The sequence below is a fragment of the Nyctibius grandis genome, chromosome 6 (genome assembly GCF_013368605.1).
Source record: "Nyctibius grandis isolate bNycGra1 chromosome 6, bNycGra1.pri, whole genome shotgun sequence".
Classification (NCBI taxonomy): domain Eukaryota; kingdom Metazoa; phylum Chordata; class Aves; order Nyctibiiformes; family Nyctibiidae; genus Nyctibius; species Nyctibius grandis.
The window spans coordinates 67,329,444-67,396,540 of NC_090663.1; the positions used below are offsets into that span (position 1 = coordinate 67,329,444).

Genomic DNA, 67,097 nt, shown 5'->3' on the forward strand with positions numbered 1-67,097 from the left:
TTAGAAAATTCCACTGCAAGATGTGTATTACATTGATCCATCTCCCTGCCTAGCCTCAGTACTGCCATTTGTATCATTTGGCTAGAATAATAAAATTAAAAGGATTTATTTTTTCCAATAGATGCTAATATTCAGATAAAACTTTTCCTTTGCTGTCAGAATTTGTCCAAAATACCAGCTTTCAAAAACCAAATATTCTTTTGGAGAAGAAATTTCTTCTGTTTAAATTGTGTTTTGGGAATTTCAATTGAGAGGGAAAATGGGCAAAGTGATTGCCTTTGTAATAAGGTTTTGTTTTCTCCTGGTTACTGCCAATGTCATCCTTCAACATGTGGCTGCATAGTCTCTTTATTATTGCATTTTATCTGTGACACAATACTTCCCAGCTTTAGAGAGGCCTGGTCAATAATTGGTGCTGATGGAAGAGCACCCCTGGATCAATGAAAATTGTCTATGAATATATGTATATCAACTTCCCTGCCACAGTAATTCTCGGAGTTACTACAGCACGAGCAAGCTTGTGCTGTCTGCACTGGTACAGAAATGCCTGGGCACATTCTCAGTTTGCAGTGTGGGATGATGAATTCAGCTCTATCCAACCCTGCAGCTCACAGAGAAATGGGTTGAACTTCAGTTCATTGCTCTCATAGTCATCAGGTAACTTGACAAAAAGGGGCAGGAAGTTGACCTCTGAAAAACTCGGCTTCCCCGCCCCCCAGATACTCTGCACCCACATTATGATCTTATGTGGATTTCAGGTCAGTGATGGGTTGCATCCCACCTAACTGAGGTTGCAATATTTCAAGGATGTGTTCAGATAACTTAGAAGATACCCAGTGTATCAAGTCTTTGTTCCCTCTCACAAGCCTGTACTGGAAGTCTTTGGTACATACATTACTGCAGCTCTTCAGCACTCCATGTAGCTGTGCTTTCTTTGTAAAAAGGTCTCATTGTCCCTGAGAAACTCTGTTTTATTTGCCAGATGCCTCATGGCAAAGCATGTATTATTCTCCTTGTATGAAATGTATCTGTTTTCCAGGCTCTGAAGATATATTCAGAGCATATCTACGCAAATGGATTCCCTTCAGAAACTTGATCCTGAGCTCTCTGAAACAATTGTAAATAAAAAAGGTTATTATCAGATTTGGGATCTGAGCAGCCAGACCTGCTCATGGTTAGTATTTCTGTGCTCAGTTTGGCTTTTGGTACTCCAAGGCGTTTCCAAACCTGTTTTTCTGCAAATGCTGCATACAGCTAGGCTTGACTGTTATTTATAAGTTCTGGACTGATGTAAAGCTTTTTGCCTTTTGTCCACAAGCATTATTGTGGAATAACAAGTGGAGAACTCTTCAGGCTCTCTTGGTGGTACCGTTCCCTCACACATGCATGGGTGCGTATATTGCAACAATGTTGCTCTGAGCAATCTGAACATTGCTTGATAGCGTTTCTTTATTTGTTGCAATACAGTTCTAGATGTTATCAAATTCAAAGCATATTTGACCTTTCTGGTAAACATTTAGCTTCTCTTTGAAAGCAAAAGGACGTGTCATGGCCCCGTTCCATAAAAGCTAGCAACGGTGTCTTTAGAGGCTAAGAGGCAAATTCGTGTGGAAACGCTGATGCGTTTAGAATACTCTCCTTCATTTCAGCCACTACAGAAAGGCTGAATTCTATGCTTGGAGAGAAAAATTAATAAAATTTTATTAAATAAAATTAATAATGAGTATTCCGATAGTCACGTGAAGAGTTGTAAATAAGGTGGTGCTCTGAAAGATGAAGGCTATCACATTAAACGAGCTGTGTGACTTCTGTTTGCATTTAAAAGTGTCAGAAATGTGAACAACTGACAAAACATTTCCTTGATTGATTCTAAAATGTTCAGCTCTGAGATTTCCCCACCATCAGCATCAGGTCCAGTAGTTATGAAGAAGGGTGATTTACAAGACATAGAAGACCTCAAACAAAATCTGAACACCAGACTTGATTGGAAGCAAAGGAGAACATCACCCTTTTTCATGTGGCAGTCTTTCTCAGGGACTTCCTTGAAATAGGATTCTTGAGTCTCTCAGCTACCCCCAGACTACTTGACTGATTGATCAACTCCATGTTTATGCAAAAGGAACAGAACGGAAAAAATCTTCTTTCAATTAATACCATCCTAAATTTGTTTTATCTTTACTAGTTTTCAGTGGCAGAACTGAAAGCAGACTTTGAGTGATAGTAGTTCATTATTTTGTCTCTACATCTATTTACAGTGAAAGTAAGTAACCTTTTTTCCCCTTCTGTGTTCAAGTTGTTGTGACTCACAGTTCAACAACTAAGTGGGGCAAACATTGGAAGAAGGGATGGATGCTATGAAATTACTTGAAAGTCTGACATTTCCAAGGCAATATCACTGAATGATTTTGTGGAACTTAATTATTAGCAGATGTAGGATTTGTCCTTATTGCAATGCTGCCTTGAGTGTGGCCTCTGGCTCTGCTCTTGCCATGCAGAAAAAAAAAATCCTTTCCTTCATCCGGAGGGTGCTAGCAGGCCTACTGTTAAAAAAAGTTTGAAGGCTGGTCACTGCTTCAGTGATATCTGTGCAGTGGGAATACAGCCACTGTGTGCAGCTCAGTGTTGCACAAAATGAGTACGCTGCCACCTGGGTTAATTCTTGAGATGTTACTATGTGTGGGTAACTTGGGCTAATGCTGTGTTGATAAAATGCTTTTTAGGATGAATAGATGCTTTTGGGCAGCACGTTTATATTCGTGTTTGTGAATAGCACCTTACGTGCAAGCTTTTGGAGCATATCATTAATTGACACCTTTGTTTTTTTGCCTTTGAGATATATCTGGTGAATCCTGAAAACCTCTCATGTCACACACAACCTTTTCACCGCAGCTTCTTAGTGATGTGCTCAAATGTGCTCAACTCATTACAATCCAGGTGAGCTTTACAACACTTTGTGTTGTATTTGAATTGGTATGGTTAGGAAGGTATGTGTTGTGTATAGGACTTTCAGGGGCAGGTAGTTAGCCTTACTGTAGTGATGCTTTCATTGACTCTGTTAGCATGAAGATGGGCAGGTGGCGAGTGCTCTTGAAGATTCTGTTTCAGAAGTTGCATCGATCCCCTGTCACCTACTGGATTTTTTAACAGTTGTTCCAGCCACTTGAGCTAAATCTCAGCAGAGGAGACTGTATGACATAGAATTGTAGAATCATAGAATAGTTTGAGTTGGAAGCGACCTTTTAAAGGTCATTTAGTCCAAAACTTCTTCAAATAGATCAGGTTGCTCAGAGCCCCATCCAACCTGACCTTGAACACTTCCAGGGATGGGACATCTACCACCTCTCTGGGCAACCTGTTCCAGTGTTTCACCACCCTCATTGTAAAAAATTTCTTCCTTATATCTAGTCTAAATCTACCCTCTTTTAGTTTAAAAACATTACCCTTGTCCTATCGCTACAGGCCCTACTAAAAACTCTGTCCCCATCTTTCTTGTAAGCTCCCTTTAAGTATTGAAAGGCTGCAATAAGTTCTCCCCAGAGCCTTCTCTTCTCCAGGCTGAACAACCCCAACTGTCTCAGCCTGCCCTCATAGGAGAGGTGTTCCATCCCTCTGATCATTTTGTGGCCCTCTGGACCCACTCCAACAGGTATATGTCTTTCCTGTACTGAGGACTCCAGAGCTGGACATAGTATTGCAGGTGGGGTCTCACCAGAGCAGAGTAGATGGCAGAATCACCTCCCTCGAGCTGCTGGCCGTGTTTCTTTTGATGCAGCCCAGAATATGGTTGGCTTTCTGGGCTGCGAGCGCACATTGTCTGCTAAAGTCCAGCTTTTCATCCACCAGTACCCCCAAGTCCTTCTCCTCAGGGCTGCTCTCAATCCCTTCATCCCCCAGCTTGTATTGATTCCAGATGTTGCCCCAACCCACGTGCAGGACCTTGCACTTGGCCTTGTTGAACCTCATGATGTTCACATGGGCCCACTTCTTGAGCTTGTCTGGGTCCCTCTGGATGGCATCCCATCCCGCAGGCGTGTCAACTGCACCACTCAGCTTGGTGTCATCAGCAAACTTGCTGAGGGTGCACTCGATGCCACTGTTTGTCATTGATGAAGATATCAAACAGTACTGATCCCAATACGAACCCCTGAGGCACACTGCTTATCACTGATCTCCATCTGGACATTGAGCTGTTGACCACTACCCTCTGGATGCAACCATCCAGCCAATTCCTCATCCACCAAACAGTCCATCCATCAAATCTATATCTCTCCAATTTAGAGAGAAGTTATTGTGGGGGTCCATGTCTAAGGCCTTACAGAAGTCCAGATAGATGACATCCATAGCTCTTTCATTGTCCACTGATGTAGTCACTCCATGATAGAAGGTCATTAGGTTGGTCAGGCAGGACTTGCCCTTGGTGAAGCCATGCTGTCTGTCTTGAATCACCTCCCTGTCCTCCATGTGCCTTAGCATAGCTTCTAGAAGGATCTGTTCCATGATCTTCCCAGGCACAGAAGTGAGGCTGACAGGCTGGTAGTTCCCAGGGTCCTCCTTTCTACACGATTTTAAAATGGGCAATGTTTCCCTTTTTCCAGTCACTGGTGACTTCACCTGACTGCCATGACTTTTCAAATATCATGGAGAGTGGCTTGGCAACTACATCAGCCAATTCCCTCAGGACTCTGGGATGCATCTCATCAGGTCTGATAGACTTCTGTATGTTCAGGTTTCTCAGATGGTCACGAACCTGATCTTCTCTTACAGTGGGAGGGACTTTGCTCCCCCAGTCCCTGTCTTGCAGTCCATCCATTCGAGAGGTGTGGGAAGAGAGGTTGCCAGTGAAGGCTGAGGCAAAAAAGTTGTTGAGTACCTCAGCGTTCTCCTCGTCCGTTGTTACCAGTTTGCTAGTCTTGCTCTTCGGGGCGGTATGCTTTCTTTGACCTTCCTTTTCTGGCTGACATACCTGTAGAAGCCTTTCTTTGCTTCCTTTGCATAGTTCAGCTCCAGCCTTGCCTTGGCCTTCCTGACCCCATCCCTACACAACCGGGCAGCGTCCCTATACTCTTCCCAGGATACCTGTCCCTGTACATTTCCTTCTTGCACTTTAGTTTGACCAGCAGGTCTTGACATATACATGCCAGTCTCTTGCCTTCCTTTCCTGATTTCTTACACCTGGGGATCTAGAGCTCTTGTGCTCTATGGAAAGTGTCCTTAAAGATTTGCCAGCTCTGTTCTTCTTCCTTGTTCCTGAGGGCAGTTTCCCAGGGGGTCCCATTGACTAACTCTTTGAACAACTGCAAGTTTGCTTTCCTAAAATTCAGGGTCCTGACTTTACTCTTCACCTGACCCATATCCCTCAGGACTGTGAACTCCACCAGTGCATGATCACTGCAGCCCAGGCTGCCTCCAGTCTTGTTGTCAACAATTATCTCGCTTGCATTGGTGACCATCAGGTCCAGTATTGCATCCCCTCTGGTAGAGCTGTCTGTTATGTGCCTTAAGAAGTTATCCTCAATATACTCCCGGAGTCTCCTGGATCGCCTACAGCTCACTATGCTACTTTTCCATCAGATGTCAGGGTGGTTGAAGTCCCCCAACAGGATGAGAGCCTGCAAGCACGATGCCTCCTGTAGCTGGAGTAAGAAGGTTTTGTCAGTAGGCTCCCCTTGATCAAGCAGCCTGTAGTAAACACCAACCACAAGGTTCCCTTTGTTGCCTTGGTCTCTAATTCTTATCCATAAGCTTTCAACCTGCTTGTGGCTATTCTTCAGAGACAGTGCTTCACAATCTATCCATTTCTTGATGTAGAGGGCAACCCATCTGCCCCTCCTTCCCCGCCTGTCCCTTCTGAACAGCCTGTAGCCATTGATAGCTGCACTCCAGTCATGGGATTAGTCCCACCAAGTTTCAGTAATAGCAACTAGGTCATAGCTTTCTAGCAGCATGGTAGCTTCCAACTCCTGTTGTTTGTTTCCCATGCTGCATGCATTGGTGTAGAGGCACTTCAGCTGGGCTGTTGGCCGTGTCACCTTCCTAGAGGAATACACCTTAATTCCTTTGAGGTATTTCACCGGTGTTTCCCTGTTGGCTCCTATTACCTCAGGAGCCCCTGGCTTGTCTATGTAAGATTTCAAGTGTGCTCCAGTATACCCAGCGTGTCTCAGAGTAACAGGCTGAGGGCCTTGCTAACACCCTCTCCCTCTAACTTTGTCATGTCGTCCCACAGCTTGTCGTGGACAAGCCTGATATTATCCCCTTCCCACTTCAAGTCTAGTTTAAAGCTCTGTCAATGAGCCCTGCTAGCTCATGAGCAAAGAGTCTTTTCCACCTTTGAGAAAGCTGAATCCCATCTAATATCAGCAGGCCTGGTGCCATGTAGACCATTATCAAAAAATCCAAAATTGTGATGGTGACACCAGCCATGGAACTATCTATTAATAGTCTGGCTCTGTCTGTTTCTTCCAATGTCACTGCCTGCAACTGGAAGAATAGAGGAAAAAAATCACCTGTGCTCCAGATTCCCTTACCAACCATCCTAAGGCCCTGAAGTCTCTTTTGATTGCCATTGGACTATGCTTTATGGCTTCATCACCACCCACATGGAAGAGCAATAACGGGTCCAAAGGCCGTACCAGGCTAGGAAGTTTCCTAGTGATGTCCTTAACCTGGGCCTGAGGGAGGCAGCAGACATCCCTAAGAGGAGGATCTGTTTGGCATATTGGACCATCTGTTCCCCTCAGAAGGGAGTCACCTACAACTATAACCCATCTTTTCTTCCTTGTGGACGTGGTCTTGATATGGGAGGGTAGGCCTTTCTGACCTTGGCAACACCTCTGGTGTAGATGGAGCATCCACATCATCCATTGACTGGCCTTCCACATCCAGAGCCTCGTACCTGTTGTACAGAGGCATCTGGGAAGTCGAGGTAGGCAAGGAGGGGGCTCGCCTGCCACCTGTAACATGTGAGCACAGGCCGACAGTGGCTCTGTTTGCCATCAGTTCTTTTCTTGGGAATTTCTTCTTGTAACTTACAGTTCATTTACCCTCATGAGTAAGCTGTTTTCATCCCAATTTGTATTTGGCTATATGAGCTGCAGAGATAAAGGTCTTTCAGTACTGTCTTTTATGTGGTTGCTCAATATACAGCAGACAACATAAAATGATGAATGATTTTCTGGTGATGAGACTCACCCAGGACTTTTGCCCCCGAAATTATTGGAGTGAACTCGCTCCAATGAACTTGCTGATCGCTGGACTGATCTAGGTCTACTCGAGAAGAAAAATATGGACAGCAAGGGACTGTCTAGATAAAGAAGCTCTCTGATGATAGTGGTAATGCAATGAATGTCAGCATGAAGTGATGGGAAAAAGACAAAAATATCCCTGGGGTAAGGATGCAGAATGTAATTTTTTGAGTTATATAACTTAGTTTATTTCAGAGTTTAGACCACTCAATTTTGATTAAATTTAATTTTCTCATAAACTTTGCATTGTTTACAATCTGTTTAGTGGTCTCTGCTTTGAGGAAAGAAAAACAAACCTCTCATCTCTTTTCCTTTCAAAGGCAGGAAAAGAGGTACCTGCGTTTGTAATAAGACAGATGAAAAAGAATACCTGCCCATCAGATGTGCTAGGAAGGAGAGCCTGGGAAACACTAAGTATAGCAGGAATAAGAACTAAAGAATACTCTTTCTAAGCTGGATATTTTTTATTTGATCACTGGATTTACATGCCTGTAAGCCAGATGGATCTGACAGGATCGGATAGTCTGTAGGTCTGAGTTTCGTTCATCAGGTTGCACTTCCCAGTTTGAAACCCCTCCTTGAGAGGTGAGGATCCATAATTCAATTGCCATCAGTTCACACATCATGCCAAGACTTATGAAGCCTCCTCAGATACTTATGTGCACTTTTACTAAATCTAGTTAGCTGTCACAGGTGAACTCTGAAAAATAAGTTGGGGAGTAAAGAGTATGAGAAGTTGTTGCTGTACTTCAGTCCTAAACAGCATTGGAGAGTTTTGGATGTATGCAAAGCAGTTAACTCCTGAATTTACTCTTTAAATTTCTGGAAGCCTGATTACACCTCAAGAGTTCTAAGGATAGATGGAGCCTACATCGACTTCAAAATAGGAGCTCTATTCGGCACTGTGGTAGTTACTGTCACGATGGTAGTTGCAGCACAAAACAAAGGGAACCTGAGAGTCAGCACAGATGGGTTTCCCTATAGTGTCTCACTAGACATAGCTACAAGAGTGAGGTCTGCAAACTCCACTGAATTTTCTTTGAAACCCATGTGTTACTTGAAGGGGCATAAGAAAGAAGCACCCGTTCCTAGCTGGAGAACTCGCTAAAGCACCTTAAAGCCTACATGTGACAATCTGTATCTAGCCCATATGTTGGCAAATGTAGCTTTAAGCTCACAGGGGTAAATGAGGTTGTTGGGTGGTGGGGGGGTTTTTTTGCCCAGTAAAATTTTGAAAGTCGCCTTTGTGCTGTCCAGCAAATTTTTTACATCACTTTCTACAGAGTATTTTGTAACCAGTATTTTGTAACCAGTGTGCTATTTCATCAATTCCTCTTTCTGCTATGAATAGCAGCAGCAGTTACTTGTGGTGAAGGCAGCTAACATGGAACTTACCGGGGTTATTGGGAGGCAATCACTGACTGAAGACTGGAAAGAAACTGAGCCAGTACCTCGGGGGAAAGCACAGTTCACCCTGGTGCTGACATATGTGGACTGTCACTAACAAAGCAGTTTGCCATGCCCACCCCAAGCAGGGCTGGGAGGTGTTGAGACTGGGCAAAACAAAACCCATCAGAGCTCATGGCTCTGGGTGTGACTGCTAGAAAAGCAAGTTCATGTCCCAGGTATTGTTCCATTTCCTGCATGTCCAGATTGACCCTTTGGCATTACTGAAGAAACCAGCCTTAGCTAAAGGACAATATTCATGCCTGAGGTTGAGTGCGAAGTCTATAAAGCATTAATGACAGGACTTAGAGCCATTAAGCCCCACCATACATTACATTCTGGGAGACAACCAATGTTGCAGTATCACAGTGGCAAAGAGAGTGTGCTGTTCAGTCTGATCTGGGTTGCAGGAATAAAACTTCCCCTTTGTGCCCAGAACACAGACAGAGTTTGGGAACTATTAAACTGAAGGAAGTGAACGATGGAGAGGGAGGCAGGCTTTCAAAGGAAGTGTGTGGTGGGATGGTAAAACTCAAGCAAAGCAAGTATGTGATATCCAGAAGGGATCAGGACACAGATTGGATCCACATGTCATAACAAAGAGTAAGAGAAAGAAATCTGCTTAAATGTGGGCAGATTGAGCTGCGCATTAGAGAGACCCAGCATGTCTTTCACACAGATCCTTGTCCCTCAGAAGCAGGGATTTGGCTCCATCTCTCTAGGAGGTCCATCTAACCGCACTGAAGCCTTCATATAATCCCTTAGCCAGAAACCTTCCCCAGTGTGTTCTGCAGACTACAGGCCATTTTGGTTGAGGAAAGATAATTGATTGCCACAGAATGTAAACACCTCACTTCTAGTCAAGATGCAGCTCCTTCCTATTGTTGCTTTTCCTTGCTTTTTCTCTCTCACTACGTCTGCAGGGCTACATATGGTCTCAGGAAACAGCTGGAGAGCATTATCCCACTAGAAGCAGAGAAATCACCTTTTCTATTCCGTGGTACAATTGTAGCCAGGAATTCCAGAGTTCCCTTCTTGCACATGGGAGATAGTTGTATGTGAAGGACTCAGCATTCTGTTGTGGCATACCCTATAGCTTTATAAGGTGATGTAACTTTTTGTGGTAGCTTCAGAACTCTCATCCTCAATTTTTTGTGCTTAAGAAGTGGTTTATCTGTCTGCTTTGCAAAGGCAGTAATGACTTTGCAAGGCATGAGACAGGGGAGGGTTGAGACTTTGGTTTCACTTTGGAGCTTTCTCAGAAAAATGTTACCTAACTCTGCTGATACTTGGTGGAGTAGTAGCCAAATTTTATGTTGTAGTGCATATTAATAAAAAATATTTCCCAAAGAATACTGCATTTTACAAGCCCCTGCACCTCTCTTTGCCTAGTTGCATATGCCACAGAAAACCAGTTAACTCCATTTAGAGCTACTGAAAAAAGATAACATACAAGAAGACTGCAGTTTTTGAAGTTACTTCTATTATTCTAGAACAATCTGAATAGTATCATTTTTTCATGTGCTGCATGATTTATAAACTCAGAAAAATCTATGTAACTTGAAATTTCATTGTCCTTATTACCATTTTCACAAAAAAAAATTACTGCAAATAAAAATGTTTTTAAGTATGATCAATTAAAGAAAGCTTTGACAAAAACCCAGCCAGCAGATTATCTTTTAAAAATTGCTTTTGAATAAGCTATCGTGTTTCAATGAAAATAACTCCATGGAAGTCCACCATACGTAGTGCTGTATATTTTCTGTAGTATAACAAGACTCGAAGATTCGAAGGGGGATGGGGTAGTAGCTGGGCTTGCACCACTGGGGCAACGCTCTAGTGTTGAGGTAGACCAGGAGGCCTCCCATCCCCCTGGGGTGAAATCGGTGTGCTCAGCTCGCTCCCTGAAATGCCTGTACACCAATGCACGCAGCATGGGGAATAAACAGGAGGAGTTAGAAATCCGTGTTCAGTCGGGGGGCTATGATCTAGTGGCAATTACAGAGACTTGGTGGGATGCCTCGCATGACTGGAATGTGGTCATGGATGGCTATGTCTTGTTCAGGAAAGACAGGCCGCTAAGGAGAGGTGGTGGAGTTGCTCTTTATGTGAGTGAGCAGCTAGAATGTATTGAGTTCTGTCCAGGGGCGGATCAGGAGCGAGCTGAGAGTTTGTGGGTGCGAATTAAGGGGCAGGCTGGAAGGGGTGATACTGTTGTGGGTGTCTATTACAGGCCACCGGATCAGGATGAGGAGGGTGATGAGGCCTTCTACAGGCAGCTGAGAGCAGTCTCGCAATTACAGGGCCTGGTTGTTGTGGGGGATTTCAACTACCCTGACATTTGCTGGGAGGCCTACTCAGCCAGCCATCCCCAGTCCAGGAGGTTCCTCCAGTGTGTTGATGATAACTTTCTGATGCAAATGGTGGATGAGCCAACTAGGAGAGGAGCGCTGCTGGATCTTATCCTCACTAACAAGGAGGGTCTGGTGGAAGAGGTGAAGGTTGAGGGCAGCCTTGGTTGTAGCGACCATGAGATGGTAGAGTTCAGGATCTCATGTGACAGGAACAGAATAGCTGGCAGAATCACAACCCTGAACTTCAGGAGGGCCAACTTTGGCCTTTTCAAGCAATTGCTAGGGGAAATCCCATGGGACAGGGTACTAGAAGGTAAGGGGGCCCAAGAGAGTTGGTTAGCATTCAAGGACTGCTTCTTCCGAGCTCAAGATCAGAGCATCCCAACAGGCAGGAAGTCAAGGAAGGGTACCAGGAGACCTGCATGGTTGAACAGGGAACTGCTGGGCAAACTCAAGTGGAAGAAGAGGGTGTACAGATCATGGAAGGAGGGGCTGGCCACTTGGGAGGAATATAAGTCTGTTGTCAGAGGATGTAGGGAGGCAACTAGGAAAGCTAAGGCCTCCTTGGAATTAAACCTTGCAAGAGAGGTCAAGGACAACAGAAAGGGCTTCTTCAAATACATTGCAGGTAAAGCCAACACTAGAGGCAATGTAGGCCCACTGATGAATGAGGTGGGGGTCCTGGAGACAGAGGATAAAAAGAAGGCGGAGTTACTGAATGCCTTCTTTGCCTCTGTCTATACTGCTGGAGGCTGTCCTGAGGAGCCCCGGACCCCTGAGGCCTCAGAAGAAGTCAGGATAGAGGAGGAATCTGTCTTGGTAGATAAGGGCTGGGTCAGGGACCAATTAAGCAACCTGGATGTCCATAAATCCATGGGCCCTGATGGGATGCACCCGTGGGTGCTGAGGGAGCTGGCGGAAGTCATTGCTAGGCCACTCTCCATCATCTTTGCTAAGTCGTGGGCAACGGGAGAGGTGCCTGAGGACTGGAGGAAAGCGAATGTCACTCCAGTCTTCAAAAAGGGCAAGAAGGAGGACCCGGGTAACTATAGACCGGTCAGCCTCACCTCCATCCCCAGAAAGGTGATGGAACAACTTGTTCTTGGTGCTGTCTCTAGGCACATCAAGGATAGGGGGATCATTAGGGGCACTCAGCATGGCTTCACCAACGGGAAGTCATGCTCAACCAACTTGATAGCCTTTCATGAGGATGTTACCCGGTGGATAGATGATGGTAAAGCTGTGGATGTGGTCTATCTCGATTTCAGTAAAGCGTTTGACACGGTCTCCCACAGCATCCTCGCAGCTAAACTGAGGAAGTGTGGTCTGGATGATCGGGTAGTGAGGTGGATTGTGAACTGGCTGAAGGAAAGAAGCCAGAGAGTGGTGGTCAATGGGACAGAGTCCAGTTGGAGGTCTGTGTCTAGCGGAGTCCCGCAAGGGTCGGTTCTGGGACCAGTTCTATTCAACATATTCATTAATGACTTGGATGAGGGATTAGAGTGCACTGTCAGCAAGTTCGCTGATGACACAAAACTGGGAGGAGTGGCTGATGCGCCGGAAGGCTGCGCAGCCATTCAGAGGGACCTGGACAGGCTGGAGAGTTGGGCGGGGAGAAATTTAATGAAATATAACAAGGGCAAGTGTAGAGTCCTGCATCTGGGCAAGAACAACCCCATGTACCAGTACAAGTTGGGGACAGAGCTGTTGGAGAACAGCGTAGGGGAAAGGGACCTGGGGGTCCTAGTGGACAACAGGATGACCATGAGCCAGCAGTGTGCCCTTGTGGCCAAGAAGGCCAATGGCATCCTGGGGTGTATTAGAAGGGGTGTGGTCAGCAGGTCAAGAGAGGTTCTCCTCCCCCTCTACTCTGCCCTGGTGAGGCCGCATCTGGAATATTGTGTCCAGTTCTGGGCCCCTCAGTTCAAGAAGGACAGGGAACTGCTAGAGAGAGTCCAGCGCAGACCCACAAAGATGATTAAGGGAGTGGAACATCTCCCTTCTGAGGAGAGGCTGAGGGAGCTGGGTCTCTTTAGCTTGGAGAAGAGGAGACTGAGGGGTGACCTCATTAATGTTTATAAATATGTAAAGGGCAAGTGTCAAGAGGATGGAGCCAGGCTCTTCTCAGTGACATCCCTTGACAGGACAAGGGGCAATGGGTGCAAGCTGGAACACAGGAGGTTCCACATAAATATGAGGAAAAACTTCTTTACGGTAAGGGTGACTGAACACTGGAACAGGCTGCCCAGAGAGGTTGTGGAGTCTCCTTCTCTGGAGACATTCAAAACCCACCTGGACGCGTTCCTGTGTGATATGGTCTAGGCAATCCTGCCCCAGCAGGGGGATTGGACTAGATGATCTTTCGAGGTCCCTTCCAATCCCTAACATTCTGTGATTCTCTGAAGACTTTTCTTGTTTCTGAAACAGTAGCTGAATGACCAGTGATGTCCTAAAAATCAGAAACACTGACATCAGTAAAATAATAATCATTAATATTATGCTGAATCTCTCATCATTATAGTTATTCTAGACTTAACAAATGGTAAAATATCAATTGAAAGGATTTTTTATTTTCCCATGTTGTTTTCTAAATTCCAGCATGGTAAGTTCTTTAAATTACTGCATTTTGTCTGTTGAAAGCACTTTGAGAGATGGGAAATTTATTGTTCAGTATCTCAATATTAAAAGTAATAGTCATTGTTACAGCAATGCCAGAAACTAGAGGGGGAGAAAGCAATCTCATAATTATAGCAAACCTTCTCTAAAAGTGTCTGTCTTCTTGAATTTTAATGCTGCTGTAAACAGGAGTAAATTGCTCTCCATGGGTTACAAATCTCTCCTATTAAAAAGGCACATGAGAACCATGGAGGAAAGGGCTGTTTGGGAGGGCAAAACAAAACTTTTCTAGTCTTCCAGACCTTCTGTACTCCAGCAACACAGCTTCCAGTCAGAAGCCAGTTCTCAGCTAGGAAACCCCTACTGATTCAAGCAACTTTTTTTGGCCTGCCAGCTACTGAATTGAAAACGAAGAGCTCTCCTGTTGTGTTGCGTTATTTTTCTTTCTGCTTCAGTTGCACTTTCCAATAAAACAATGGAATGCCAGGAAAGTGATTTTCAGAAATGCACTAGTAGCTGTTCAACAGATGTGCTAGTGATGGAAGAAGGGACAGGGAATTGTATGGAGAGAATCATGTTATCCAAGGCAGTGTGGTAAACTCACATACTGGATGCAAGCCAGATTTGGAAATGCACATATGTGGCAGAAGGAAAACTACCAGGAATTTTGCCTGCCTTCTGTGAGTAATAAGTTACCCGTTATCAGGTGGTGTTGTAGAAACTCGTGGTCCTTGTCTTGAGCTAGGCTATTGTGTTCAGCAGTTTGAGGTCTGTGACTTTGTCTGTGGAAGGGAAGATGACCTTGTGATTAGCAAGTCAGCCTCAGCATTAGAAGACCAGAGCTTAAAAATGCTTAAATGATTCACAGATAGGTGTTTTCCTGATAGAGATACCTACTTCTGAGAGCTCCAGCTAAGAGAGTAATGATTTCTTGAGCGGTGTGTTTCTGAGGAAGCAACTAGGCACCCTCAGTGACTGCTGCTGCCAGGACCCAGCTGTCCACCTCTGAAGGAGAAGGGTGTGGGAACCATGGGCTTCATTTCCCCTATAGATTATTAGTTTCTGACTGTGTTAATAGTGAGTTGTGATCTCTAGAGAGTGTTTGGAGAGGTGGGCTGGTTAATGTGCTGGATTAAACTTTAAACTTTATCACCTATTTCTCATTGTTTGAGTAAGGCAATTTGGGAAATTATCTCCCTCTGCTTCACTTGGGTATTTTTATCTCCCCTTTAAAGCAGATCAATTTAACAGCTTCAGAGTGGTATAAAAAGAAATGTTTGTAAGGCCTTGACCAGAAAGGAACTATTTGCGTACCACCATACGGTATGATTTTTATATTCCCCAGTAAAGATTTGTTCTTACTGTTGAGTAAAAATTTTGAGCAATTTTTAAGAAATCAATACGAGTAGCAGTGCCCCTTTGGGGATTTTGTTCCTTTAGATGAATGAAGCAAAACCCCTAAAGCTTTCCGGGTTGCTTTTGCTGGGTCTGATCATAATGTTTAAAGCCCATTACTGCCTGATCCTATGAAGGACAGAGCAGAACAGAATGATGCTCCTGAGCCGTAGGTGATGGAAAAGCCATCTCTGTAATGGGTGGTGATGGGAGCCTTTCCGTGTTCAATTTAGTTAAAATAAGGCACAGCTCTTTTGATGAGACATGGAGTATGATTGTGGTTTTTCTGCCTTCCGTAGAAGAACACACAAGAAGTCTCATGCCAACTAGGACCAGCTGCTGGAGTTGTGAATTTTTATGAAGGGCTTTCTGGCAGCCACATTAAATAATGCCTTTGTCCACATATTGGCTCTCTGAAGTAATTTTTATATCATCAGCACTGGCTGCCATTTAAAGTTACAGGCTCCTACAACAAAAGGCTCTTCTACTTGTCAATGTTTTGAGTTTGAAGTTTCTCTTCCACTCATGGTGATGCTAGTACATAGGAAAAAATATGGAAGGTGGAGGAGGAGGGAATATTCTTTCACACCCAGGACTTAGTTATCAGTTTTAACACCAGTTGAATTTCTTTACATCTTACTACTGGTTCTAGCTTCCAGGCTATCAGAATTCTTCACACCTGTGTCTTCTTTGAAATGGCCTCTAAAAATAAGTGTCACCAAGAGTTCACCCTTCAATGACTGATATCTCAGTCCAAATGGGCCCATATTATGTCATTCAGCAATACAGAAGGACAAATTCTATTCCCCTTTATGCGCATCACTTGCATGCCTTCAAGACTCACAATGGGAAAGCTGTAAGTGTTGTAGCAGAGGTTGTGTGCAGGTAAATGAAAACAGAATCTATTCTGTAGAGTGAAGGGGAGGTCTGTTGGTAAACACTTCTGGAAAGAAATCCCATAGGGCTCAACCCAGTAGGTTCATTTTCTAATAGTCATAGGATGTTCTTTTCCCTGATGTTTATTGAAATATGAATTGTGTGGTTTTCACCTCAAACTCCATGGCATTGTAGAATACCAGAATCCAGAGCAAGTTCCTTCTCTAATCAAGTTAAATAATGAAAACTACTGGGGTGGTCATTCACTGATGATATAACCACCACCCTGCTTTGCTAGCATTGTTTTTATTTCAAGAGGCTGTGTCCTACTGCTCATAGGACTCATCTGCAGCTTGTCTTGATGCTGTGAAGTCTGATGGTTGCAGTTGTAAAGGATGCTTATAAACGTTCTCCTGACTGTTAGAAACTGGTTTGGGAAGTGTTTTTCATTTCTGGTTCTATTTTTTTGAAAGCACACCGAACTCTGTGTGCATGATGATGCCCTTACTTTGAAGCTGTGGATTGTCTGACAGCTACATAGAAATCAGCTGGTTTTGCACTGAAGGACTTATCCTGTAGGAAACGGAAAAAGGGAAATGGGAGCATAGAAGGGAAATGATGCACATACAGATACAGAAAGCACCAGTGACAGAACCAGGAAAAGAACTTTGCTCCTTGCTCTCTAGTTCATTAGAGCTATCAATACCCATTGGCAACATTATCTCCAAGGTTTCATGAAACATCTTTCCCTTTATCCATGTTTCCTGACAGACACATGTCATTCAGTTGTGTTTTTCTGCAGTTCTGATTTATATCCTCTGCAGAGTGGACAAGGTCCATGATGTTTCTAAAACTGGAGTCCGCTATATACTATAGGAAAACAGTATGTAATCACCTACCTGCCCTTGCTTTTGAAGCTACTCAGTACAAGCTTGGGGTTTTTCTATGTGGGCGACCCAGAGACTTCTAGCAGACTTTCATGCACGTGGATTTCACACTGTTCCTTGCTGACATTCTTCCTGTTTAATTACAGCACAGCTGTACAGAGCTTAAACCACAATAAAATTGTTTGGTGAAAACTGTACATAATGACCTCTGATTTCCTCTTAGGAACTGCAGTCTCCATTAATTATCTTCTGCAGCCTGGTGTTTTGTTGTTGCTTTTGTGGCTGGACTTCTTTTTTAGCCAGTCCACCCTTGTTTATCCAAATGCCCTCCCTCCTTCCTTTTCCCAAAGCATAATATTTGAGGGCATTTCTTAAGAAGTGAGAACCTTCTTCAAGCTTTGCGCTGCTTCAGTCAGAATACTTTTAAGGATAACCTCTAATCTGTGTGAGCAAGTAACACGAAACAAGGCCTGTATGTCCCTGCCCGTACACAGACAGAGGAAGAAAAACGAAAGAGACCTTGGAAATGGGAGCCAGTGTTGACTGTTCAGCAAACGAAAAAACCCTTTCGACTTTGATCACATCAAATATTTGTGTTTGTCAAGAGAGGCAGAAACTTTTGCATGACTATATAGAATGCCACCTGCTCATTTGGCATTGTGAATTGCATATAAGCCTAATGTTAAATTAATCCTGTCCTGAAAGAATGTTTATTAATTTTGTAGAGGAAGTACTATCTTGCATAGATTATCCTCAGAAATCTGTACATATATCTTAATTTCTTCTGTCTTAATCTGAATGTAGGGAAATTCTCCCCTATGCTGGAAAAAGGAAGGTATAGGCCAGGCTCTTGATCAAGAAAAAAAATTCATGCTCATTCTTCAGAAACAGGGAGTTATGATGATATATAGTTGACTACGTGTCTAGTGGGTAAAAATCAATGTTGTATTGAAATTCTCTAGCTGGAAGCAAATGGAAATTATTTTGTGAAAATATTTGCTTTACTTTGAAATATGAAATAGAAATCACTTAAAAAAAAATCACAAAATCTTTTTCCCACACAATCCGAAACAAACCAGAGTAGATGTGTTTTGCCAGCTGCGCTTTCCTGTGCCTAAACCAAGGCTTACTACATAGGTTGTGAGAGATATGACGGTGCCGTGGGTAACACCTAGAACCTCCCCCTCTGCCTCTTCTTTCTCCCAAACAATTGACAGATAAGCTGAAATACCTTGATGTAAAAATAGGGTTATTTTTACATGCTTTTTTGAGCCTTAAAAATACATTTGGGTCCTATATATGCGCTTCTTCCTATAGCTGTGAAACTTAGGTAAAACCAAATGAAAAAACCTTAGATTTTTGCTTTATAAAATTTCTTTCAATGCAAGGAAGCAAATATTTTCATGCTATAACTTTTCTGATAAAATCTTTGGAGCTGGCAAATTGAACTGCTGTGAAAAACAGCAGGACAATTCTGGCTTTTGTTGCAATATGAAAGGTGAGTACAGTGTTACCCCAATAACCCAGAAGACTGGAAATTGTGGCACTGCTGATTTCCAGAGGCTTGTTTTCAGATCCTTTCGTAATAACTTCTGCATTTAACTATTGTTGTGTTTCTTAATTCTGACCCTGTGGCTGTATCATTGTTTAGGTACAAGAAAAAAAATATAATTAGTCTTCTGATTAATTTCCCCTAATTGCCTGTTGTGCAGTGGTGTTCATCTCAGCATTAAAGTCAGAGGTGATGAGAAACATCTTACTTGGCTGAGGTTATGCTCTGATAAAGTAGTACCGCTCTGCTAAGTAGATGACAATAAAGCAATACTATGTAAACACTATTGTAAATCTGAGGAAGAAATTGCAATATTTTAGTGTAAACGTCCCTCCTTTCAGCCTGTGTCCTACATACCTGTACTCATGTGCTCTGTCTGAAGTACTGTGTAAATGTTTAATGATACTCTCTCAGGTCAGCTCCTTTTAATGTGGAGTGTGTGCATAACAGTTTGCAGAATCCGAATCTTGGTTTCTGGCAGAGTGCCTTTCCTTTCTATTATGCTGTAAGAGAGGGAAAAAGCAAACTGCCATTGAAAGCTAGTGAACTGACACAGCAGACGAGAGTTGCAGCCTACCATGGGTGTACAAGTACGCCTGCTAAACCATATTTAGACAAGAATTGAAGTGTTCACTATTTATTCTGTTTCAAGAATGGCTGTTTTGAAGCTATTTCTGTTGCATGAAGTAACATTTAAACAGTTTTCAAATAACTGTTACTTGCTTAATAGAATGAAACACTGTAGAGTCAAATGATGTCAGTATAAGCTACTGTCTGCATTGTTTCCTTTGAGACTTTTGTGTGTTCATTTTCTGCCCATCAAAAGTATTAATCCAATGGCAAGTCTTTGCAGTTACAGAGAATAACAGCAGAAAAAACATAGTAAGTTTCTATCTTCTGCCCCACTGTTGTTTTTTTTTTTCAGGAAATTAAAGTCTTGCAAGATTTGTGCAGGAAATGAAAGTCTTAGCAGATTTGTGCATGTATCTGTCTATCCAAATAGACAGATACATAGCCAGGGCTTCTACCTGTAGCGGGAGAAGGTTTTGTTTTGCTTAGTGTTGTTTTCTGCCTTGAATGTCCTGCCTGGTGAACAGTACCTCCTGCAGTCTATGAGCTCAGGAACTGTTGCTTTCTGGGAGACATACACCATGCTAAAATGGGGCTAAAGGTTGAGCGCCAGCTATTTTTCTTGCTTCGGGTATAGTAGCTGCTCCGTTGGCGGGGGCGGAGGCTCCAGGAAGGCTTTATTCTACAGAACCTTGTAATCCTCCTCTGCACTGGAAGCTGAAAGTAGACAGCTGGGGGCACAGCAGGCAACCTTTCAATTAAGTGGAGAGAGTAGAAAATGTTCCAGTGACACTTTTTTTCCCCTCTTGACCAGACAAATTTGCAGAACTGAAAACTGTTAGGAAAAAGGGTAGTTTTTGCAAAAAAAAATCTGATAACCTTCTTCCGGGGGAAGAATTAAAAAAAATTTGAGATTTTCTACTTTGTTATTGCTGAATGTTAAAAAGTGGGGTGTGTTTTTTAAGGCTGACCTTTGTTTTCACATGTTGGTTAATTTATTAAATAAGGTTTTAAATAACATAAAATTTTGAATTTGAAATTTAAGCTTTTAAAAACTATATAAAAAAATTTTTAGTCTGAAACATGTTTGTGATTATTGGTTCATGAACATGTATTTTTTGGAGTGATTTCAAATTTGTTTTCTGGTTTGGGATGGATTTTCTACTTCTTACAAATACTTGCAAAATAAGAAAGCCATTCCCCATGCAGTTCCTGGATGCTGTGATGACAGTTTTGAAAATGTGGATCCATTCCCTGGAACTTGACAGAGGTCACCCACCAAATTCCTTTCATGTAGGCTGTCAAACTGCTTTCATTCGTAATAAATCATCCTTTTTCTTCACTGACCTGCAACTGAACTAACACCTTAAAAGTAATAAAGGCATTATTTTCATTGTTTTCAGGACATCTCTTAATTTTCCTTGTCTTTTCTGTTGAACTATAGGCCTATTTTGAAAGACATAATGGTGGAAAATATACCAGCTCCCTTCATAAAAAGCAGGCACAAAGACACGTGTGTATATACTTTATCCACACTTCAAAACAAAAGTTATGGTTTGTGAAGTCTTTGAACCCTTTGTACACTGATTGTGGGTAGAGATGACTGAACTCTAGCCAAAGATTTTGAGAGGGCACTGTCAAGTTTATTAAACATCTGGGAGGCACACCAGGTTTCCTGCAAGTCATCTGGTACAGAAGCTTCTTGCTGTAACTAGTGCTTTGAGGTTTGTCTAAGAGCCATCACTGCTGCAGGTTAAAAGGATGAATTTTCTCCATGACATAGTCTGATGTGGTTGGTATGGCTGGAAGTGACATAAGAGAATGTCTTTCAAGCTAGTAGGTCATCCATTATACCAGAGCCCCAGACTGGCTACATGCTAGGCACACACACACGAGAAATAAACCAAGTGCTAGTATAAACTTTAAGCAAACACAGTAGGATCATTTTCTCATTTTTATAATCCATTAAAATGGAGACTATTTTGTTCTCATGATACTTGCAGTACAAGACTCTGGACTCCAAAGGCAGTTCAAAGCTCTCCAAGTTCAGCAGTCCAGGGAGGATTTATGAACATTACAAAATTCAGAAGGAGTGGTTTATTTGTTTTTCTTTGGGGCTTTGTTTTTTTTGTTGTTTGGTTTGGGTTTTTTTTCTGAAGACTTCCTTTGTTTCTGTTTGCTCTTTCCTGTTATCTTCCCAGACCAGTGAGTCTGTTTCTTGTAGCCCAGATCCCAATTGTATTGCGTTACAGGGAAAGACGTTCAAAGCTTCACTGGTCAAAGACCAGGCCTTGTTGTCTGGAATAGCAAAAGGTGGCAATTCATCCATGTAGGTAATCTGTCTCTGAAGTCACCACTCCCAGCAGCCTTTCCCAGCCCCAACGATGGCAAAGTTTAGTGCACAAGCGTTTTTTTGGCTGCCTGTGTGAGTGTAGTGAGTCCACAGAACATTGTTATTTAAACCCTTAAACTTTTGCCAGGCTGTTAATGTCTTAATGCTTATTCAAGTGTCAGGGAGTGCTGGCAGATGTCAGAGTAAATGGGAGACTGTCAATAAGGAAATTACTTACCATTCACAGGATGATTGCTTCAGTCTGTCAGGTAGCATTTCAGAGGGCGTCAGGCTGAAAGAAGAAAGGGTAGAGAGACAGGAGAAGTTGTAAATGTTTCCTTGTCTTGGGGGGAGTGAGGGAGAAGCCTCCAGCAATAGTAACTGTAAATCAATAACTAAACAGAAATAAAGATCCCAACATCCAGCTTTGGAATAATGCTACTAAAGGAGGGGTTTGGGGCTTTTGAAACTTAAGGCACATGGCATTGACACAGTCTGAAGCATTTGCAGTTATCCACCAGGAGCAGAAGCCAGATCATGTTCATCAGTACTCCTGTTTCTCCTGTATTCATACATCACATGTATATCATCAAACAAGGTCCTAAATGAGAGATTTTACCCATAGTTAAATATAGTAATTGTGCAAGGTATGTTATTTCTTCTGGATAGTCTGCTTTGCAGTTAGGCGTACTTCACAGTCCACAAGGTTGGGGATCAGGATTCAGTTCTGTTCTTGGTGTTAGGTGTTCACATGCTACATTACCTGCCTTTGAAAATGCCTCAGTTTCTTTGTCTTCAAGACAAGATGGAATATTTTCAAATTTGCAGGTAGCTGTAAAGATTTATTAGTTAAGATACTTTGGGGAAGTTTTATGTAAAAAAACAGGAAACTTATTTCACTCTGGACAGTTTATTCCTTTGGGGACATTTAAATAGAGTCCATCAATAATGTAAGTGATTGCAATGAATCAACAATTTCTCTTAGACTTAAAAATCGGGATTAAGCCATACTGATTTGGGTTTGACTTTACCCACTTTCTGTATCTCCCAGCTTGTAAGGGACATCAGGAACTAGCGCATCGAGCTACACTTCTTTTGATGGTTTTGAACTTGTAAAGTGCCCCAATAGTACTGGCAAGGTTACATTCACTTGAAAGAAGACAGAGCCATTTGCTACATAAAAACATTTTTAAGGTGGGCCAAGTCCTGGCATTTTTCGTCATGGCTAGTGGTTCCACACTGCATTAATATTGAAGAATTCAGTGAGACTCTCAAGTAAGCAGCAGCCTATAAACTGTCCTAAATGAAAGAGTTGCTGCTTGTTCTTGAGAGCTTGAAGATGCTTTTCCAACGTAATCTCAGCCTTATCTGGCTTAATTTACAGATACCTAACTCTCACACTGACCAGACCTGGGAAAAGGTCAAGATAATTCACAGTTAGATGTGATGAAAGAGAAAGTGAATCTGGTTGTCCTCCTTAGACCAACGTTGTGACAAACCATTGGTACTTTCATCTTCATTGCTTGCCTCACACAGAGGTTTCACAGGAAAGAAAGCAGGACTGTGTGATACCTTACAAGGGACAGCCTCAGGACACATGAGCAATGTTTCAGATTGGCTTTCTTTGTCATTGGGGAGAGAAAATAACACTCTCCAAGGATGTCTGTCTTTCCCTTCTGTTCCCCACCCACGTTAGCACTTAGCCTTGTCATTCTCAAAGGTGAATGGCCTTAAAGATTTTATGTCCATTTTTACACATTGATTGTCACCCACTTAAAGGTACCTTGTCAAGCTCAGGTGTGTGAAATGACTGAATGGAGTCCTCCTTTCAGTGTTCTCTGTCTCCAAAGCACTGGGTCGTGGGCTGGGATTCAGGAGGTTTCTCTCTCTGCCCTGCAAGATGATACAGAACTTGATACTTTTGTGCCTTGCTTTGCTCATCTGGGTAGTGCTTACCTCTTTGCAAATGGCATTGAGCTCCAATGGAGATACCTTCATTTGAGAGATGTCACCTACAGTTTTAATTTCTTCTGTAAGATTCCTCCTTAGCTATATTATCCCAATACTCAATTTCCTTATCCCTTCTTTTTTCTCCTCAACATATACTATTTGATCCTTCCACATTTTTGTCATTTTTTCCCTCCTTTTCACACTGTCTTGGTGGTAACATGGAAGGCACTGAGAATATGGAAGACTCTCTCCATCTTCTCAGCTCTGGTGCCACTGCATAGAAGGGGGTCACTTCAGTGCAAGTCCAGCTCAGCCCCTGAAGCCTGGGACTGATGTTGTCAGTCACAAGAAGGTCTGTAAGAATTATGCTGACAAATTCTTACATGTGCTCGTAGGGCAGACAGAGGGCTTTCAGAAATTAAGAGCTTGTCTGAATTTGGGCAGTTCTTGCATTAAAGGCAAAATATTAAAGGCAAATTACAGGGAACGTATTCTTTCCATTTCCAAGTCCCCATCCAAGACTTTGTCACAGAATGTTTTCCTTCAATAGGTAACAGTAACAAATAAAAATGCTGTAGTCAACATAGGAACATGAGCAATAACAGTAGATTTTTGTCCACCACCTTTTCAGAAGAGCATAAACGATTTTATCTGAATTTTGCCCTAGCTTGAAGCAGGCACCTGCCATCAACACTTTTAGCTCCAATTGCTTAAAATCTGACAAAGTTGTAAATAACCAAAATCAAAGTCTCATTACAAAAAAATCTGTTTTGGGAAGTACTGTCTGCTTACCAGTCAAGTAACCGAAGTGCTTGTACATCTCTTGATCTCCACACACACAACCATTGCACTTGTCACACCATTCCATCTAAACATTGAAGACTGTCCTTGAATCCCTCTGTGAAATCACTGAAGTATGCACTTAATTTCAAACTTGAAGCCAAGGGAAGGTTTAAGTGATCTGCCAGACTGATCCTTCTAATCTAAATGTTTACAGTATGAATTGAATTTGAAGCAGTTTTTTGAAAATTCAAAGTGCTCAAGAGTTGTGGTATCTGGTTCTGCAAATAATTCTGTGCAGGTGTCTCAATGATTTCAGAAGAGGTTCTGTGCACAGGTTTAAATGTATGCTAATATTGCCAGAATAATGCTTACTTTTGAATTTCAGACAATTGATTTCAAACTCTAAATCCTTCTCTTCCATACATTTGTATGAAGAGTACGCTTTGTGTATGGGATTCTGCTGAGTACTTTTTGAAATGCCAAATATGTTGTGCACTATTTATGGAACATGACTTCTCTACAGTGAGTTAAATGCTACTTTTCATTTTACTTTCCTCCTATTTAAAACCACAGGTTAGTTTTTGGCAAGCATTAATAGCTCTTAAATGATTTGTAATCTGGTTTTAATATGATCCTAGTTCAAGTTCAAAATGAATAAAAATAGAGCTTAAATGAAACCTGTTGTCTATCTGCTTTATGCAGGGAAGTGCTACAAACCACAGGGTAAGGGTTGATGTATTTGCACAGCAACAAGCATTAAAATGAAAAAAGAATGTGTATTGGCTGTTTTTTCTTAATTATTCTTCTTTGATGATCCTTCGAGTTACAGGAGGCAGAGAGCAGCCAGTTTAGCCAGTTGTTTCACATTGCTCTGACAGACAACTGTCCAGATAGTTACTTGCTGAAATGAGATAATGTTCTCTCTTTATGCTTGAAATTCAGCATCACAGAACTGTTTTAAAGACCTTGCTTGCATGATCTAACCAGTAAAAGATTACTGGGTAAACTGAGGGAAATAGTTTCTGGTTTATCATTTTGAAAATATGAGCGTTTGGCTGGGGCACATAGCACAAGCAATGCTTCATGGGATCAGGATAAACCAGAGACGGGGCAGGTAGGTTGTTTTATCTGTAGACAGATTTTTCAACAGCATAGCAGAAGTTAGTCCATAACAGAAGTTGCATAGAGTTAACAGCTCTATTCTCAGTATTCCTAGGCTTGGTGATTTTTCTAAAGCTTCATTTCCTCAAGTCATCTGATGCCATTAAATATGCTTTTACCTCTGATTCTTTATAACTTCTAATTCTTATGTCATGGAGAAACACTGGATAGTATGAATATGTTGATATGAAGCTTATCAGCTCAGCTACTATTCACCAGAAAAGTAAACAGAAATATCTTGGAAAAAATACATTTTCATTCTATGTAAGAATTGAAATTTGGGGAGTTAAACTCCTGCTTCTTCAGCAGTTGATACTGGCATTGCTGTTTCAACCTGCCTTTTCTGGAGTGGGTCTGAAAGCCCAGGAGCCTGGTTACAATTAACCAGACCTGTAGTTTGTTTGCATACATGGGCCCAGAGATTTCCAGTGTCCACTAGATACAAAAATATCTTCTCTCTTAAAATTCAGTTTGTTTTGAAGTAACACATTCAGTTTTCATATTCAGATGAAAAACGTGTTTTTCGGGTAATAATGGAGATAAGATGGGCCTGTGGATGAAATTTTCCACAACCCACATACCCAGGCAAAGCAGAGGCCTGGTTTGCAGTCCAAGTCTGTAGTCTATATTTCTACCATGATGGAAGGTCGCATGTTAAAGTCCAGCCTAGATGCTGGGTTTCATGCCAGCAGATCTAGCCATGGGACCCAGGCCTGGATTTTAAGAGAACATTGCCTGTGCAGATCTTGTTTATCAAACATCGGCTTAATCAGCCTCTATCTAGTTTTTTAGTTTCTGTTTGTGCTTAATTCCCTTAATCTGCATTGCTGTTGTGAGCACTACCGTATCAAAAATGGGAAGAATAAATAAACAAACCATCTGAGCAATGCAGAGTGGGCATGTTCTGTGTTTGAAATGTTGACTCCTAACTGTACTTCTTACCTCCTTAGAATTTTTGATCTCCTTTCAACTCCTGCCAAGTTATTAATAACCGCTTGCACTACTGCAAACAAGGCCTGAGCAATGCCAAGCACAGCAGACAAATTACCTCGCTTGCTTAACATGATTACTTGGCTACAGCCTACTGAGCTGTAGCATTTGCCCATCTTGCAGCAGTGCAGTGCTGCTGATTCACACACAATGTGTTGTTTGCTGCACCGCCGGTCACTCCTCTGGGGTAGTCTTCTCTGCCATGGAGCCCACAAACTGCCTTCACTCTTGTCAGCTTGCACCAAAACAAACTAGGGTAAATGTGTCTGTACATGCAGTTACTTCAGTAAAATATTTCTGCTTTAATCAAAGATCATGTCTGAGAATACAGGAGACAAGGGGAGGGAAAAACAAATGTTTGTCCTTGAATCTGAGAGTGGCAAAAGGAAAAAGGGAAAACCCTTTATCTGGATGAAGTCTCAATCTTTTTCTAGTAGATTTCTTGTAGGTATGGCAACAAGAGTTTCCTAATGAAGGAATTGTAGGTGTAAGCAGGAATCAAGAAAGTTAAACAGTTTATTTCATTCAGAAACCTGTCACAGAAAGGAAACACAGGTAGAAACATCACAGAGTAGAGGAAGATATGTAGCACCATCCTCTGACATACTCAACAAAGTGGGAAAAGGCCCAGGATACATGTGTAAGTGCTGTGACCTCTGACTTGGCATTGTGTCATCTTCCTTCAGAAATAACAGTGCAATGTCATTTCGTTATACCTCACATTGTGTGTGACACTGTGCAAAGGGACAGAGTGGGCTTTTGTGTGAATCCAGAACTCGAAGACTTGCAAGTAATTTCTAGAATCCACAGTGAGATCACATGCACCTTTAAGTCCCACTTCCAGAAAGGGAGTTGTGTGGGCAAAAGCCCTTTGTGCTGGGGTCCCTTTACTATTAGTTATTTTTCCAGCTCAATTATTTTAAAAATAGATTTTTTAAGTATTTCATTATAGAGACTGAATTTAAAGAAATGGAAATGCAGGTAGGCAGGATTGTGTGACTGCCTCCAAAGTCATCCTGGCCAAAGGAACTCAGGTTTACGTGCTCCTTCTATGCTTGAGTGCAGAAATAATAGCCAGAGGCACCTGTCTTTTCCAGCATTTAACTACCAGGGACAGTTTTTCTTCAATTAGTGAAAGACCTGATGCATGTACCTTGCTTCAGTGTAAAGTATGGGCTCTGACCTGGCTGCTGCCACTCGGTCGGAAGATCTTGGGTGTTCTGAGGGGTTTCTCCAGCTTGGTCCCCTGTCTCAGTCAAAAAAGGAAATTGAACATAGATTGGGAATTGCTAGGAGGGGGTAGAGAGCAGGGAAAGTCAGAGTACTGCTCCCTAAATCTGAGGTTCAACTGCACCTTGAATTGTGCATGTGCGACTCTGTTTCCCTCATCTTGGAAGGCTTAGAAGTACTGTTAAAAGGTTGGTGAAGGATAACAAGGATCATCAGAGATTTGGACCTTGTTCGTGGAATAATTGAGTAGACCTGGACTTTTCACCCTGGAAAAGCAGTGACTGAGCATGCTGTGCAAGAAACGGGGAAACCTCAGAGTGCTCTGGAGAGAGTGCGTAGGAGCGAAGTGTTTGTCGCTCCATGCAAGAGCAAGGAAAGATCAGATGGAAGCTAGTAAGCCAAGTTAAAGAGAAGCAAAGGACCGTGGCTCTCTGAGGAGTTGTAATGGATCTGTGCAAGTCCTTTTAGAAGACTATTGCGGATGGGCTGCAAGGGGAACTGGATGAGTACTGGAAAGAGAGATCTGCTGAGGGTCACTGAACAGACAAACAGCACCAGGCTCACGAAATCCCCTGTGCTGAAAATACAAGCTGGGAGACTGCTTGGAAGAAGTACCATGTATGCGTGTCCTGTTCTTGCCTGTCTGTAAGTATTCGCTTACGACCGTTGCCAGCGGCAAGATGCAGGGCCGGCTGGGCAGTGGCCGCTCTCAGCCCATCTCAGCCGAGTCCTGTCACACGCGGGTTCAGTTCCAGGTTTGAAACCGGCGCCTGCGACACCTGCCCGCCGGTGGCCAAGGCGCTCCAACAGTCTCCGCAGCTGGGACGGGCCGTGCTCATACTCCGCCTCCGCCGGCACCAGCGCTGCAGCGCGGGCGGCCCTGCCCTTCCCGCGGCCCGGGGGAGGGGGCGGCCCGGGGCGGGGCGGGGCGGAGGAGCAGCGCCTCCCGCCGCTCCGCCTGCCGCGCGGGGAGTTCCGGCGAAGGAAGCGGCGGTGTGGGAGCTGTGCCGTGGACGATGCGTGCCTGCGGGCGGTAAAGCAGCAGCTGGGGCGAGGAGCGCCTGCGGCCACTTCCAGGTACGGTCCGGGGCGTCTGTGGTGCTCGAGTGTGCGTCTGTCCATCCATCCGTCCATCCGTCTTCTTGCTAGCCCCGGCAGGATAATCTCTTTCCTCCTGGTGTTTATCTCTTTACTAGCTACCTAGTTCTGTGCAGCCAGAGCTGCACGTTTCTGGGGGATCAGGATACTGGGGAGGGGAAAGAGACTTCAACCCAGCAGAAAAAGCACTTGGCAGTGCAGTGGTTGGGTCCTTCTCCATGTCCCCTTCCCTGTATTAAGATGGAACAGGGGCCTAAAACTGCACGATGCGATCTTTCTGTGTCTATAATCCTCGGAGAGCTAAGTTTTTCCTTAAGCCCATCGGTTCAGTTGATGGCTTTTTTGGATGGGAGGGATGAAAAAGCACTAATTTGACAGATTGTGGTTGTAGGGATGCGTAAAATGGGTGTGTGGGTGGGACGGGGCGGCGGGGGTGGTGTCACACAAGTGTGTTTATAGGCTTCTCTTTTGCTGGGCATCTGCTGTGTGTGACTGTGGTAAAACGTCAGGCCCCTGTGCTGAGTGAGGTGGGAGCAGTTCAGGGGCAGAAGGAGAGGAATGGCTGTTAAATGACCCAAGACCAATGTGTTGCTTGTCAGCTATGTCTGCTATGTTGTGCTTAGGCCAGACTGTAAACTAAGGCAGCCCTAAAAACAAGCAGTGCCTCCCTGTCTGCCTGTGTGTAAAGCTAAATATAGCACTGAGGGATGAGGAAAACTCTTTCAGAGGAGTTCCTCTAAATAGAGCAGAGGAGGAGGGCTGACTCCTCTCAAAGGGGAAGAATGGCCTGAAAAATCAAGAGCTGTGAACAGAGACACTCTGTACCTCAGACAGACAGCTATTCATCTTATCGAGGAGTGTTGAGGGACTTGCTTTCGGTGAGATTACAGCCACGGTGGGCTGAGATAATGTGCCATCTGTGGGAAACGGGGACCTGGGCAGGCAGGACTGTGTCTCTAGTCTGTCTTTTTGTTTTGGAAGCCAAGAACAGCATTTGAGGGATAGGTCCCTCAGGCTTATCTTACAGCTTCCAAATGAGATGTCTTGGAGAGAAGCTGGTAATCAGCTGAAAATCAGAGTGCTAAGTATACTCAAGACAAGTAGCTAACTGGTGACCTGTGCTGGAGAGACCTAGTAGGTAAGACCCAGCTATGATTTTGGATTAGCGATGGGGATGTCATTCCTTTAAACAGGCAGGACTGAAACAAGCCACTGTAGGTTTTGTTAACTCTTTGTAAAAGAGGAAAGAAAGTAGTGGTTTGTCAGGGGTTAAGCTCACGGTGGTGCCACACACTGAGTAAAATGCTTTTTTGTATGGTACAGTGAGTCCCTGTTGTGGGACAGGGAAACCCACATTCTTCATGGTTTCTTTCTGCTGAGGTTTTTGGGGACAACACAGTGTGTTGTTACCTGGGCTCCAGTTGTATGAATTATCTAAACAGTCCTTGTGGAATGCAGTGAGTCACCATACCTGTTCATGGTCTGCAGGGTGAGCTGCTGCCACACCGAATCAGAAATGACAGGCACAGTTCAGTATTGGAGCTGCATCAGTGAAGGAATGTGAACTGAAAAAGCTGAAAATATTGGGTTTATTTTGTAACTTGGAGTAGTTAAAAAGAGAGTTTTTCTTGGGGTGAAGATAGGAAGGAGCTGTGTGTGGATCGTATTGCCAGTTTGCCCTACATCGCTGTAAGGGTCTGGCATTATGACACCTACTAGAGCTGTGGGTGGGATCTTTCTTGGCTACCTTTGACTACGTGGTTACTTGGTGTTACCCTTAGAAAATTGCTACAAAGCTAAATGGTTAAAACTTAGTAGAACTGGTACTCTCAAGAGCCTCTGAAATTATCATCTATGAAAGAGTTAAGTGATGTTTGAGGCCAAAGATGCTGACTGTTCCTGAGAACAGGGATGCATTGTGGCTCTAAGCTTTTCTGAATATCAAGTTTTAGGTGTCTTGTGCAAAAAGAGGAGGTGTAAGAAGTGTTGGATGGTTCACACTCCAAAGATTTCCTATCTAAATGAGAGGGTTTAGAAACTTCTTTCTACACAAGATTGCAGTTAGTCAGCTAGTACTGATTTTAACTGGAGTGTCATTATGCTTAGAAAATGTGGTGGGAGCTCAGTCAAATGACTGGGAAAAGGGCAAGCTTGTGGTGCTCACTTCACTCTTGCACGTCCTTGATGTGGATGTGTCATTCTTTGCAACTGTGTCCCTGCTCAGTTTGCAGACCTCCTTCCATTAACTGTGATCCTTCTCACCCATTTGGAGAGATTAGTGTCAAACCTGTGTTGAGTGGGGTAGCTGTCATAGGAGATTTAATTTAAAGCATAGTCTTCAGAAGACAGCCCTCAACTTTTGGAGATAGAGATGATCTGAACCATTTCTTTGTATCTTTATGCAGTGTTTCTAAATGAAAATCTAATTTTGCCTTTGTCTCAACATGTCTTCCTTTTCTTCAGTCATTTGAGCGCTGTTCTGCTGTTCAGTAGATGGTTGGGCAGTACAGGAGGAAGCTGTCTGTTGGAATAGGATGCCTGTGTTTCAATGAAGGAGGCAGAATTTGTGATTGCTCATACTTCAGCACCCTTTCCCAAATGTTAGTAGATATACAGGTGTACTCTGCAAGCACTGACAAGTGCCCTTTGCTTCGTGTGGGTTTGTGGGACCAAGCCACATAATCTAATAAATACTTTGCTAGAAAATGAGCTTGCAAACAAAAGTTCCAGAGTGTCTTTTGCAGCTGCAGCAAGGACAATACATAATTTACAAACAGGAGGCAAAGACTCTACCTCTAGCCAAAAGTTATTGCTAATTTCTCCTCTATTACAGCTGCTGTGAGAAGTAGCATTAAAAAAATAAATCACTACAGTGAGGAACGTGAACTGATGGTATTCAGTATGGCTGTATTTTTAATTAGAAAATGAGCAGGATCATGGAAACAATACAGCTCAGTCTTCCTAGGCGGCTCTAGAATAGCACTGCGTGACTCAGATCCACGTATTCTGACTATTCTGGTTTTGATTCATTAAAATGCATCTTCTCCCCAGAGTAAAATTTTCCCCAGGTCACCTGCCCTTCCCATGGGGTCAGGTACTCTGTCACACCTGAAAATATCCATGGGGTCAGGTATCTTGTCACACCTGGAAACAGGGCCAGAAATACCAGGGTATACGCCAGTAGAGAGGTGAGCCTGGGAAGCTGTGAGTCTGCATCAGCCAGCACTATGAGACATTTAGATTCATAAGCAATAAGACAGAGGATAAATATGCTTGAGTCAGATTGGGGAGTGGGATATTTTCTGAGATAATTGCTCTCATTGATACAAGGCCAGGTGTTTTCCACATGAAAGCAGCATGTTGACCTGACAGTACCTGCCCATCAGGGTTTCAAGTTGATCCTCCCTTAAAAATCCTGCAGAGGTTCAGGCACTATTAGCCCGTGTTTACCACGATCCTTTCACAACCCAAGCTGGTATACGTTTGCTCAATACCATACCTACTGTGTGTTGACTTAATAGGTGTAATTTTTTCAAGGCAAGAAGACTTTGACCCATAGATTGCAGAGCCCAGGGGTCCACCTTCAGTCGAGCATGGGAACTGCTGCCGGGTCTTAAAGGCTGACACAAGCTAGCAGATGCAGCCTGAGTGGAAGAGATTTCTGCTATGGCCCTGCCTAGACTAGGGAAAAACCTCTTTTCAGTCAATTTGACTAGGCTGTTCTTCTTGATTTTCCAAGGAGCCAGTCAAGCTGATTGGAGCCAACTGTTTTACAAGTCCCCTATACCTCAGACCCAGCTCTGTTCTAGAAACCACTGGCTGGTATTCATTCAGCCCAGGTCTAAACAGGTGTGAGGCAAGTATAACTGATCCAGATACAGAGCTGTATTTGCTTTCTTAACTGCCAAAGTGGGACCATCCATTTTTATCTTCAACCTAAACATTGGAAGCTGTATTTTTTTTTTGTTGTGTTTTTTTTAACTGAAGTATTTCTACTGCAGAAACTCTAAATATACTGATTTCAACCTGCTGTACGTCTGTGTCAGTAAAAATTCTGTACTGTTCATGGAAACATAAGATCTTAGTAAATGGAAAACCAGAGATTATGTGAACTGTTCACCTTAAACCAGCATTTTTTCTGCATCATCTAAATGGAAAAGAGACATTTGGTGATGATGTTTTATGTAGAACCAGTTAATTGAAGTTAAGTACTGTTATTTAACACTATTACAGCTTGCTGTTGTAAATTATGACTTGGCTCTCTGTTACGATTATAAAGGGAATGGTGCTTTCTTCTGAAGCATATTATAGGTTTCACCAAAAGGCCAAGCATGGATGTCTGCAAAGAGCAACAGCTTTTATATTTGGAAGGTCTTGCTTTGATGAGATTGAAGAAAGAACCGTGTCAGGAGAGCTTCATGCTTAAGGCTAGTAATGTGCTCCTGCATTAATATAGTATGATACACCTTCTGTACCCCTTTTGAAAAAAGATCTTGAAGCTTAATGAAAGGAAATAACTCCACACTAATCCCTCTTTGTACTGTCAAGTAGAGGAATGCAATAATGAGAAACTGAGTGACTTGACTAAAGCCACGTGAGAGCTTGTAGCAGAGTCAGAAGCAGATCCAAGCTCCCAGCTGCCAGGTCCAAGCACTGAAATGATGCTTTTTCTGTTGACTTGGATGGATACGTGAACAGTTCTTGATGAAACTGGTTGTCATGGTGAACTAGTTCAGACCCATGCTTAGCTACTGACTGTGCAGATAGAGAAGATGTATCTTTTGGCCTTGGTCACCTGAGGTGGGTTAGGATTACAGAGGTTCACATCCCTGTCACATAAAATGGATCATATTCCCTGAGGTTAGTGGAAGTCTAGTACCACATTGAAATCAGTGATACTCTTCTGATGATAGTCTAGGGGAAACTGCTTCTGTCTCTATTGACATCAATTTTTTATTTCTTCAGTTTGAAGTACGCAGGAGGCACAAAGCATGCTACGGAAATAAGAGTGTCAGGGTTCTGATTCACTAGTGGGGATGGCATAGCATGGATGACATCGCAGGTCCCAGCTGTCCGCCTCACCCCACGCCCCGTTCATGGACAGCTGAGCCACCATGAATCAGATGCTGAATCACTAGGTGTACAGCGTGATGTTTTGAAGTAAATAATCACTGCTGTTCACTTGCCTTAAAACCCTTGACTGCAAACTGCAGCAATTCATCAGCTGATTGATGAGCAGCAGCTCAGCTGTCTGCTCAGCAGTGTGGGAGGCTGGGATGGGAACATCCTGGGGTCTGTAGAGCTCTGCACCTTGCTGGTGAATGGTAGCCCTGATGGAGCCAGTCTGCAGCTGGCTGAATAGAGAGGTGGGGTTTTAGTCTTTTATGACTGTAATATTTAAGAGCCCTCTGTTCACAATAGAACAAATGACAAAACTCTTCTGTACTTCACTGGGTGCAATTAGGGGAATGCTGTGTACTTCTAACCACCCCACCCTGCTTCACTCAGTTTAAAAAGCATAAGGCTTTAGTAGCATGCTTGTGTTTTCTTTGCATTTAATATACTAGTACTCTTATTTCGAAGCTCTCTGTTTTGCCATCAGCAGTTGTAGCCAATTTCTTAGCACTTTGTGCTGGCCAGCTGGTAGGCTGTCTGCCTTTCCTGAGGGGATTTGATTTTGAACAAAATTTGACACGTAGGACTGAGGAGATCACACTCAGCTTGTGCATTGGTTTGGTTTTAAACAAAATGCTTGGAGGACAGTCCATTTATTAATTTTTCTAAAAGAAATAGATCCGGGGTGGGGGGGAGGAGCGGGGAAGTTGTTTCTTAATATGATCCCAGTATTGGTTGTGTATTAAAACTTCTTTGCTTTCAGTCCAGCTCTCTGCTCATAAATTTTGTTAGAGAAGAATAGCTACATGCATTATCTGTTGTTTAAGATGGGTGGTATTTCATTGCATGCTTTGACTGGTCTGAGGCCTTTGTGCATCCTTTTCCATATCATTCATTCTGTAAATCACTCATGCTTTACAGAAGTCGCTATGGAGCGTGCAATGGACTGAACTTTTCTAGAATCTCTGGTGGCTTGTGGCATATAATTACTGCTGTGCTAATCCATCATGTCACTTATAACAGATACTTATCCTGAATGGCTCATGTTTTAAACTACTTCTCTTAAACTGGGGAAAAAAAAAAAAGATGTGGGATTATCAAAGAGATGTCACAAGGTTAAAAAAAAAACAACACATTTATGGGTGAACAGCCTTATTTTGAACTAAAAATTGAATTCAAATGTTAAAAGGATGTCATCCAGATGAAGAAATTGTCCATAAATTAAAAAATAACTTACAAATTAACTTAAAAAAGATTAATCAGTCAGTGATGGAGCATACCTCGTACAGTGTCTTTTGTAATAATTGTGGCCTCCTCAGTTTTAACCTACAGATGGAAATCTGAGCTGCGTTGTGATCATGGTAAGGTACAAGTGTGTTGAGAAAGCTGGTATATTATACGTGTGGTCTTTGTTTCATGTTCTGTGTTTCAAGGCTGCTGCTTTTGTGCATCCAGCAATACAGACAAATGTGTTTTGGTTGGGAGGAACATATGTGCTGTCCTCTCCCTTGGCCTGGGTAATTTTCCTGGAACTGTGATTTTTGCTGTGATGTAGTTTACCTGTGTGTGCTTGTCTGGCTCTGCAGCAATGCTATGGCACAGCCACTCAGCATCATTAGGCTCGCATTGCTCTTCCTGCCCCACAGAAGAAGAGCATGGGGAAAGGGTAGAAGTGGGGTTGGTTCTTGGGGCTTAAGCAGGGGACATGGATTTCCAGCACATCAGCATCGAGAGGAACTTGTTTGTTTTCTACCCTTTTTCTACCCTTGCAGATTTTGAGACATTCAAGGCATTCTTAAACCCCCTCCACTTTTCCTAATGCTCCCAAGCATACACACAAGTGTATTCATATCCATCACGCTTTTACGGTTCAGTATCCAAGGACTTTAGTTTCGAGTGATTCAGGATCTGCTTAATTACTGTGCCAGAGTTCTCATACGTGAATGATCAGTCAGCAGTGCTGCATCTGACCTTCCTGCAGTATCAGCTGGATCTATTTATAGATCCAAGAAAGAGTTCCTTTGCACATTCAGGAGGAAAATGCCTTTCATTGAAATTCAGTTCTCGGTCTGTTCTTTGCTTACTGGGGTTTTTCTTTTTCCTTTGCAGCCTGTTGTTGCCTGGGTAATTTTTTGTGAACTTTACAAAATTGTTCATTCTCTGCTGTTTTAGTGAAAATGAGGAAGTATCTCAAGTATTGTTATGCCTGCTTCAGGTCTTTGCTTGCCCTGCCAGAGACTGCAATTCGCTGATCTCTGCTGCATGCAACATGTGTTTCTACCATTATGTCACTATCCAGCAGTATCACCTATGATAGTTTTAGTCCTCCCGTTACTCTGTGGTGGATTCCTTCTGAGTTGGCTCTTAATCTTGCTCTTGATTTCAGCCAGGAAAAAGCCCATGTCACTCTTCTTTCCATCTCCTGTGTGAGTATGAAATACCATTCTATACTCTGCCTCTTACAAGATACAGTTAATGAGTATTTCTAGGAAGGACAATATATAGGAAGGAACGAACTGTAAGTCAAAGTTGGTGCTGTAGTCACGCTGCCAGAATTGTATGGCAAATTCTTCATGGAAGAATGGAAGCAAGAAGACTTGAGCTTCTTACCCTGTGATCTTAGTTTCTGCAAGTAAGGCATATGAAACACCAATCTGAGAGTTCTTCAGGTTTCTAATCTTCTCAATAGCTTGAGCTGTAGGATTTCACTTTACCTTTCAGTGTAAAAAACAAATGCCTTGGAAGCAAAGCAAACACACCCAGCTGTATGGAATGCAACCAGTGGCCTCTGGTTCTGGTATGCTTTTGTTTTGGGTAGCCTGGGTTATTGTCTAAAATACTCAACACTTTTCAGAAACACTTCAGAGAAAGATGGATATTGCTGGCAAGCAACTAGTCCTTACTACCTTTCTGTATGTTAAAGCCGAGGCTCATCCTAGCTTGCTCAGACTTTACCAGGTTAGTGCAAGCTATTAAGATTCGTAGTCCATTCCCCATCAGTCTTTTGTCTTGTCATACCTCAATTTTATAATGGTGTCCTTAAGAACAATGGGGGAATGGTAATCACCTGGTAAATGTCAATTGGGGTTTCTCACTGTATGGTGAAGCAGCTCTGAGGGGATGTAATTGCATACCTGAGGTTTGCATCTTTTATGAGGAGTTGTGCCTTGGGACTCAACAAATTCAGTCACCATTCCTCTGGTTGAGGGATGTAGTATGGGAGAAACCTGTACATAACAGAGGAGCTGAAAATGTTCGTCAGTGGCTTTAAAGGCACCTTTCGTGGCTACTACTGAACCCCTCAGTGGGTGCTTCTATAAAGGATGTGAGCTGTCTATGTTGTTGGTTTTGTTTTATACACCTAATGTGCAGACTAAGCTCTTTAATGTAAATTAAAAGAAAACAAACCAATGCAACCTTCCACTGTTGCTAGTAGAAAACAGATTTTTTTTCTGTTGCTGAACATAGAGGTTTGGACAAGCACTTGGCAGCCTGGAAGCTATGTCTGATTCCTTCAGTTTTGCCAAACTGGAACTTCACTCCTACAGGAAATGGTGGGGTTTTGAGCACATGGTCTTTGGCTCTGGCTTTCTATTTACACTACTGTTACTGGGAAGGTTGAGACTTCTTTCTTGTTAGAGGCTACTCAAAGTCAGAATTTGGACCTTAATGCCCAAGATCTCACATTCTCCATAATGATACTAAATGCAGAAAAAATGTTTTATTCCTCTTTCCACAATGCAGAGAGTTATTGACTTCTCTCTGCCACAGAAGATCACTGGTAGAGTCAGGAAATTATTTCATTGCTCTTTCCTTCAAGTCAGATCTTTAACAAAAAAAAATGCCACTCTTTTCCTTCTTAAAAAAGAAAAAGAAGAAAAAAGAGAAGAGAGAAATGTTTTCCGTGCTAGTGATAGCCAAATATTTCTGAAGTCCAGTTAAAGAGTTCCAGTTTTAACTCTCAGGATGTTTTTCACTAAAAACATGTTTCCTGTCTTTTTTTCTAATTCCTGCTTATCAGACATTGTATTGCTGTGGTTTATCAATATTTTTAGGTTCCAAGATACCTCTGCTTTATATGCCAAGGTTTTGTGGACCAAATTCTGCTCTGTGACCAAATTTCAATTCCACTCAGATTATTCTGAAGGCGGGGTTTGGTGTTTAGCTCCTGAGCTAATGAGAACTAAGCATGCTACTTTGTGTCTCCACCTCCATATAAAATACAGCAGAAGAGTCAAGGTCAAGGTAATAAAGGAGTCCTGCTGGAAAAGCACGTGTTGTATGAATCATCCTGTTGGCTATGCTATATTTATCGCTGTCACACTTTGATATCATCCCTTTTCATCGCATGGAGAACATGACCTGTGTCTTATTCACTTACAAGTGAAATCCTCAGTGTCTGAACAGGGAGCATACAGAACATCTCTTAGCTAGTACAACTTGATGTTTCACTGAAGCAGAACTGAACGATCTCTATCAAGCAGCTCCCAGAAATAGATAGCAAACAGTAAGCCAATATGTACCTTTTGAGGCCAGACTTTTGGGAATTTTGTTTTATTGTTATGCATTAGTGTATCTATTAATGACCTGATGACTTTTTCCTTCCTCTTGATGAGGCGCACTGGGAGGCTCTGTGTGTCTCAAGTTTAGTTTTATCTGAAGAAAGATCCATGTGGTCCTGGGAGTAATTGTTGTGCTGAGAGTTAGGGGACTGCAAGCTTCAAAAAGGTCTCATTCCCTTTGGGAGTTAGTTATTAGAATTTACACACTGCCTGATGACCTTTTAAAAAGCCTTTGGTGTTTTAATGTGCAATATATAGTGTGCATGTGTAAAATGTGTTGGAGAAAAACCCTTCTGTGATTCACACGTGTTTCAGTTCTTACCATACTAGAAGTTAGTGGTATGGTGAAAGTGGAGGCTTTTCCCCAAACATTGTATCACTGATGAAATGAGATACTGCCTGAGTCTGTTTTGCCTGGTGATCGTTATGTGAAATCACAACTAATTGCTGGCTAAGCTGGCTAAAACCTCTGCAGATTCCAGTCTCACCCTGAATTGGGCTGTTTTGGTTAATAAGAGGTCTGGGTTGAAACAGCTACTCTCCTTGTTTGTTTTTTTTTTTACGGTGCCAATATTGATATAAAGTTGTTTTGCAGACGCAAACTAGCCTTTTTCACTTTCCCTGTGGAGTATTACCTTAGAGCTACAGGGCTACAAATGTTTGGTGGGTGGCAGTGCCAGTGAGCTGCAGAATATTTTGGATTTGTTCAAGTCTGTGGTTTGCAATTAAAACATGGTGAGCTTTACACAGTATGAAAACCTAGGAAATGCTGCAGAAGATTCCTGTCAGCTCGTTAGTAATATTTTGTTTCTTAAACTTTGCTAGCCTTGCAAACAGCCTGAAAGACCAAGAGTCTAATGCATCAGAATGCTTTATCGCTGCAGAGCGTGGCTGTGGTTGGGTTGTACCTCACCTGCCTACTGAGTTGAACTCTCTTGTACAGGAACCTTGTTTTGTTCAGTCCTGCACCTCTTGTTGTTATGCTGTGGCACGTGTATTTACTTTATTCTTCTCTTCTCCCAGTTCATTGGGCTCGATGGAATTAAATTGCTGGTTGAACTGCTGCACAGTGACTAATGTCACTTTTCAGACATGAAGACTCCTCACTCTTTCCTGTTTTGATGCAGATACCTTTTGGCATCTCGCAAGATGGGATTAGCACAGGTCATGTGGGCCAGGAGGCTCTCTTCACTGTCCCTGTCTTTGCAACCGTTTTTGGCTTTCTCTTGCTGTTTACTTACTGAATCCCTCAGTCTTGTGCTGGTTTGAATGCTGTTTGCCAGCAGCAGCAAGTCTGTGGCTCTCTGTGTCTCCAGGAATCTAGCTAATGACTTAATAGCTTCTCATCTCCACTGAGCTCACTCTGAAAAGTGCGGCAGCACAGATGGCAGTGTGCTATTTATCTCCAGGCTGTCACGTCACTGGTTGTTCTCAAAATGGGGTGCCTTCACAGACTGGTGTTCGCTGAGGTCTGTGGCTTTAAAAAGCCTTTTCCCAAATAGGCTTTGATACAATGGAGAGAAAAGCAACAGCATCTGCACTTACACTGATGGCTCAGGGGCATTAATGCTTTTCTCAGGCATATGCACGTGCTTTGTCAACACATGAACACGGCAGCCTGTGGATATTGTCTTCTCAGTTCGATCTCCCTTGCTTCCCAGTTGTGGGGAGGATGGGAAGCAGAGTGCGATACCTTTTTTTGCATTAGACCTGTCCTCTCCTCAAATGCAGCTGGCACATTAGCACTCACAGCCCAGTAACTGCTGTAGTAGAGTTAAAACCAGCACATATTTGTGGTTAAATTGGGCACAAACTTAGCTCACAGTCAAGGCTATAAAACCCAGGTTCCTTAAACTGACAAGAATTGCTGCTCTCAGAAGGCAGGGGAGCGGGGAGGAGAGGGAAGGAGGGTATAACCCAACTCTCAAGTAATCAGAGAGATTTTATCTTTTGGCCTTTTCATATACTGCATGCATCTCCAAAAGAGCTCTTGGGTGGTCATAGGCCCTTTGCCACCCACTCACTACTCTGGATGACTGAACAGCCTGCAGCACTGGCAGATCTTTTCCTTGGTAAGATATTTTTATTCCACAGGCACTGAGATGCAGACTGACAAGTAATTGCTATATTTTTCCTTAAGTATTAAGAAAATCTGAAGGTGGAAAACACAGGGCTGGATTTTTCACATTGTCACAGGATTTGGAGAGAGGGTTTAACAGATCTCTGATTCTGCTCACATCTTTGATATCGTTGGTGAACCTGGACAACATTGGTAAACAGCTATACACAGGCAATATTTTTTCCAAATTTCTGTGGAGCCACTCAGAGAGTAGGTGGAGACCAATGCACTGAAGTGTCAGGCTTTAGCCTGGGTCACACCTCTCACAGTGTACTTGGAAAAACCCAGCACTGATTTACCAGGGTGGAGTTGGGAAATTGGAGCTTTGATTGCAGTTACATGGCTGTCATGTCACATAAAGAGACTGTCCTCACACATAACCTCTTCAGGGCTTCACTTCACTCTCTCTCCCTCTGCACTGACTGGGGCTGTGTAAGCCTGTGACAGCCTGAACACAGTTCCCCATCAGAGCTTTACTGAAAGTGTGAGTTCCCAAAACCTGTCAGGATTCTTGTACGCTCCTTTTAGCTCTTAACCTTGACCTCTTATTTGTCATTTAGCGAAGAAACAGCAAGATATAAAAGAAGTGCCTGGCAATTGTGATAGACAGGCAGCGCTGAGAGCCTGCGTTGGCCATTTCCTGAGAAATCTGCACAGGCTGGAAGACAGTACAATCCTTACTGCTGTGTGCAAGCACCCCAGGGTGTGACGCTGGCTTTTCTTGCTAGTGCATGAGTATCTCTGGAGTGTAGAAAGCCTCCTACATTGCACCTTCTGGTAATTACCCCAGATCTCTCTTGTGTGTCTCCTCAGGAAAGGATGCCACAGACACCTCCCTTTGCAGCTATGTTTGACAGCAGCGGCTACAACAGGAACCTGCATCAGTCAAAAGAGGACAACTGTGGAGGGCTCTACTACCATGAAAACAACCTACTGTCGGGGTCTCTGGAAGCTCTGATTGAGCACTTGGTACCCAATGTAGATTATTATCCTGACGTAAGTCTATCCACCTGGCTAACTATATGGCTAGGCCTGATGCATCTCATAAAGGTGAACTTTCACATGCGCAACAAAAGCAGAATGGGTAACATCAAATTGCTAAGGAAGGCATTCAAGTGACTGATCAGCATGATAAGATAAACATGTGCTTCATGTGAGTGCAGCATGCAGTAAGTCACCTAACCTAGGAAGTCTAATTCTTCATTACTCCTGTTGTGAGGTGCGCAACCCTGGTGACTCATTTATAAAGTAAGTACCTGGTGTGACTTAGTGTTTGATAGATTGTGTGTACCATTGACCCTCAAAAATCTGTCAGACAAGCTGAGGAGAAAGACATGACCACCAGTGTGACAGGATGAATGTATTTAGTTTAAAAACAAGCAGTTCTTAATGCATATTTCCCATTGCTCATCTGAGGTCCACATGTATCTTGCAAATAGCAACTGAAGTGTTGAACTAGTACCACACTGTTCGGAATCAGCAGAGGCTAGACATGAGAACAGGACGATTGTCATCTGAGAATTTTTGGCCTGTCTAGATGCATCCACGCACTGAGACATTTTATATAATTCTTAGAAAAGAAGAATGATATCAAAAGGTTGGAGGGGCAGTTGGACTGAGGGATGGTGAAACTGCATCTCTGCTTGTTGAAAGGCTCCTGCTGAAAACATAACTCCAGTTATATTCAGCTTCTGTTATTGTCATAGATCTATTCATGTTTCCAAGACAGGGTCTTTCTTAACTTGGGTCAGAGTTAACAGCAGCACAGGACTGTGCTTAAGCTAGTGCTTATCCGTTAATGCTTAATGTAAAATTTAAATGTGGAGCAATTTAGACACAAGTTGGACACGCACGATGATTTATTCCAAGCCCCTAGAACTGCAACGTTGTAGAATCTTTCTTGTGGGTGCCATAGGTACTTAACTACAGGCAAGGTGAGGAGTGGAGCGAATATTTTGAATATCCATCTTATGAGTTCAAATCATGATGTATGGAAAATTAAAGCAAAATAAAGAGCCTCTTGTAACCTCAGAATGAGTTACTAATTTTTATTGTGTAAAATTAAGCTATGTAGTTTCCTCTGCTTTCACCAAGGAGACAAGCCATATGAGAAATGAACAGTATTTGGGGATTGTTAAAGGAAGTACAAGGTCATAGTGTGCAGTTTATTGAGGTCAGACAGACAAACACTGTAGTAAAGATGGTATAAGTGGCAAAATTGAGTCAGACTAACAATCTGGTAAACTGGCATTTTTTTTTATTCTTAAGACTATTTGCTTTCACTAGCAATGTAGAAGCAGACAAGATTTCTCTGTTGGTATTCTAAGTAGCTTGGACTTGCAGCATGAATTTTATTCCATAGTTGGACTAGAAAGAGTTGTGTAATCTGGTAATGTCTCTCGCAAAGGTTTACTGTAGAGCAAGAGAAGATGAGTTGAAATTTTATTCTGAGTCATTTCAGGTACTGAGCTTGTAATAAGGCTGTGTGCAATAGGAGAGCTAAACCAGCCCTGCCCTGCCCTGTTTTGGTTAATTCTTGCATAACCTGGCTCAAGCATGAATTTATAATGCTGATTCTGGAGCAATGACAAGTGTTAAATTAAAGGCTTACTGCTGTAGTAACAGCTTTTGGCACAGCCACGTGCAGAGTTTTCTTCTGCAGATAGTAAAGTATTAGGAACTGATTTGTCAGGAACACGTTTTGAGAAAATATAAAGCTGGTGGTAATTTATCCCTTTCTCTGTCTTCCTCTTGTTTGCAGAGGACATACATCTTTACCTTCCTTCTCAGTTCACGCCTGTTCATGCATCCGTATGAGCTCATGGCCAAAGTCTGCCATCTGTGCATTGAGCAGCAGAGACTAAATAAACCTGGCCTGGACAAGGTAAGATCCCTCACTCTCGAGGACTCCTGTTAATTCCAGTCAAATGTTTCTACCCTGCCCACACCAAAATGTTCCTACTCAAGAGAGTCCTCAATAGGATTAAACAGATTGCAAATCTGATACAAGCAACTAGAATTTGACCCTTTATTCACTGACATTTGTGGGAAATTTCCATACTGCTCAGCCTATCCTCTGTGAAGACTGTTGCTGCTGCAGCACTGTTTGTTTTACCAATACATGGGCCAGAAACAAAAGTGCTTGCTGTTAATGATGTATCCTGCACTGGCCCTGCACTGTTTCGGGGTTCTGAATGTCTTGATGTATGATGTCAAAATGTTGGAAAGACTTAACAATTAATTAAGCACGTCAATGGGAGTTACACTGACCTGTCTCATGTGCTTAAGCTACACTCTTGCTACAGTCTTTGCGGAGTGGCTTAGATTGCTGGCCCTTTGCATGGGAATGCATGTTTTTTTGTGTGTCATGTCTAAAGTTGAAAGGGGGCAGGATGTGGACATTTGGATAGAATCTCCACCCAGTAGAAAATGACACAAATTACGTTAAGATACTTGAATAATACCACTGCTTTCTCAGTATAAGGTATAGCGCATGCATAAGTCTTGGCAGAACTGGAGCACATCACTTTCGTCGTTGATAGTTAGCCATAAGTTATGGAAACACTGGTAAATGTCTTGCACGGACACACTCCTGATAATGAGGGGAATCAGTCTAATATTTCCACCTACCTGAGGCCTAATTTCCAGGTCAGTTAAGTCGATGAGAGTCTCTTCATTGGCTTCGATGGGTATTGGCTCTGGCCTGTAATTCAGTGCTGAATTAAATTAAGCTTAAAAATTTAAATGACCTTCATACCCTTATGCTCCACAGTATCCTACAGAAGGGAATTCTATTTCCTTTGGGTTGGATATGTGCTGTATTGCTGTTACATGTAACATTCCTTCTTACCGTTTTCAACTAGAACCAGATACAAAAAATTGCACCTAAAATCCTACAGTTGTTGACTGAATGGACAGAGACGTTTCCTTATGATTTCCGAGATGAAAGAATGATGAGGAACTTAAAGGAGTTGGCACAAAGAATAGCCAGTGGTGATGAGGTAAGTTGTCTGTGCACAAAGTTATTGGGTAAAAAGATATTCCTTTAATGCTTTGATATTGCAGGTTTGTTGTTGTTAGTAACATGGTATGGCTCTGGGTGGCTAAGCTAACTTATTATGAAGGTGCTGGTAGGCAAAACGTTCTGTCTGGTACCTAGGCCTAGGAAGAAACCACACAGCATAAGCAAATCCTTTTCAAAGCACAGGCAAGGTTCACTCCATCCCTAAACCCATAATTGCATATTGTGCAGCTAGACACAACTTAGTGGGTGTTAGTATTTTTCCTTTTAGTGATTCTGCTTGGAAGAAGCTAGATAAGACACTGGGAAGCCTTGCATATCTGAGAAATCCCTACTGATGTTGATAATTTATTCAATTTGTGTCAATAAGGTGTGTTGGAATCGGGCCTCTGACCTGTAGGTCAATGGAAGAGTTATAGCAAGTTTGGAAAGAATTTTCTAAAAGAAAACTGGACCAGGAAGAATTATCTTGAGCTTAAAGCATCAGATATGGACCCAGAGGAAGTCTGTCATATTCCTTCCTCTGGATGGAGCACACAAGGAAATCACTTGGCCTTTTTCTAAGTCCCAGTTTTCAGAAGGAAGTAAAGTTTCATGGAGGTATTATGAAATATTTTGATGCTTAACTGATGCTTGTCTTGTAAGTACTGAAATAAACTCAGACAAAAGCCAAAGCTTATATTCACTTAGTGGAAAGGCATTTAACAAGGTTTCAATAAGCAGATCACGTGTAGCTGACATAATACTAAGACTACAAAAGACACTGGAGTGGCATTTGGAAGAACTATAAATGCAAAGAGCAATTGCTAAATGGCATAGTGTTTCTAGTGTTCCTCAGGGGCTGGTGTTCCTTATGTAAGCTTTTGAATAATGATATGGATGATGCAGCTAATGACCTGTCAACAAGCATGTAGGTAAGCTTTATTGGGAGGAGTTGCAAATTCTGCCAAAGGCCTGGAAAGATCTTGACAGACTGTAAACAAGGAGGGAAGAGAATAAACCTAAACTGAATTTGGAAGCTGAAATGCATTTTGATGTTGTGGAAGTGGGGAAGGACAAAAGAAGATGGGACAACAGAGTGAGATGCAGCATGGAATACAAGTGAAAAAGATACCAAATTTGATGGGCAACCTTAGAGTTGCTGCAAGATAGCTACAGGGGGCTTTGGACTGTGGAGAGGCAATAGGTTTGCCTTCACTGTGGGGGTGCCAGGAGGCACCTTTCCCTGTACAGTGCTCCCACACTGTTGCTTTGTTTCTGGGTACTCTTAATAGGAAGATAGGGAACTGAAGTTCAGTTCAAGGAAATGAAATAAGATTGAGGACTCACACTCACTTGAAAAATACCCAGTGGCACAAAAAGAGAGAGCGAGCTGTTTAGTCTGGGGGAAGTTGTGTTGGTGGATGAAAGAGTGAAATGGCAACAAGGGAGGGTTGTCTACATTGAAGTTTCTGGCTATACAGACAGTTTAAACAGTGAAATAGTCTATTGAGGGGAAAGGCAGACGTACAAACTGCTAGAAAATGAGCTCTAGGGAGCAATCTTACTCTGGCAGTGAGCTATAGATCTTTTCTAGCTCTAGCTTTGAGGTATTTTTCTCTTTGAGGTATTTTTCTCTTTGAGGTATTTTTCTCTTTGAGGCTTCCTTTAGAAAGGCAAGGGGAAAGCAAGTGCTGCTATAAATTGACTTGCATTATTGTGAACTGCTTGGAACAGTAAATGGCAATTTCCTTGACCTTGCTTTTCTACAGATTGTTTGGATTTGTGTGAGTCATTGCCTTGAAGGATACAAAAGAAGCAGTTTTTCCTATTTCTGTTCACTACAGTTCTTCTACCTGTAGCTTCTTATTCCACTTTCTGAATTATTGTGCTCCAGTACTGTTAAGAGCTATTGGCAAGAGTCCAACTAAAACTGTTCACCACGCTCACATATTACTCCATCAAAATATCGTCTTTCGAAAAACCTTGGTGGGTTTATTTTCCCCCCCGCCTCTCCTCCCTCGGGTTAATTCAATTCCTTCCACTTTTTCCCTCTCTGTGTCCTGAGAGGTCATCATGCTATGGATGACCTGCTATGGTGACAATTTCTAGACTGTTCTGGTCCCTTTTACCACTTAACTGACCTTTGTTTCAAAGTATATCCTTTGAAACCTTTCCTATCAGCCATTGCCTCCCACTCGATGATCCCTGAGGTCTCTTCCAACCTGGTTGATTTCTGTGATTCTGTGATTTCCTGATTAGTTCCATATAAACATTTATCAGTGACTTTTTCTGTGAAACACTTTGATGAGTGTATGCAACTGGTCTTGATTTACTCCAGAGAGAAGCAGGCCCTTTTTTCATGATTGAATGACCATATATTGTTTTTTCTGTGGTCTTAAGCAGAAGTTGGAGTATTTTCATTTCTTGTATTTTGTCCGGTGATTGGTGGTACTTTTGATGCAGTATATTGTGCATGTCTTTTCTGCTGTTTCTTGAGCTAACTGGGTCACTATTTATCTGTGAGACAATCAGCGTTTAAATTCTTGGCTGGATTCCTTTTGGTCTGATAAAATGCCAATATTACACTCTACTATGTGAGTTTCTATCTTAAGTTGACAACAAATAAAGATGTCAGCATCAATCTCTTTTTGTGTCATGCAGACTTTAATACTATCTTCTCACATTTTGAAAACGTCTCCCAATTGTTTCATGTCATGACAGATGTATCGGAAGAACGTACAGCAGCTCCTCCAGAACCTGATTCGGAAGCTTGCCACTGTTAGCCAGTATGAGGAAGTACTTGCAAAAATTAATGCCACGTCCACAGATCGCCTCACGGTTCTAAAGACCAAGCCCCAGTCCATCCAGAGGGACATAATCACAGTCTGCAATGATCCCTATGCGTTGGCTCAGCAGCTGACACACATAGAGCTTGTGAGTTGTTTTACTTCAAGTATGATTTCATCCTTCCCCTCTTTTTGAAAGGCAGGTTAACATAGGATATGACTTGGTTGCTTGTGTGCTTTTTTAAGGAGAGACTCAATTATATTGGACCAGAAGAATTTGTCCAGGCATTTGTGCAAAAGGATCCTTTGGATAATGACAAGGTAATTGGAGCAGATTTGGAGCAGCTCTGAAATGTTGCATTTGACATCCTGGAGCTCAGGTGCCCCATGAGCTGGAAGTGAGGTCCAGTAATAAATGAGGACCAGCAGAAACAAGCTTTATAGTGAAAATGCTTTAGTATTCCTTTTAAAAATTTTGTTGATGCTTTTTCTTTCTGTAGGACAACCTCTGGAGCTCCAGGACTCAGCCAACAAATTTACACATTAACACATATGCAGTTTTTTCTGATTTAAGTTAAGGGAGAACTTAACCCTGTGAATGTTTTCTCCAGGCCACCTATGTGGTCTACAGCTGGAAAAAGCTGAGTTTAAATTTGGCTTTTGCATTACTCATTTTCAATATCTGTTCTTCCTTTTAGTAAATTGGACTCTGTGCAGCAAACTGGCAAGTGGGGCAGTTTGCAGGGAGAGCACACATCACAAAAAGGGGTCAGTGAGCTCTATATCCATGTGAGATAAAGGGCAAAGACACAGTGCAGTGTTTTTAGCTAACCGTGCTAGAGTTGTCATGTCCTTGAGTGCTGCTTTCAAGATGACTTATGCTCTGTAAATAAACTGTGCCAAAGTCAAGCAGTTAAAACTTGAATTACTGTCTTCCTTAAAACTAACAAACAAAATAGAATGACTCAAGTTTACAATTTGATGTTTAGTCAGTCAGTCTCAGAAAATGATTTTGTAGGTAGACATCCCTAAAACTGCTGTCTACCTCTTTTTAGGCAGCCCTGAGATGTGGTATGGGAATCATTTCAAGACACTACAGAACAAATAGGAAAGGGAGAATCCAATCAAAATGGTAGAGCTGATGTCCCAAGGTTAGGATGCAGTATGTTAATTTGGCATCAACAACTGAACGTAATGTGCCAGTGGAGTGGCCTGGCCTCTGTTTTCCTTCTGCACTTGCAAAGGGCATAATGTTGTCTCTCCTATAGCAATGGGACAGGAGTGAGGACTGAAACAGTGCTTATGTGCAAGGAAGCTTTAAGCAGATACTTAGCTTTGATTGTTTGCATAAGTCTATCCTAAGTCCTGAAAGCATCCCGGTAGGACTTACAGCAGGTGATGGATTCCACATGCCTACTTGAGTGCTTTACTGAGCCAACAGCTCAGGAAGAAGTTATACATGCTCAAATACTATCACTGCTGCTTCCCGTCTAAGCTTTTTATCACTTTGGGTAATTGAGTTATTCCTTGTTACTTGACAGTGTTTGGGGATGGCAAGGCAGGAAGCCAAAAGGTTTCTCTCAGGGAAAAGATGAAGATTACACTAAAAGTTGCTATTTTTCTTCTCTCTGCAGAGCTGCTACGGAGATCGAAAGAAGACCCGGAATCTAGAAACCTATGTGGAATGGTTTAACAGGCTCAGTTACTTGGTCGCTACGGAAATCTGTATGGTGAGCAAGGACTTCTTGTGCTAAAAGGTTTTTCTTTAGTCTACTTATCTAAAACTGTGAAGCCTTTTCAGGTTTGGTGCCCCTTCAGTGTGCCCTTTGACTTTTCATTCTCTCAGCTCTGTACTTTTTCATGTGTGGATGAAGTCAGCACAGGGCTTAAGAGGAAATAAGTTCAGTATTTTCAGCATTATACTCGTGCCTCAGCCTTGTTCATGTGACACAGTGGTCATGTTATGCTGGGTTAGCCCTTCATGGTACAGCAGCGTGTCTGATCTGCACTTCTGTGAATGCCCCTTGTGAATGGAGGCATCTTTTCTCTCCTCTGTGCTAACCTCCTTCTCTGCTCTACTGTTCTTCATATCCTTCTTCTTGGCAGAGCCTCTTTACCTGTTGTCCTTGCTCTCTGTCTGTCAGATATCTGGGTTGTCTTTGCTGTCCTGAGGGCTTTTGAACACAGTGGTGTGGCATCCTCTACATGTGAAGCATAGTGTGAAGCTGTGGTACATGTAGAAAAGACTTTTAACAGGGGTGGTGTTTCTTTTGGGGATGGGTCAGAGTGTTCTGTTTCCTGCTGATCACAACACTGATGGCATCTCTTGCAGCCTGTGAAGAAGAAGCACAGAGCAAGAGTGATAGAATATTTCATTGATGTGGCACGGGAATGTTTTAACATTGGCAATTTTAACTCCTTAATGGCTATTATTTGTAAGTATGTGTCCTGAGACATTTTGTCCCTGTTTGAATCTGGGTAAAGGAAGCATGGTGCTGTATCTGAAAGTCTGCTGCTTAGCATGTTCAGCCATATGAATTTAGGAGGGGAAGTGGTGGAGAATTGCTCAGCGTTATTGTAGTGTTATGTGTGTAAGAAATTACTTACTGCCATAGTGTGAATTACAGAAAAGCAAAGTTTTCATTACAACTGTTCAGAGATCTAAATCCCCACTTTTTGAAACCTTTGTTTTAGAAATGCTTACTAGCCTTAGCTACTTGAAAGATTTTTTTTTTTTTTTTTAATACTCCAACAATTTCTCTCTCTTCTGTCAAGCTGGTATGAACATGAGTCCTGTGTCTCGGTTAAAGAAAACTTGGGCAAAAGTGAAAACAGCCAAATTTGATGTTCTTGAGGTAAGTTTGGCCAATATTTGGACATGGGGCTGTTAATAGCACTTTATTTTTAACTGCTCTAAAGTGTGAGTTTGGCTTAATTTGACATGTTTAATTTAGTATGTTTGTGCTCTTGATGGAAATTCTAGACAATGTAATAAGAATTGTTCAGCTGACTTGTGCTCTTTTGATTTGGAATAAGGAAATTGAAGTAATTTTTAAATTTCCAAACCTACCTCCAAAGAATTATTAAAAAAAATAATTAAAATGTAGGTAACGTCTTGAAACGGAGATGTATTTGAGAGGGATAGTGTGGATTGACCTAATGCAGTCCTGCCTTTGAAAATTAAGTTGAGCTGTAAGGCAGCTGCCTTGCCCTTTCATAGAAATTTGTCTTGAACTAATTGATGGCCAGTTACCTTCAGGTAGTAGAGACCTTTGTCAAAGATCATGCAGGTGCAGCAGTGTGTGAGTTTGTGATATACCAAACAGGTTATTTACCAACAGGTTAATTATCCTGCTGTAAATGGCAATCAGTTAATTCTGGTTATTTATTAGTAAGATAAAGAAAATGTAATGTTTTGTACTTGATGCAAGCATGAAGTGCTGATTAATATCATCAGATTTGACTTGTGTTATGATAACAGATTAAAACTGGATGGCTGTAGCCACCTCACAGTTCCTTCCTCCACCCTTGGGTGGGAAATACCCTTCCTTGTATCAAGGGTGGCTGCACAGCTCGGGAAGCTGCTCTTAAGATTATAGCCCAGTTTCATTCAACCTTATTATGCAGACTGGACTTTGCTGGTTAAGGACAAGCTTTGTGAGCCATGCAGTCATCCTAGTCATTGAGGTGCAGCAGTCAGTCTTGGAGCAATGAGGTGGGGTCACTAACAGCTTTAGGTGTCTGATCTTTGCCATTGCAACTGAATCAGCTCTGAGAAATCTGCATATTAGGAAGAGTGGAATATTAGTGCCAAGATCCATTGTTGTCTTAGTTTCATGATTTTGGCTTTTGAATTAAAGCTGAGCTACCTTCTCTGTGGAGAGGGAAAGAAGGTCTTTTGCTTTCCTGCCCCTGACTTGTATTGGATCCCTTGTTGTGCTGAGTGAACATTTTTTAAAACAAGGTTCTCTCCTGATTGAATGAACGGATAAAGAGATACTGCAGTCCTCTAAAAGTCTGTATTTGTGGTGCTGCTCAGCAGATCTCTTGCTTTTCAAAATAGTTGCTTGAGCAAAAAAAAATTGTGTGGTGGTGACACTGGCTCATTATTTACATTTTTTCATGCCTTGTAGCATCAGATGGACCCTTCTAGCAATTTTTATAATTACCGAACTGCTCTGCGTGGAGCTGCTCAAAGGTCCTTGACAGCTCATAGCAACAGAGAGAAGGTATGTTTACAAATCACTTGGCAGTGGGCAAAAATGAAATGTGCTTGTTAAGTTGCATGGCAAGCTTTTGTCTTGGGATTCTGCTTCTCAGCAACTCTACTCCTCCTCCTGCTTTTAAAAAGAATAAAAAGCCTCAAAACTTAATTTCTCTTTACTGAGAATGTCTAAATATTACCTCTAAACTACCAAGAAAGTAAATGGAATATTTGAGGAAACCAGGTGGCTCAATGAAAATGACCATCTTAGGGCTGCCAGTTCATTTTGGTGCTGACTGAAATGAGGTTGCTAGTAATATGTTCTTACAGCTGCTACTTGTGCTCAATTTTTTTAAGTGTTTTAGGGTGGAAAAGCTTTAAAAATTTACTCAGAAGAAGTATTCTAAAACTCAAATCTAGACAGAGCATCTGTCTAGATTCTGTGGAGTCCCCTTCCTGGGTACAGTCTTTAGATGAGCTTTAAATATACTCCGGAGTTTTTTAGTGGAAATGGTGAGATGAAACAGGTGTTTGTGTAATGCAGTGGGTTAAAATCCACCTTCCAGATTCAAGAGTGGCTGTGAACTGTGCATTAATAGAGGTGGCATCTTTCTTCACTCTTTAAAATAAACTAGCTTTTGAGAAATAAACTGGATGTGGCCACACATTAATGCAGAATCTCAGTTGTAGTTCTTGTGGAAACGAGGCAAATAGCTTCCTAGCTGCTCCCCTCTTAGAAGCAGTTGCTTATCAAGTGCTTATAATATTAGGACTTCATGCTGTGTTTAATAACCTGATCTTGGTGCTCATAGAATAAACTACAAGGCAGGATGAAGCAAATCTATGCTCAGTCTGCTGGTCTATATTGTTGTTACACATGTGTAAATAAAAACAGGGTTTTTTTCTGAGTCATAAGGATCTGTTCACATATCATTCAAGTACCAGAAGTTTAAATATAAGACACTTACTTCTTTTCAGAGAAAAGTGAGTTTTAAGACTTCAGAGAAAGAACTTACAGATACTGAAATGGTGCAGCGAAGTCTTCTGTGGAAATAGTGATAAGTGATATATGTTTTATCCCCAGTTGCAACAAGGATGTGCAGCTGTGAAAATTTTTGTAGGATGCAAATTAAAATACAATCATTTTAAGAATGTAAGAATGTTCCAGTATTCTCCAAAGAAAAATGCTTGGATTTGTTCAGTTGGCAGGAAATGCTTCATTTTGAGCCAGTCAGTGCCAAGGTTCAATTTCTTGCATAAGCTTAGGGAACTGTAGTTCGAAAGCCATTTGTGCTGCTAGCCCCAAATTTCCCGTGCTGTGCTTTAACGTCCATCTCCCCTCATTTACCAAGCAAGTCCCTGTCAAGAGGGAGAGCTACACTAAGAGATACAGGTATTACATGGAAGAAGTAGGCACCTCTGAGCTCTTATGTTCTGGAATCTGCAAGGAAGAATAAGAAAGTCAAAACAAGATGGAGATGACATAGAAATGGAATGAGTTAGGCATATTGTTGTTCTAAACACGCCTCATAGCCACAATTGACAAGCAGTGGAGTGCCAACAGGTAGGTACTTTAATCATGACCTTGAGGGAGCTACATGCTAAGAAGAGTTCAAGGTAATGGAAGCAGTTTGGCACAAAGCTGGAAATAAAACTATAGCGATTAGCTTACCATCCAAGGGAGGACTTTCTTCATAGAGAAACATAATGTATTTTAAAATGTAGTGAATGCAAAATTTTTGTGTCATGAAAGAGAGAGATGTCTTATAGATCTTAGTCCTTTGGTATTTTGCTTACCTTTTGTACCACCTGACTTCCTTTTATTTTTCTCTGTAGAGCATTATGTTTTGATTCAGGACCAGACTGAGAATAATGTTGTTCTTTCCTTAGATTGTAATACCTTTCTTCAGCCTCTTGATCAAAGATATTTACTTCCTCAATGAGGGTTGTGCCAATCGTCTTCCAAATGGTCATGTCAATTTTGAAGTAAGTAGAGCACTGAGTGGGGTATTGATATAGGGTCAGCCCCTTTAACAGAAAACTGAAGCAGGTCATGGTTCAGCCTCCACTAGATTCTGGGAGAGCAAAATGAGACTGGAATTTGAGTGTATCTGTTACTTCTCACAGGAGCTGGGAAGTAGTCAGGAAAAAGCGGTTTTATTGAAGATGGAATGTTTATAGAAACCCTTTTGATAGTCACAATTTTTTAGTGGGGAAAAAAGTCAACTTTTTCCCAGTGTTCAAATTCGTCTAAACATTTCAACTCACAGATTTATTATAATTAATGACAAAATCATTCAAATTAGTGATTTAGAGCTTCTTTTTTTGAATTCCACATGTAAAAGGTGAGTTCATCCTTTGTGAAGATATACATGCAGTATTTTCGTATATGTAAGTCACAAATTGTCTCTGAAGAAACGTTATAGAGCAGCAGTGAAGGACTTTTGAGTCCCTTGTCATTCAGTAGTCCTGCCTCTGATTTCACACTAGTTATCTGACAGTGTGGATTACCCAATGATTTGTTTTCTGGTGCTCTCAGCTTTCAAGAAGCCTGGGTCACTCGCACAAAATTACAGTACATTTCATTTGTAGTCATTGGCCTGAATTAGCCTGGTTCTAAAGCTAGACTATGTGATGATCTGGAATGTCCCTTTAGTCAAGGAATCCATGTGCACTTGAGGCATGTTAAACTCTTTCAATTAAAGTTTATCAATGAATGACATCAACACACTACATGGGGAATGTTTATTTTTGTCATAAATTTCCAGCAAGAAAATTGAGCATTTCAGATTAACTAACTAAAATGGAACATCTGGATTTTGAAATGTCTGTATTAAGCATCTAGAGACTTTTGATGTGAAAAGTACTAAATATTTCACTGTGAAACAAACAAGCATGAGCATCATCGAAGTGAAAAGTTGGGCGTAAGGAGTGTTATCAGCTCCTTGAAAAGAAATTGAGTGCAGATCATGATCAGCTATTTATATTTATAAATAGCAACAATTTTACCAGGGTGGAGGAATAGGAAGTCATCCCAGTTTGAAACAGTAGCGCAAAAGTTAGAAGCTGAGTTGTTGAGTCAGATCACATTCAATTCTAGCTTAAAAGCTGGGGAGAATCTAAGTCTTGGACTTGAAACCAAAATCTCTCACTCGCTTCTTAAAAAATGTTCAGGGTAAATAATACTGTTCAATATATAGCACCTCTTCTGTTTTCTATTCTGACAGAAATTTTGGGAATTGGCAAAACAAGTCAGTGAATTTATGACGTGGAAGCAAGTGGAGTGTCCTTTTGAAAGGGATCGGAAGATTCTGCAGTACTTGCTCACTGTCCCAGTCTTCAGTGATGACGGTAAGAAGCTCTGGACTTCCTGCAGGTCTGGTGTCACTGGCTACTGCTTAGTCTCTCTCCATATTAAGTTGTTGCTTCCTCACAGTAGCGACTTTGCCTTGAGACATCTCTGGCAAGTAAAAAATGCTTCTCCCTTACAAATGAGAGAGAAAATAAGATTTTTCTTTTTATGTGCACATGGTCTGTGAGAATTGACGTTATCCTTTTCTCTGAAATGGAATGAAAAAAATTTATTGGATATGTGGTCCCCATAAATATCATCTGAAGTGTATTTATATGGACTTTCAGGATGCTTAACACTAAAGAGTGCTGTTTGAGAAAGAAAACAGGGACTTCACTCATTGCTTACAAAGCACCATGTCCCTGGGCTCGGTTTTTTCTTTTGAGTGTTTTCTTCCACTCTTGTGCTTTTGAGTTTTCACTAGTTGTTTTTTTTCCCCCTCAGGGTAGTCTTTGTTCTCATTCACTGTTTGTTAGAATTGTCAGGATGTAATTATAAGTGATGCTATACTTCCTAATGGGATTCTGGAACCCTAATCTGAGGGATGGATAATACAAGCCTGCTTCATTTAACTTCATTCCACTTTCCAGGGAGAGCAAATTTTAAAATGCCAGTAGGCCTAACATATTGTATTTGCTTCTGATTGCAGCACTTTACTTGGCTTCCTATGAGAGCGAAAGTCCCGAGAATCACATTGAAAAGGACAGATGGAAGACACTGAGGTTTGTGTCAGAGGTTACACCCATCAATAAATAAACAGAATGGGATACAGAGCAAGCATCAAACAGTTAAAACAAATGGCACACTACATGTTTCAACAGATGGGGCACAGCACCATTGTAAATCTCCCCTCCAGTCTGGGACTCTTGGAAAAAAGAGAACAATCTTTATCTTAAAACCTCTCAAGCCTTCTGTCCCTTAGGGAATGGGAGTTAGAATAAGTAATTTTGTATCTTAATTTCTTGTATTATTCACTGTAGGAAAAAATACTTTCTAAAATTCAAAGAACTCTCTACTTCCTCACAAGTACTATACAGAGCACTCTGGTTTCCAAGCAGATGTTTCTGCAGCTATTGCATCCCTTTATGCACCTAGCCTTTCAGACAGGGATGACGTTTGCACAAAGATCACTCTGGGGCAAATGCATTTGTGAAACCAGGTAACAATTTAGAGTCCAGGCTGGGAAAAACAAATTTAAGCAAAATTCTATTTTTGGCTTTTCTTCTACTGCTGGTTGAACATAGGCTCGTCAACTCTCATTTTACTAATTGTGGAAGGATACACAAACCATTATGGTGGTGTTTTAGCTTGGGCTTTGCCAATCAACTTTTTTTTTTTTTAAGTTGAATTCATGGCAGCAGAGAAAACTAATCGGGTGCATAAATGGAGACACAGAATTAAGCAGGTATATGAATAGTCTGCGTTTTCACCCCTAAGCCATACCTCCACTTTAGTCTTAAATCTATCGATATCTCAAGGAACTGACTATTAGTCAGGTGTTCTTGTCACTGTTGCAGGCAGATGGTACATTAACACCTAGAGGTACCCATGGATGTAACATCCAAACTCTTCTGATCCACTCTGTGGAACCACAGAGAGACAACCATACACCACAACCCTAAGGATTCTCCTCAGGCTGTGTTGTTTTTTCCTGGGATATCACAAGGGGGTGTAACAATTCCATCTGATTAATCCGAATTATTCTGGGGAGAGGACAGAAAGGGAAAGTTACATCAGTGGACGGATGCTCCGCATTACACAGGGTGGTGAGATGGGCAGAGAAAGAGTCTGATCTTGAAAATCTGTGATAACACAAACCCCAGTTTCACCGATTCCTCATCCGAGGCACTCTGAAGCTGTCTGAGAAGATTTAAATCATTCTAATGATTGTCTTGTTTACATTTCCCTCTTCCTTTCAGATCAGCACTTCTGGGCAGAGTCTAGTGCACAAGATGGCTGCTGTTTCTGCCATTGCCACATTATGTGGATTACCAAGGGGCATGGCTTGGTTTGTTTTTCTGTACACCGAGTGGCATTCAAAGTGATGAAAAAAGTGCAGTCAGTTGCGATACTGTGTCAGCAAAGAAGAAACAAGTCAACTCAAGAACAAACAGGCAGCTCCTCACATCTGACAGATGAAATAAAAATCACAGTCCAATTGGCTGTGATTCAGGTTTAAGTATTGATTGAGGACAGTGCTGACAGAATCCTTTGAAGAGTTCAGATGCCGCCTATGAATCATTTCACACCTGGATGGAATATTTTTCCTCTTCCTTTTGCTGCAGCTTGCTGCTACAAGGACTCTGCAGAGTTTATAGTAGATTATGGAGGGGAAAAAAATCACCATTCTTTTCAGTGAAACCCAAGTCTGCATTGAAGAACTTCCATTCCTAATAAGCTGAATATAGCCAGGAACTTTGATTGTTCGGGATAGCTAAGAAGGGAAAGGACTGGACACAAATTGGCTGCTGGGGAGAGTTTCTCCCCACCACTGTAATGGTGGCTGTGGTTTTTTTCTGTTTCCATTATTTCCATTTTTGAGTTGGCTGCTGGTAGGCAAACTCATTATTATTCTAAGTTATTTAAAAAATATAAAGTAATAAAAACCTAGGCTGTAGTAGAAAACACACCTGCTACAAAAATATAGTAGCTATGTAGCTTGGACTATTTTATGACTTCTGGGGAGGTTTTGTCTTTCAGTCGTTTACAACTAACCATTACATGCTACAGACATTCTTATTTTTACTATATGGTTTTGTTACTCTAATTTTCCATTCTTGACCACCTTCTTATATTAGGTTGAACAAGCTGACTTTTCTAGAATAGTCTTTGAGAAACTGGTGTACAAACTGATTGAAATATGAAAGTATGTTTTTATTAAGTTTATTATGTATTTATTTTTATAATTGCCTTTTTTTTGAAAGGGTAACAATGGAGAACATTATCCACTTTGACCAAAATAGTGAGATGCCAAAAAGAAAAACAGATGAGGCTTCTACTCAACTACAGCTGTGAACAAAACAGTCTCCCTGTGTGTTTGCTTTATGGAATATGTTTATGACTGTGAAGTAGTTCACTGTGTTACACACCTAATAAGTTTGTAGTAGCTCTGAATACTTAGTCACTCTATTTATGCTAGGAAGAACCCAATGGGGAAAAAAAAGAAACTGTAGCTGTAGATCACCCTGGACACAAAATAATTAAGCAAAAGCACATTCTTGGCAAAAAAAGATATTTGCAATTGTCCTCCCACCGTTATTTTAAAAAAGAAAAGAAATAAGAATAAATATATGTATTTGTTGTACTGCATCTCTTGAGTTTTCAGGTAAGCTGGTTTTTATGTTCTGTCCCTGCCTTTCCAGGCAAGTGTTGAATTTTTGAATTCTGTGAGAACATGCTGGAGTAGCCTTCATCAATGGGGATACTGTCCTTAACTACAGCCTGTTTGCTGGTACAAGGTGCTGGAAGTCACAGAGTTCCATATTCCATGAGCACCAGTGCCAGGGCCTCAAGCCCTGACAGTGAAGCAGGATTCCTCTCCTCTCCCATTCACTGAGTTAGGGTGAAGGAGAAAGGAGTGGCTAACTCTTGAAAGGAGAAGATTACTTCTACAGTTCACAGACTTACCTCCCAGCTTTCATCAGGTGAAATCTTTTCTATCTTCTGCTCTCCATCCTTCCCCCATTGTTGAGGCTTACAGGCAAGACTTTGTTTATGTAAAAAGCTGGTGAAAATTGTGTATTCCCCTTCCACATCTTCTGGAAGTAGGATGATATGATAATAAGGTACATAAATGAGTTTCTGTGATGCAATATTTGCTATCCTCGTTAACCTGCTTTTTTACATTTTTAGTTCTAGGGAAAGCCAGAGAGTTGAACAAGGGGTTAGCTTACCTGTAAAAACAACTCCTCTCCTTCCCTCCTTCACTGTCACACAGTTTGACTACTAGCCTGGTTTAGAAATGGATTTGTTATTTATGCAGTTAGAATGAAGCCTTTGTAAATAAAGAGAGAAGTAGCATTACGCAGCCTCCATCCAGAGTGCGGGCTCTGTGGGTTGTCTTGTGGGCCAGCTTTTTGCCCAGCAGAGGTGGCAAGTACCAGTGTGATTGCTATGGCGGAGGCAGCTACTGCCTTGGCACAGAAGCTGGGCAGCAGGTGCAGGAGCCTGTGACTGGTGCTTGAAAGGGGAATGCAAATTCCCTAGCACCAGGCAAGCCAGAGGCTGCTCCTGTAGGCATTAATGAACTTGGTGTTTGATGTTAGAGCAATACGAGTCTCATCATACACTGTCCCCTCTGCTCCATCATTTGGTGCATCCAGTGTGCCAAGCTTTAGTTTTGAACATCCTGAGCTACTGTCAGACTGTTGAACCGTTGGCTTGGAAACAGCCATTCACACCTGTCTGTAGCAAATGAGAGAAGATGGCTGACTCTTCTATATCTAACCATCTCCTAAAGGAAACATCACAAACTCTCTTTAATGAGGAGTTACAAGAACTCATTAACTGTACAAGTTGAGTGTTCAGCCAGGACTGAAAATCCCAGCTCAGTGCTGAAAGATGCTCAGGGCTTAATGGGGACAGAAGCAACATCAAAGTCTTCTGTATAAATGGCTCAAACATTACTTATTTCTTTGTGGTGCACTTTCTTCTTGTGGTGCAGAGACAAAAACTGTGGGTCTTATGGACTCATATGAACCAGCTTGTTCAAAAGAGTCTAGATGCCTGGCTGTGCCTACAAGAACAATACCTGTCCTTATCACTCAAATATTTCCTTTTTCTCCTACTTGGATACAGTTTCTTGGCATCGTCATGAAAAGAATAGTCAGTTGTGTGCAATAATGTGCAAAAGCCTATTTACAACTGTTGTCTCTAAAAGAGCAAGCAAGAACCTATACCTCTGTGTGTTTTTTTGGGGGGTTTCATTTTATTTTTTCAGCCTTCCTAGACAGCCTGTCCTTGAGAGAGCTGAAACCGGTACTTGATCTAGCACTAAAAAGAACTTTTTTGGATAATAGGCAAAATGTCATTCATTTTTCAAGACTTCCGTTCTTCTGGGGAATCTTCCCTGTCACTTTGGTTGGCTTTCCTTGTACTAGTTGTGCGCAGCAGGACCCCTTGTGGGCTTCTTGCAGTATTTCTCCTGGAAAAGAACAATCCTTTGCTAGTGCTACACCAGTGTCTTCTATTTCCCTCAGCTCCTCTCTGTTGCATCATCTGGTCATGCTGAGTAGATCTTCCCCATGTAACGGGAGAGGCTAATCTCTAGAGATGCATTCCCTCACAGCTGCATCTGTCCTGCTGCTTTCAGTCAGATCCAGATAGCCTGCTTCTACATAGCAACTGTATCCTGACCTGTGTGTTGTGGTTTTAACCTGGCCAGTAGCCAAACACCATGCAGCTGCTTGCTCTCCCTGCCCTGCCCCAGGGATGGGGGAGAGAATTGGAGGGGTAAAGGTAGGGAGACTCGTAGGTTGAGATAAAAACAATTTAATCCATGAAATAAAATAGAATTAAAATAATTATAATAATAATTATAATAATAGAAATAGTAGAATATACAAACAAGTGATGCACAATGCAATTGCTCACCACCTCCTGACCAAGGCCCAGCCCGTTCCAAGCTAATGATCCCAGAGGAGAGAGATCCCAAAACCGCAATCCTGGAAAAGACAGAAAACTTCCCGGCCAACTCATCTATATACTGAGCATGATATTGTATGATATGGAATATTCCATTGGCCAGTTTGGATCCATTGCTCTGGCTATGCTCCCTCCCAGCTTCTTGTGTACCTGCACAGTAGCAAAACATGGGGAGTTGAAAAGTCCTTGATTTCTTAGCAACAACTGAAAACATCAGTGTATTATCAACATTCTTCTCATACCAAATCCCATACTACAGCCAAAACAGAGTGCTTTACTAGCTACTGAGAAGAAAATTAGCTCTATCCCAGCCGAAACCAGGACACTGTGCTTTACGGTCATGGGGTCCTGTGTCAGCTGGTTTTTTTAACTTGAGAGCACAGCTGGTAAGGATTTTCAAGGGAACTATTGTCTATTTACAAGGTTACTGTTGTTAGGCGTCTGCTAAGCTGCCACTTCAGACTCAAAATTGATGAAGTTCAGTGAGTTTAGAAGCAAGAGTTTAGTGCCACAAAGTGGCACTTTGCCATTATTCCCTGTGCTGTATTAAGCTCTTCTGGAATGTTTTTTTTCTTTCTCCTTTATTAGAAAATTTTAGGTATAGTAGGACCCAAAAGGATGTCTCATTATAAGCCAAGTAAATGCACCGTCCTTCTTTCATGGAGATTACTTTTCAGGAAGAAATATGTACAAGACAATGTGAATAAAGCACCTGGTTTTCATCAGTTATTTATGTACCCAAAAGCAATCTGAATGCTAATGACACTGTGGGGCAGGTTTTTCTGCTTTCTCTTAGTGCCCTTCTCCCTTGCCCTGTGAAGTCTAGAGGTTGGAGGGGAAAGTGATTCTCAGGTGGACTTCTATCTGCAGTGGAAAGCAGGATCTGGAGCCAGTCCATTCCAGAGAATGACAAACAAAACAAAGCATCTGTCTTGGTGTTACAGCAGGATCATCTGTAAGCCCCGAAGTTTGATCTTGTGGTCAAAAGATGAAATTGATTTCGTTAGAAAGAACTGGTAAGCCATAAACCAATCCAGGGGGTTCTAATAAACGCTAGTAGGAAGGGGAAAAAAAAAAAAAAAAAAAGAGTCCCTTGGCCTTTCAACTGCTTTTCTTTATTGTCTGATAACTCAATAGCATTTCCATTTGGGATGCCTAACTGCTTTTACATGCATTTTTTTCCTGGGAGAAAAGCGTGTATAGAAGGCTATCATAAAGAGCTGTGGTTCAAAGTTCAAGGCTGATGATTCAGAACAGAGTGAATGATGTGGGCAAAGAAGTTCAAAGAAGCTCATCTTCTTGTCAGTCAAACAGATCAACCCCATTTGTATGAATGATCCATAATTGATAATGCTGCCTCTAATGACAGAAGTATGTTTTGAAGCTACCTTGGGAGGTATTAAAGCAACCATCTTGATACTTTGTTTTCTATTTAACCGTAAAGGTGCTAACACATTTGGACAGCCAACATTCCTGGGCAGAGCCTTTTTTTTTTTTTTTTCTCTTCATATATGCAACTGCAATAAGAGGGTTTACTATTTCTCTAGTAATAGAGTAACTAACATTTTCTTTGCTGTGTCTTTCAGAACTGGGCCATCTTCCACATTTCTAATCCTACCAACCTACTTAAAATTGAAAGTATGAAAACAAGACAGAATACATGTGAAAAACTATGCTTCTTGCTGATTTTAACATATACAGGCAGACTGTTTTTACTAGAGGTTGGTAGAAAGTCAGAAATAATTAGGACTGGAAGCAAGTCGGTCATTTCAGAAGGAGTTAGTTACACATCCTTTAGACCTCCTCTTCCCCAGATAGTTCAGACAGTTGCAGTTCTGTTTTGCTGTAAAAGAATTTAGAGGAGTAATAGAAAAGAGGATCTGGTAGGAATTGAATTGGCATCCCTTTCCTGAGACACACGTCACTTAATTGTGGCCAGCAGTATTGAAAAGAAGTGCAAGCAAGCAAAGTTTAGGTTACAATAGTTTGTTTGACATTAATATGTTGAACTTCAGGTTTGCTGGCAAAGAAGCTCCACTCAGAAATACCATAGCAACTCTTATAAAGGGAATCAGAGATATGCTGTATCTGCTAAACCAGGCAATAGTGATGTTTTGCTTAAAAATAAACAACATGAAATTCCAACAAGAGTAACCTGGTAATATGACAGCAGAAGTTTATATAAAATCAGAGCAATTAGTAAGGAATGTATTTACCAGTATGGTTAGGTGATGGTTTAGAAAACTAGCATGCGAAACAAGAAAAAAACAAGTAAAGGTTATGTTTATTGGGGTGCATACAACATGATGTTTCTTGCTACTGCTGCTGCCATGGTAACAATCTCCTCTGATGCTAACAATGGAGAATGTTACCGTTTCCCCTTAATTTCTGTTTGAGCAAATATATTGCTTTTTTTGGTACTTATTTCTGTATGGCAGTTCAGAATCAGGCCTAGAGGAAATAGCAGGTGGTGTTCCTTGATCCCTGTGTAAGCCCAGCCAATTTGATAATAACAGAACTAGTGTTCAGAGGCTGTTTACCCCCCATAAAAAAGTGCTTACAGCATTACATATTCTCAAGCAACATTGCAGAGAACAGATCTCATTTGAAGACCTAACTTGAATTCTGAGGGCTGAGCATTAAGGAGATCTGATCTGTGAATCTGTTTCAACAGGTTTACAATTAAAACTTGAAACTGCAGTACATGTTGAGCTGTTTTCACAAAAGACTATAATGAAAATATATTCTGGAGCAATATTCACAGAGTATGTCATTATTAGATTAGGTTTCAAGGAAAAAAAAAAGTAAATGTATGAGAAAGTGTTAATTTTTTAACGGACAAAATTTTCCTCACAGTCTGTACAAAATCAAATATTTTCATCCCAGAAGATTGCTTTTTTAATACAGATTTTTAGGACACAGTACGCATTTTGTTAATTTGCTATTTAGATACTTGTTTTACTTAAGAAACAGTCAGTCACCTTCTTTAGAAGCAAAGCATGGTTTCATGTAAGTCCATTTATATTTCTGCCTATACAAAATTTCCATTTATGTAATAGAAGCCTATTTCATTGGATTATTTAAATGCTGCTTTTCTTTGCAAAGAATAAAACTCCTTTTTATTAACTGCCTTGCAAAATAATACCAGTTGCATAATGTCTTGGGAAGATTAGCAGTTGTATATTTAGCTGGTTTTCAGTAATTTGTGAATATGTTGGCTGGTAATGAAATTAATATGTCAGGGGCTTGGCTTGTTTTAAACAGCTGGTTGGCCTCAGAGACCAAAAGATAGAAAACTAACGAAGGGGAAAAGAGCAAAGTAATGTAACCTGAGGGAACTAGAACAACTGATGCCAATAACTGGGGGTACAGGAAAAAAGGTTTCTTTTCCCCAAGATTTTGGACAGTTGGTCTGGGAATTTATTCTGAAAAAAAAAATAGGTTTGTAGCATATAGCTTCAAATGTTTCAGAGTATAAAGGGCTCAGTAAACTAGCCAGGCAGGAATCTTTTGTTTTCCTGTGAAGAGCGTGAAAGGCTGTGCACACTGTTAATAGGAAGAGGTCAGAGCTCATCAGCTTAAGGAACTAATCCATGACACAGCCACGGTGCTGTGTTAAACGGGTCAATGTTGGTAAAAGTGTTAGCAGGATTGTTAGTGAGGGCATAAACCTGATGAGACACTTCTCTTCAGATTTCAACCAAAATTCACAGCAGAGTAAGAGGAAAGAGGTATCACTGCATTTGCATCAGTGGGATGCCAGTCTAAAAGAATACAATAACCCCTTTACTTGGCTCATGGATGCAGGTATCTAAATGTAGGTGCCAGCGTCTGAGCTGGATATGTAAGCTCTCATTACTAGCAATGGATATACAGTCAAGAAAATGTATTGAGTGTTCAGTGATGTCTAAAGTTGGCACCCCAGGAGTGTACTTAGATGCCTAGAGGTAGAGCAGGAGTTCAGGTGCCCTGGAGTATCAGATGCTCTTCACCTGCAACTGGCAGGCTTGGCTCAGGAGCTAGCGGAGACTCAGATCCTTCCAGAGGAACTACAGGGAGGGGCTGAGAGAAAACTTCAGGATGTCTTGAATGGTAATAGAGGCCTAAGGGGCCTAGAGGGCAAAGTCACCTCCTCCGCTGGCTGTAGGCCATTACAGGCAAACAGAATATTTAAGGCATGATTCTCACTGGGAGCCTGGGACCTCATCAGCAGGGGAGAAAGCGAAGCAACTGACAGCCAAGATGGTGCTCTTTGCATAACCTGGCAAAACAGTTTTAAATTGCTCTGGTAGTTGGGTTGCCTGGAGGTCTGAACAGTTAACAGTGAAGGAAAGAAAGGAAGAGTTGCATGTCAGTTAGCTTCAGCATGAGTGAGAGAGCGTTTTCAGTGCAGACTGCTATACAGTTGTTTTGTTTAAATGCCTTATTTTTAGTCTGCTACTTTTGAATTCACTTTTTAAAATTGCAGGAGCCCTCTTCCTTCAGGGATCATGCAGAGGAGAGTGAATATTTATCACTCCCAGCCAAGGAGAGATCACTGCCACTGCAGGTACAACTGGCTGTTCCCTGGTGGCTCTTCCTTCAGTGCCCCTCTCCCTGTAAGCCCATTTCAGTTCAAGGACTTACCTGCTTTCAGCTTTTGCCCTTCAAGCTGCAGATGGGAAACTTACTGTAGTCAGGTGAAGGGTGCCCTCTTGGGATATAAATGAAACAAATATGGAGATATGGGTGGGAGGGGATCAGGAAATAAGAATGAAGGTTCCCAGGAAGAAATGTATTTAGATTGTGCCCATACCCAGCAGCCAGCAACTGCTTTATTTACATGTTCTTCAACTTCTGCCGACATGTTTTAATGTAGCCCATGTTGCAGCTAATTTAACTGAAGGGGCAGAGGACTGACACACTGCAGGAGGAGTTTCTGGGGGTCTTCCATGGGATAAAGAAGTCCTCAGCTGGGTACAGACAGGGTGAAAGCTGGAACAACTCATCCGTCATGTAATGATTGTCCCAGGGTAAGTCCCCTCAGTCTGGGGACTGAGAGGGGAGCTGTGGAGCAAGCAGGAAAACCCTGCTACACAAGTGTTTTCCTGACAGGTAGGAAGGCTAACTGAAGGAAAATTGAATGACATAGCGTTAAAAGACAGATAGTCATTCCCAGTTGACAAGATTTGGTTTCCTGGGATGACTGTAGGAGACATTTTGTGAGAAACTGCAGCTTTTCTTTCTGGTGCGGTGAGAACCCACACAGGATGCAACCAGCAGCTTGGGGCACCGTGAGGAGTGCCAGTGGGGAGTGCTGGAGGTGGCCACTGTGGCCGGCACTCAGGGGTGCTCATGCGAGGCCATTATAATCAGTACCAGACCATTGGCAGCCGCCCCCTCAGCAGTGATGGCAGCAGGAGCCATTGTCATCAGTCCTTGGGGACATTTAGAGGCCTCGTCATGCCCCAGCCTCACCTGTCACAGCAGCCTCAGGGAGCAGCGTCAACGCAGTCCTGGCCCGACACTGCCCACAGGTGAGTGCCAGCCCTGGGCTGATGGGGCCAAGAGTGGGGTGTAGCTTCTGCACCCATTGTGTGAGGCTGCCCCTCACCTCACATAAAGAATAACCGTGAAGGGGAGGGCATAATTTTGTTCCTGTGGAGGGTAATGGGGAGTGGTTGGGAGAACAGATTAGTTTCAGCCTGTGAAATTTGGAGCTGACAGTGGGAGATGTATTTCATCTGAGTCCCGCAGAAGACATAGCATTTTGGCCAGCTGTCTGTCCTGGACAGCTGCTTGGCAGAGCAGTGTGGCACACACACTGACACAGGTAACCACAGGGCAGCTGCTGGTGGTCTGTGGTGCCATCAGAGAAGCCCTGGTCAGGAATCACTTACTTTCCCAAACAACTGACAAATCCAGGTCTCTCCCTGATCATTGTCAGTTTATGGTGCTTCAGGCTACTTGAAAACCTTCTGACCAGGTGCATTTCATGTGGAGAGATGGCAGATCTGTAATCCAAAAGATCTTGAGAGTAAAAAGCTCTGCCCACCTCTCACGTCACACCATGTTGCCATGTGGCACTTCACTTGGCTATGGTGACTGGCTGAGTCCAGCATTTTCTTGTACATAATTTCTAAAAGCATGCACGTGTGTGCGTGGGAATTGAGAGGTTTTGTGCAGGGTTACAAAGCCCCTTTTACCTTAGTATTAATGCGTATCTGTTGAGGTCTTTTGTGTTTGAAAGCCTTTGCTTAGCGCATGATTGTGTCTATATAACCAATGCTTTAGCTCCTAATGCATTCTACCTGCACTGTAGATTTCTTCATAGGTCATATGAGTGGTTCTGTTTGCCCATGTAAATCTAGCCTGTTGTCTTCTGCATGGTAGTGAAGCAGAACAAATGTGGGGTGAATAGACCTTCCCAATTAGATTAGGGCAAAGGGAAAGAAAAGTACTGGAGCAGTGTGAGGGAGCACCTTTACCCCCGGGGCCATAAGACTGGTCAGCAGGGAACAGCAGCTCCACTAGGACAGAGAAGATTCAGCACAACTCAGAAAGGTCTGACTGAGGAGAGGTGGGATTCATTGTTAGCCATCCAGTGTTCAGACCAGTCCAGGCCAGGACTGAGCAGTCAGGCCACGAGGCTTTGGCAGTGCTGTGTTGGACCCTCTACATACTGTCCATGGCTACTCTGTATAAGAAAATAAATCACCAGGGAGCCTGGCGTACAACCTTGGCCTGGTGCATAAATGATCGTAGTGGATTGTTCAAGCCCAGCCTCTGGTAAGAGGTTTTGCATACTCTGTCTCTTGCTGTTAAAGGAGGAACTTTGTTGGGGGAGCCA

General features: G+C 42.1%; 1 protein-coding gene across 7 annotated transcripts; it reads left to right on the plus strand.

The window, feature by feature from the left end:
* Positions 1-28,338: 28,338 nt before the first annotated feature.
* RASGEF1B (RasGEF domain family member 1B) lies at positions 28,339-58,617 on the plus strand. 7 transcript variants are annotated; one of them, XM_068403728.1, is made up of 16 exons: positions 28,401-28,463; positions 34,919-34,960; positions 39,185-39,630; positions 41,094-41,276; positions 43,042-43,164; positions 44,144-44,281; positions 47,005-47,217; positions 47,316-47,390; positions 48,704-48,799; positions 49,402-49,504; positions 49,845-49,924; positions 51,203-51,298; positions 53,164-53,259; positions 54,501-54,624; positions 55,275-55,347; positions 56,545-58,617. In XM_068403728.1, the coding sequence occupies exons 3-16, from the start codon at positions 39,598-39,600 to the stop codon at positions 56,567-56,569; spliced, it is 1,458 nt and encodes a 485-aa protein (XP_068259829.1). In that variant the 5' UTR covers positions 28,401-28,463; positions 34,919-34,960; positions 39,185-39,597; the 3' UTR covers positions 56,570-58,617. The 7 variants fall into 7 exon arrangements, with proteins under 7 accessions (XP_068259835.1, XP_068259828.1, XP_068259832.1 ...); XM_068403727.1 differs by lacking the exon at positions 34,919-34,960 and having other exon boundaries at positions 28,373-28,463; XM_068403731.1 differs by lacking the exon at positions 34,919-34,960 and having other exon boundaries at positions 28,373-28,463; positions 39,185-40,233; positions 56,545-58,616.
* The last annotated feature ends 8,480 nt before the right edge of the window (positions 58,618-67,097 follow it).

Coding starts and splice junctions, on each gene's coding strand:
- RASGEF1B (XM_068403727.1), top strand. CDS start 39,598: ATGGGGTGCCTTCACAGACTGGTGTTCGCTGAG. Junction 39,631..41,093: donor ACAGACTGGTGTTCGCTGAG/GTCTGTGGCTTT, acceptor GTGTCTCCTCAG/GAAAGGATGCCACAGACACC. Junction 49,505..49,844: donor CTCCTTAATGGCTATTATTT/GTAAGTATGTGT, acceptor TCTTCTGTCAAG/CTGGTATGAACATGAGTCCT.